We start from the raw sequence: 72,089 nt of genomic DNA, 5'->3' as shown, positions 1-72,089 counted from the left end.
TCATGGAATGACCCTTTAACTTAAACTTATCTGATGATATTCTAAGGCTGATTTTTAAATCTATAATAAATGACTGTGAAGAACAAAGAGAGAGAGAGAGAAATTGAGATTTTCCGATTAAATTGCAGTATACGAGCCTTGGAGGAATATTACAGTTGCAATCCATCTGATTACAACACTAAGAGACTTGTCTCCCACACAATGCTGCATTATGTATTCCATAGCTTCCTCTGTTTTGTTTGATAAAAATGCACAACACACAAATTGCTCATTTCAGAATTCCCAACCCGGGGAGATATTATTGGCCCTGAAAGTCCAGAAATCTCATTACATCTTGCTTCATATTTCTCTAGTTAAAGTGCACACTCACACTTCACATCTCAAAGCCAGCCATCCTTTAAATTGGTTTCCGAATGCACATTTTTCAAACTTCATTTATTTTTGTGCAAGGAACATGATATCATGTTGGCATAGCAGTCATTTCTTCCACTGTCTTTATCAGTCCTTTCATTGTTGGCTGACTTTTGTGGTCCAGGCCCACACAACCCTCTCCTCCTCTGATTACACCAAAGAGAAAATCTAGTTTAGTGCATTAGTTGGACTGTGTGAGGAGAGCTCTGGATACTAGAGATCTTGTTGCATATAAAGTGTCTGGCACTGAAAACTAACCAAACACAGTCTGTTACCATCAGTGTTAGGGAAGCTGTTCTGAAACTGTAGCTTTCCAAGTTATTCTACCTATTACTATTTGGAAAAGTATATTTAGATGCACTAAAAAGCAACCACCAACACTTTGGTGATTAATAATATAGTTTTATTACCATTGTGTGTTGCATCTGTGATGCATTGTATCGATATGAATATGATTACAGAAATTTTACATGTATAAATTCCAATAAAGTAAGAAATAAGGAAGAAATAAGGATTTACAGTTTTTAATAAATCCATCAAGATGTTCAATTATGAGTAGTTTGTAGTTAGTAACTTCCCCAAAAATTGTAGAAATTGACAAACTAGACAACAAGTCCTTGCTTTAGCATTGAATCAACATTGATTTCTGCCATTGTATCTGTGTAAGCACTGGAAGCTATGAAATATTAAAAGATTGAACAGGGTCATGGGACTCATTTCTCTTTTTGATTAATCAGGCCTTGTACAGAAGGTGTGTCTATTTCTGTCTGTTGATTTTTATCACTGTGACAAAGCTTTCATTGACATCCTGTCATCTTTTTCTCTCTGGTTATTGTTCAGCTGATAGAACAGAACAAGCTTTTCGCTTTGCAAGATGTTAATTGCTGGACTGGAGCCATGTGGATAACTTGTAAATAATTGTGATGTTTTTATCAGTTGTCTGGATACTCATTCTGACAGCACCCATTCACTGCAAATGATCCATTGGTGATGTGATGTAAAGCTAAATTTCTCCAAACATACTCTAAATCTTGGATGGCCTGAAAGCGAGTAAATCTTGAGCTAATTTTATTTTTTTGGTGAACATTCATGACCCTGGCCAGACATTCAGATGAACATGATTTCTAATGCCCCCAAAAAACATCACTGGTCACGGAGAGCTGGATAGTCAGTTGCTTCATGAAGTATAATAAACATAACGAGGGACAAGAGGTAGTTCACCTGACTAGATCTTCACATGTGAATGGAAATGTTTGTTTGTGGCCATGTGCATAGAGAACCTGACATTATATAGTGAATTTCATATTGTGCACTATACAGTATACGGAATAGGGAGTGATTTTGGACACAGCTCTACAAAACAACATCAAACCACACCCGGCTAAATTTGAGTGTCCTCTGGGGGATTAGGTAATTTCAATACTCACAATGTCCCACAAATAATTGTTTTCTATCTCACTTCTAGGCTCTGTGGCTTGACAGTGAATCTGCTAGGCGCAATAATGGCTAAGCATTTGGGCATCCGTGTTGAAAAGACAGGTCTTTTGGAAATATGCCATATCAGATTGTCATGGGGACTGAGCTTTGCTCTGGTGTCACTAAAGTGTTTAGACAGTCCCTGTAGCCAGCAAACCACTACACCTCAGACAGGAAAGAGTCCAGTGTTCAATCAAACTATAGTGAATAGCACACTATTTAAACAAATATTGTTCAAAACAAAACAACAACCAAGAAGCAAAAAAAAAAAAAAAAAATTACAGAAAAAATAAAAAAAATAATTCAGAATAAAAATAATAATATTATGATTGTTCAATTGCAGAGATTAATTCAGAATCAGAATCAGAATCAGAATCAGAAAGAGCTTTATTGCCAAGTATGCTTGCGCATACAAGGAATTTGTTTTAGTGACATAAGCTTCCAGTACACAAAAGACAACAACACACAGTCAAAAAAAAAAAAAAAAAAAAAAAAAAAAAAACCTTTGCAGATAAATAAGTGTATTAACAATTGTGCTATAAATGATAATGGAATTGGATTGAGTAAGATGCAGGGATGTACTAGGATGAAGGGGTAACACAAATAAATATAAGGATATTGCACATTTTATTGTATAAGTGGGGAACATTTAACTGTTCATGAGGGTAGATTGCCTGGGGGAAGAAACTGTTCTTGTGCCTGACTGTATTTGCGGCTCTGAAGCGCCGGCCAGATGGCAAGAGTTCAAAGATGGGGTAACTTGGGTGTGAGGGATCCAGAGTGATTTTCTGAGCCTTTTCCTCACTTCTGGATGTATACAGTTCTTGAAAGGGTGGGCAGGGGAGCACCAAATCCTTTCAGCAGTCCGAACCGTTCTCTGTAGTCTTCCTGATGTCTGATTTTGTAGCTGAACCAAACCACACAGTATTGAAGTGCACAGGACAGACTCAATGACGGCTGAGTAGAACTGTTTTCAGCAGCTCCTGTGGCAGGTTAAACTTCCTCAGCTGGCGAAGGAAGTACAGCCTTTGTTGGGCCTTTTTAACAATGGAGTCAATGTGATTGTCCCACTTCAAGAGATGGTGGGTTCCCAGGAATGCTGAATGACTCCACAACAGTGCTGTTCATGAATGTTGAGTGGAGGGAGTTGCAGGGGGGTTTCTTCAAGTCCCGATCATCTCCACTGTTTTGAGCGTGTTCAGCTCCAGGTGTTAAGACTGCACCAGACAGCCCCCCAGCTGCTCAACCTCTTGTCTGTAAGCAGACTCGTCACCGTCCTGGATGAGCCCGATGAGTGTGGTGTCGTCTGCAAACTTCAGGAGCTTGACAAAGGGGTCTTTTGAGGTGCAGTCATTGGTGTACAGCGAGAAGAGCAGGGGGGAGAGAACACATCCCTGAGGGGCACCAGTGTTGGTGCAGCAGCTTTTGACATGAATTTCCCCAGTCTCACTAGCTTTCAAATTTGCTTTCATACAGTATATGCACTAAGCTGGTTGCCTGTTTTACCTTTGAAGACCAAGGTATGCATATCCCAGTAAATGTTATTCAGTTCATTCAAGAGAAATAGAAAAGATAATGGACGGGTGAGGCACACATGGTTTCAATAAATAGGACATAAAGTCATATTTTGGCAGCTATCAAGACTGCGGTTTCATAACTGTGGTACGAAAAGCAGAGCTGTGGATCATTTTTGGAGGATGTGTTTTATATAAGCAGGTCTTATTAAAATGTTGCTAGTACATTTTAAGTGTTTTTTACACTGCATGACCCCAATAAACTCAAGATGAAAGACTAATCCCATGGGAAACAACATAACTAATACTGACTGAAACAAGTGTAGTAGATGTAGGGAAAGTAAATGTAGATGTAAGTAAAGTAAATGCAGGGAAATATTTATTTATATCTATCTTGCTTCCTTCCTAATTCAATCCTAATATAAGGGATGCTCAAAGATCAGAAAAGTAAGCACTTTCATAAAATATGTGTGCTGGAAAATCATTTTGTGATGATCCTGAAAAAAAAAAAACATTTCTGTCTTAAACCACAAAGAACATCATCTAAAACCACCTGCATGCATTTTTATGTTAACTATTCATGCAACTTACAGTAATTACCAGCATAATCCATATTTGGAAGTTGGATTCATGAGCTCTACAAAATCCACTTGGTTCAGAAATGAGGGACACGTGCAGTTTGCATGGGTATGACACTTCTGCATGCATTTGTCACTAAGCCACTATAAGAAAAGCTGAGGAAATTAGAAGACTTTCAGTGACAGATGTACTGAATGTGTTTCTCGTCCGGGAGATGGAGTAGAAGACACATCTCACATGTCTAATTGACATCGCAAAGGTCAGAGTTAAGAGCTGATCATTATTTAATGAAGTTCCAAACATAGGTTTGGGAGGAGCCTAATCATTCAGTCATGTCAATCATCTTTACAAGCCTAAATAAGCAGCAGTCATTGCGCCATCCCAGCGGCAATTCTTCCGGCATCCCTCCACCTCCCCATCTCCTCCTCTGTTACTCTCAAGCTGAGCCTCGGGTTCGAGCCTTCATTAAGGACAGCAAGCCAATTTTTTTACCATTAACCATCAGGACTGGTTGAGCAGGCAAACTCGTGAAAAAGGTTAATTGAGTGAAAAGAGAGGTTAGTAAAACTGATAAATCTAGAGGACTAAACCCCAGTGTATCTGACAGAGAGAGGGGAAAAAATAAGCTAATGACACTTTTGATTATCAAATATTGCTGGGTTGGTGTTATAGTGGAATCTGGTTAAAAGGTTGAGATTTATCTGCTTAATGTATGAGCCGTGTCAAATCTGTCTATTATTATAGTCTCCAAATGACACAGTTAAGTGAATCCCTCCAAAACTTGTCACCACAGTACATAAAATATAAAAATTATAAATTAACAAAATAAAGTGTTTTTTAAAAAAATGAATTTTGTTTCTTGTTTAAAGTTTGTTTCTTCATTGGAACAGATTTTTAGAATTGTAGCATTACATCACTTGCTCAGCAGTGGTTCCACTGCAGTGAATGGGTGCCGTCAGAATGAGAGTGATCCACACAACTCCAGTATATCAAGTAACACCTTGTGAAAAAGCTGCAAAAAGCGAGTTTGTAATAAATCCATCAGTTTTTAGCTAAAAACAATCTACTGCTTCCAGCTAAAACATGAACCACTATCCATAATATTGCTTTCTCCAGTGAAATTGTAGACAGAAATTTGACCTTATGAAGCACTGTATACAAGCAAAAACAGTTCAAAACAGTTTTAAACGGATTAATAAAAATGGATTACTTGTGGATTACTTGTTGGAATTGATGTTGATGGTGTTAAAATTATGCAGCCAAACGATGATATCTCAGATCATTATTATTTTGTGCAAACTTCATATAGCTAAAACTGTAAATTCTGCTTCTTGTTACAAGTATGGTAGAACCATCACTTCTACCACAAAAGACTGCTTTGTAAGTAATCTTCCTGATGTATCCCAATTCCTTAGCATATCCAAAACCTCAGAACAATTTGATGATGTAACATAAACTATGGACACTCTCTTTTCTAGCTTTTTAAATACAGTTGCTCCTTTACACTTAAGGAAGATTAAGGAAAACAGTCTGACACTGTGGTATAATGAGCACAATCGCACCCTAGAAAGAGCAGGCCAGAAAATGGAGGGCAGCTGGAGGAAAACAAAACTAGAGGTTTTTCGTATTGCTTGGCAGGAAAGTAACCTATCCTACAGAAAAGCATTAAAAATGGATAGATCTGATTACTTATCGTCTCTTTTAGAAGAAAACAAACATAACCCCAGGTATTTATTCAATACAGTGGCTAAATTAATGAAAAATAAAGCATCAACAAGTGTTGACATTTCCAAACAGCACAGCAGTAATGTCTTTATGAACTACTTTACTTCTAAGATCGATACTATTAGAGAATAAATTGTAACCATACAGCCGTCATCTACAGTATCGCATCAGACAGTGCACTATAGATCCCCTGAGGAACAGTGCAGTATGGAGTACCTCAAGGCTCAGTACTAGGGCCGTTACTCTTCACGCTTTACATGTTACCCTTGGGAGATATCATCAGGTAACATGGTGTTAGCTTTCACTGTTATACTGATGATACTCAGCTCTATATTTCTTTGTGGCCCGGTGAAACATACCAATTTGAAAAACTAACGGAAAGCATAGTCGATATAAAAAACTGGATGACGAGTAATTTCTTACTACTAAAATATGAAAAAAAAAAAAAACAACAACAGAGGTGTTAATTATAGGACCTAAAAACTCTGCATGTAATAACCTAGAACACTGTCTAAGACTTGATGGCTGCTCTGTCAATTCTTCGTCATCAGTTAGAAACTTAGGTGTGCTATTTGATAGCAATCTTTCCGTAGAAAGCCACATTTCTAGCATTTGTAAAACTGCATTTTCCATCTCAAAAATATATCTAAATTACGATCTGTGCTCTCAATGTCAAATGCAGAAATGTTAATCCATGCATTTATGACCTCAAGGTTAGATTATTGTAATGGTTTATTGGGTAGTTGTTCTGCACACTTAATAAACAAACTCCAGCTAGTCCAAAATGCAGCAGCTAGAGTTCTTAATAGAACCAGAAAGCCATCACTGCACTGGCTACCTAGAAAAACATTGTATAGATTTTAAAATCTTGCTTATTACTTGTGGCCACAGCCAAATCACCCTGCAGTCCAAGACTGCTGCGTACTGAAGCTAAGCAGGGCTGAGCCTGGTCAGTATCTGGATGGGAGACCTCCTGGGAAAACTAGGTTGCTGTTGGAAGAGGTGTTAGTGAGGCCAGCAGGGGGTGCTCACCCTGTGGTCTGTGTGGGTCCTAGTGCCCCAGTGTAGTGATGGGGACACTATACTGTCAACAAGCACCGTCTTTTGGATGAGACGTTAAACCGAGGTCTTGACTCTCTGTGGTCATTAAAAATCCCATGGCACTTCTCATAAAAGAGTAGGGGTGTAACCCCGGTGTCCTGGCCAAATTGCCCCCTTGGACTTTGTCAATTATGGCCTCCTAATAATCCCCAACCACTTGATTGGCTCTGTCTATCTCTCCTCTCCACCTGTAGCTGGTGTGTGGTGAGCGCACTGGCGCCGTTGTCCTGTGGCTGCTGTCGCATCATCCAAGTGGATGCTGCACACTGGTGGTGGTTGAGGAGACACCCCCCCACAAGATTGTAAAGCGCTTTGGGTGTACAACAATACACAATAAAGCGCTATATAAATGCATCATTCATTCATTCATTTATACTTATAAAGCCCTGAATGGTTTAGCACCTCAGTATTTGAATGAGCTCTTGTTACATTATAATCCTCCACATCCACTGCATTCTCAAAACTCTGGCAATTTGATAATACCTAGAATATCAAAGTCAACTGCGGGCGGCAGATCCTTTTCTTATTTAGCACCTAAACTCTGGAATAACCTACCTTACATTGTTCGGGAGGCAGACACACTCTTGCAGTTTAAATCTAGATTAAAGACCTATCTCTTTAACCTGGGACAAGAGCGCAGGAAACAGATGATTCTTCTGCACAATCTGACTTTGCTGCAGCCTGGAATTGAACTGCTGGTTTCGTCTAGCCAGAGGAGAACTGGCCCCCACGACTGAGCCTGGTTTCTCCCAAGGTTTTTTCTCTATTCTGTCACTGATGGAGTTTTGATTCCTTGCCGCTGTTGCCTCTGACTTGCTTAGTTGGGGACACTTCATTTACAGCGATATCGTTGACTTGATTGCAAATGATTGCACAGATACTATTTAAACTGAACTGAGCTGAATGATAACATCACTGAATTCAGTGATGAATGATGCCTTTAACTGCCATTTTGCATTACACACTGTTTTCCTAATTAATGTTGTTCAGTTGCTTTGACAATCTGTTTTGTATAAAGCGCTACATAAATAAAGGTGAATTGACTTGACTTGTAGTTTTATAAGGTGTAATAACCTGGACAAGGACCATTTTGGAACAATGATGTTCATTCCTACTACAGAATCTATTCCCACACTCACAGACAGTAAGAGAGCATGTGTTCAGGCTTGGAGAGACAGAGAGAGATACAAGGAACAGATAGAAATGTATACTTTTGAACTGGCTCTAGAAAGAGGTGGTGTGTATGGACACTATAAAAAGAACTTCAACTCATCAAGATGGCCTTGGATAACTTCAAAGGAGACATTTGCAAAAGAAGAATTCAACTGTGAATTTTCACAATAGCTTTACTATTATTTTGGCAGATGTAGACTGAGACTGAAACATATACTATTGAATTTCAAAGGTTATGTAAGATAGCTAGGGTTTCTCAGTTTGATGCCAAAGAAAGCATAATGTCGTCCATGAGATCTCGGATACGCCAAACAAACACTTTGAATATAAAATAAAAGTTCAAGTGTTTACCAAGGACAAGCTATAAAGAAAATGTGAAGGTCAAAAAAAAAAAAAAAAAAAAAAAAAAAAAAAAACCCTTTGAGCACCATTTTGTATTGTGATGGAAACTTGGCTGAAGTGAATCAATATTTTAAGAGTTAAGACTGTTGTTACGCTTTGTGCTGTAGGACAGAATCAAGTATTTACTGCATTCAAGTGGAATAGTCTCTATATGTTATTATTGGTCTCACATTTGTAGCGAGTCCTGTCCTGGCATATATGATTTCTGTCAACAGATGTTCCAGAATAAACATTAATATTGCTACCACTTTGTTTTATTGTCCACTTTAGACGTTATAATAACAATATAAGTAACTATCAGTCATAAGAGTATAAGTAGACTGTCTGCTTAATATCTGCTAACACTTTATTTTGATGGTCCACCAACAGACTATGTTAACCTATTACCCTATTACCTGTAGCACCCCTTTAGACATTTGTTGTGTTTTTATTTCTCATGTGTTCTGTGACCCAGTTTTCCCTCTTGTTTGATTGTGTCATTTATTTCAGGTATGTCTGGTTAATTATCTCATTTGCTCTACTATATTAGTTGTGTTGTGTTCTCTGTTTGCCGTCCAGTCTGCTACGCCCCTATGTGTGCTCCTGCCAGTTCTGTCCTGGATTTACCCTTGTGTGGATTTATTAAAGATTATTTGCATGTGTCTTCATCTTATTTGTGCATTTATCTCACCGCTGCATGACATTACCAACCCTAACCTAACAGTCTACTAATACTCTAATGAGAGTTAGCTGACATGCAGCAGCAAAGTTACTTATTGTTAGTAGAATCTCTAAAGTGGACTATCAAATAAAGTACATTGTATTAAAAGTAAAGGCACAACACTTAGAAATCATTTGAAAGACTTTAGTCTAAAATATTTAAGTCATGTCGTGTTTGATATATAGAGAGGATTCCTTCTTCAGACCCTCATAACTTTCTGTCAAGGTCAGTAAATATCTTAAAATATTAAAATAAAAAGGTTAATTTTTTAAAATGTAAAATACAATATGTGACTTTTCAAAGAATGAGTGACGTTTACATAAGAATTCATAATTCATGATATTTATACATTCTTCTGGAATTGTTTGAATCTGTTTTATTTTACTTGGTTAAACCACATAACTTTTTTAATTCATTTAATTTAAACCTCTTATAACTTATTATTTTAAACTATGAAACCAACATGCTTTTTTAAGAACTCGGCATGCTTTAAACTAGATATAATAATAATAATAATAATAATAATAATAATAATAATAATAATAATAATAATAATAATAATAATAATAATTCTCATAGTGGACACTATTTGTGCCCCAAGCCAAATACCTTTTTCAGGAAAGCATGGAAAATGACTTAAAAATGATTAACAAATTCAAATGACTAATAAGATGCACATAAACCAGATAACAGTACTATATTTTACATAAGGTTAGAACACAGTATTGAGTGTTTGAAATGGATAAGTGCAAACTCTATGAATGAAAATGAGCACAGCATGATCAAATTGTCCAGTGGCTGTTTCTGATTTGCACCAGCAAGCGTGTGGAGTTTTCACGGCAACCAGAAACATTGTGCACTGATTTCCTACAAAGGCTGCACTGAAAAGGTCACTAGAAGCACAGAATTAGTTAAGTAGAAGACTAATTAGTTCAGGTGTGTGTATTAGATATTCTCTGCATCAGTTACCACAGATGCTGTTCTTGATTTGTTTTGCTCCCGGATCATTCCTTTAATCTAGCTATAAACTGTTCTAGGCTGCCAGTCTGGAATAAAAGGCTTGGATACCATTTGCCTTCTTGGCACCCCAAACAAGAGTGTTTTATTACAGCCATGTACTGTACAGTGCTTATCAAGCGAACATCTGTTCCAGCTAGAGAGCAGACTACTCTGCTGTACAGTGAAGCCTGCAGACTTCTACTGGAGGCAGTGCCTCCTCTTCTGGTGTGTGATTCAGCGATGCTTAAATTCCACATCAGTGGTCTTCAGCTGATGGGATATAGGTCATAAATGGGTCACAGACCTATTCTGATGATAGGAAAAATGCTAAATGCAACTAATCACACAATTGTGATAATAAATAAAACAAATACTGTAGGCTCACAATCTTTTAAAAAGGAAAAGAAAACACTTCCCATGTTGACATCAAAGGCTGTGCATCTTTCAACTCTGGTATCAGTTGGTAGAAACTAATCAAATGGATGGGTTGCATTAAAATAAATTAACATAACTGAACGACGTGTTATGAATTATTGCTTTCTTGGTCCATGAAATAATTATATTAATAATTAGTTTTGTTTACTTCTGTAAAATAGCAGTTTAAGCTATGGAGGTTGTCGCAAGGGTGGATTGAGGTTATACCTGTAGATCAGATGTGGGAATGGGAACTATCAAATATGTTCAATCAATCAACAACTAGCCAAGCCCATTCTGGAAAAAAAGAAAAAAAAAAAACTCCTATTATAGTAAATGATTCTGCCTATTCTCTAAAATGACTTTCGTTTACATTGTGGTTACACTGTGTTGGTTGTAATGAAAGGATTTGCAAGTGTTCAGAGCTTAGATCTTAGATCTCAGAATTGAGCTTTCTCTGAATAGGTTTGATGTGTAAAAATTGTACCTTTAGGGGTACAACAGCTTGTCACTGGGGCAGTATCCTCAAAGGGACACCTTTGTACCTTCTTTAACTCTAAAGGTATTGAAAGAGTACATATTACTGTATCAAGGGTACATATAAGTGTATTAAAATGCACCAAGGTGTAAAGAAGATACAAAGGTGACCCTGTGAAAAGCTGTTGTCCCCCTAAGGTATAGGTTTTTATTTTATTTTTAATTTATTTCTGACACAGTACGTATAGAGTAAATTAGTACCCGCCCACATTTTCAGCAGCTTTGGTTCCGGAAGTTTTTTTTTTTTTTTTTTTTTCACTTATGGAATTTTTAAAAATGCTTTAAAGAGGTCATATGATGTTGCTAAAAATAACATTATTTTGTGTATTTGGTTTAAAGCAATGTGTGTATGTGGTTTAAGGTAAAAAAATAAATAAAATAAAAACAGTATTTTCCAAATACTGTACATTATTGTTCCCCTTCAGGAACTCGAGCTGCGTCAGAAAATGGTATGGGAATGCCTTCAGCGAGACCATGCTCTGAATCACATGTGTAATCAGTCCAATGGAAGGGCGAGACGTTATAGGCGGGTGATGTAGCGACCAGGAAGCTATAAAAGCACGTGAGGTGGAACCGGTGTAAGCTTTGTGTTATTCAGCAAGCGCTCTGTTTGTGCGTCAGTCGCTATCTGTTTGTGAGTCTTATTTAGTGTTGTTTGTCCACTTATACGCTCCATTAAGTCAAAGCTTCAGTCAAAAGAAACATTTGGGCAAGCAGGCAGCATTCAGGCTGTGTGTTCCTCCCTGCCCGTGCTATATTTTGGGTGGGTACACAGACAGTTTGTTATTGTTGTCTGTTTGGGAGCGAAGCACGCAGAGTCATCTGACTGCCCGCGTATCGAGCGTTTTGTTACTGCCTTGCTTGCTTCGTTTTGTTCTGCCGAGCTAGCTGTTCTAGGTGCACCAGAGGCCAGTCTCTTGAGACTAGTTCACTTAGGAGGTCACATGGCGTTGTGGGAGCCCCTGCCAAGTGTGCTTCAATGGTAACTGCCCCAAGCAGGCTCTGGTCTAGTCTTCCTAGTAGACGACGTGGGTCTGAGGACCATAATTTTTAATAGGAGACTTCAGCTATGAGAGTCCTGATGTTGGGGCTCAGGACCCCGGAGGGTAGGCCCCTCTGGGGAAGAGCGGTGTACACCGCATTACACGGTGCTCGTCTCTCCTCAGTGCCCTCAGGAGATCAGTCTGCCAACCCTGCCTGTGTTCCAGGGTGCAGCAGTCTCCAGTGAGTGCTTCTCTCAGTTACTGCCCGGAAACGTAGCGGTGCTAAGAGGCTTGGGACTTCCACGGAGGTCTCTAGAGCAGCTAGTACGGCCGTCACCTGCCGGTCCACCACTTCAGGGCACCGAGCTAGCCGCTCTGGTTACACCCGAGGTCAGTCTTGAAAGACTGATTTCCTTAGTAGACTTTTTGGCAGCGTGAAAACTACTGCCAAACTAGTCTCAGTGTGTCATGCACACTGTAGTGAGAGGCCACAGAATCCAGTTCAGTTCTTCTCCACCTCAATTCAACGGGGCCTTTCCCCCGAGCAGAGTAAGTGAAGGCCGGTCACTCACTGTCAAGCAGTTCCAGACTGCTGGGTCTGATGGCAGTTGCGTCCAATGTGATAACTCTTGCCCTGCTGTACATGAGACCCCTACAGTGGTGGCTCAAGACCAAGGGGTTCTCCCCGAGGGGAAACCCGCTTTGCATGACGAAGGTCATGCAGCGAAGCCTACATGCCTTGGACATGTGGAGGAAACATTGGTTCTTGTCTCAGGGCCCGGTGCTGGGTGCTCCTTGTTGCTGTGTAATGCTAGCGATGGACGTGTCTCTCACTGGTTGGGGTGCGGTCATGAGTGGCCACCGTGTCCGCGGTCTGTGGAGTGGTTGCCATCTGACATGGCATATAAACTGCCTGGAGATGCTGGCCGTGCTTCCAGCACTAAAACACTTTCTCCCAGACCTAAAAGGTCACCATGTGTCTCTTATATCAACCACCAAGGCGGTCTGCACTTATACCGTTTGAACAAACTAGCATACCAGATCCTTGTGTGGTCCCAGGGCAAACTCCTCTCGCTGAGAACAGTTCACATTCCTGGGCATCTCAGTATGGGAGCAGACATCCTGTTGAGGCAGGGGCCGAGGCCTAGGGAATGGAGGCTTCACCCCGAGGAGGTGAAGCAGATATGGAGAATCTTTGGCCAGGCTCAGGTGGACCTGTTTGCGACTTTAGACATCGCACTGTCCCCTCTGGTTCTCTCTGACTCATCCAGCTCCATTGGGGCTGGATGCCATGGTACAGATGTGGCCGAGGCTTCGTCTGTATGCTTTTCCCCCAATTGCTCTGCTCCCGGGAGTTCTGGAGAGAGTGCACCGGGACAGGGTTCTGGCCAGGCAGAGTATGATTTTCAGACCTGATTTCTCTCCTTGACGGCGCTCCATGGGAGATTCCCGTCAGGAGGGATCTCCTCTCACAGGTTGTAGGCACGATATTCCACCGCTGCCCTGGGCTGTGGAAGTTGTGGGTGTGGCCCCTGAGGGGTCACAGCTCATAGCTTCCAGTCTCTCAACTGAGGTTGTTGAGACCATCCTCAAATCCAGAGCTCCCTCTACGAGGAAACTGTACGCCCTGAAGTGGAAACTTTTTACTTCTTGGTGAGGAGACCACCAGCTCGACCCAGTTAACTGCCCAGTTGGTACAATCCTGGAGTTCCTGCAGACCCGTTTCTCTGCAGGGTTAACCCACTCCACACTGAAGGTCTACGTGGTGTCCATTGCGGGCTACCACGCCCCTCTCTGTGGCCATTCAGTGGGAAGACACCCCCTAGTAATACATTTCCTCCGCGGTGCACTGAGGCTGAGGCCTCAAGCTTATGCTGAGTGGTGGATCAGGATGCTATTCTATTGCCTTGAGTCCTCTGATCTCCCCTCTCCTTTGGGGGTCAAGGCTCACTCTTCCAGAAGTTCCACCTCACATGCTTTTATAGCTTCCTGATTGCTACGTCACCCGCCTATGAAGTCTCACACTCCATTGGACTGATTACACATGTGATTCAGAGTGTGGTCTCGATGAAGGCATTCCCATAATGTTTTCAGACACAGCGTCTAATTCCCTTTGGGGAACCATGGTTACATACATAACCTGGAGACATTTCTCCTCTATGCCCCGCCTTTCTGAAACGCATCGTTTTTTACTGTCTGAAAAGCGAGGTGTGCAGAACAGGAGGGTGCAAGGACTGGAATTGAGAACCGGTGCTCTACATTGCTCAAAACTCACGTTTGAATCATCAAATCCTTTACATACAGTGGGTATGGAAAGTATTCAGACCCCTTTAAATTTTTCACTCTTTGTTATATTGCAGCCATTTGCTTAAATCATTTAAGTTCATTTTTTTCCCTCATTAATGTACACACAGCACACCATATTGACAGAAAAAACACAGAATTGTTGACATTTTTGCAGATTTATTAAAAAAGAAAAACTGAAATATCACATGGTCCTAAGTATTCAGACCCTTTGCTGTGACACTCATATATTTAACTCAGGTGCTGTCCATTTCTTCTGATCATCCTTGATATGGTTCTACACCTTCATTTGAGTCCAGCTGTGTTTGATTATACTGATTGGACTTGATTAGGAAAGCTACACACCTGTCTTTATAAGACCTTACAGCTCACAGTGCATGTCAGAGCAAATGAGAATCATGAGGTCAAAGGAACTGCCTGAAGAGCTCAGAGACAGAATTGTGGCAAGGCACAGATCTGGCCAAGGTTACAAAAAAATTTCTTCTGCACTTAAGGTTCCTAAGAGCACAGTGGCCCCCATAATCCTTAACCGTCTGGAGTCGATTAACGTGTATACGCGTTTTGAGGCATTTTCTCCTGATAACCCCGAAAAGAACTTAAATTACACTTTCAGTTTTGATCATACAGATAAGGTCAATACATCAATCGAATCTGTAAAGGGTCTACTTTTATTTGTATCTACACATAACAACAAAACTTTGTGCATTTATAAAATAAAGAAAACAAACAGAGTGCGCTGTCTGGAGCCTTGGTCTGCGGTGATCTTCATTCGGAAACGCGTCATTAAAATGAACTGTAACTCAGTGAATACTCAACACAGATACATGAGAGATATCTATAGAAAGCTTGACATGTCTACTTTTAAACTGGGCAAGTTTTAGTTTTAGGTTTAGTATTCTGTCTATTAGAGCCCAGCCTGTAGGAAATTGTAAAGTCAAATCATGCAAAGAATAGAGCCTACCGTGCCTGTCTAGCATTTAATTTCTTAGCAGAACAGATATTCGAGATTACGGTGATCAGTCCAAACTACGAACAGATGGGTGGCCCCCCGAGCCAGTGGCATCACTCGCCTAGAGCCAACCGAATGGCCAGGAGTTCGTGGTTACCTACGTCGTAGTTGTGTTCTGCTGGCGAGAGACGGTAAAAAAAAAAAAAAAAAAAAACACACGGGTGGATCCCTGCGACAGCACCGCTCCCACCCCAACATTAGACGCGTCAACCTCCACTATGAATTGTCTTGTAGTATCAGGGAGGATTAGAATAGGAGCGGTCATAATCTCTTAAGACAATCAAAGGCTACTTGAGCAGCTTCAGACCAAGAGAAACAAGACTTGGTTGAAGTGAGGGCGGTAAGGGGGATGGCCACTTGACTGAAATTCCAAATAAAGTGATGGTAAAAGTTTGCAAACCCCAAAAAACTTTGGAGAGCAGTGCGTGAGTCAGGGATGGGCCAATTGATAATGGCGTGCGTCTTGGCCGGATCGATACTAATGGCCTCGGTGGATACGACAAAACCCAAAAATGGAAAACGCACTTCTCGGCCTTAACAAAAAAGGTGATTGCACAATAGGCGTTGCAGCACACGATGCACGTGCAGAACATGTTCCTTGGCTGAGGATGAAAAAAATTAGAATATCATCCAGGTACACAAAAACAAAGACATTGAACATGTCCCTAAGGACATCGTTAATGAGCGCTTGGAAAACAGCTGGACCGTCGACGAGCTTTGACTGTAACACCCAGTATTCAAAGTGGCCTAAGGGTGTATTAAAGGCTGTCTTCCATTCATCTCCCTCCTTGATGCACACCAAATGATATGCATTGCGAAGGTCTAATTTCATGAATATCCTTGCTCCCTGCAAGATCTGGAAAGCAGACGAAATAAGTGGCAACGGGTACCGGTTCTTAACAGTTATGTTGTTCAACCCACAATAATCTATGCAGGGATGCAAAGAACGGTCCTTCTTTCACGGAAAAAATCCCCGCAACGGCGGGAGAGGAAGACGGAAAAATGGTTCCGGTGGCCAGCGAGTCTGTAAGGTATTTCTCAAGTGCTTCGCGTTCGGGAGCGGACAAGGAATAAAGTCTACCACAAGGTGGCGTACTACCCGGGACAAGATCGATGCTGTATCAAAGTATCTTGGAGAGGATGCGACCATCCAGGGCATAAATGGTGGGAGGATCACTTATTTCAAGTAAGGGGATGTGGTGCTCGATAACCCAGCTCTCATCCATGAAATTCCCCTCAGCCCCCAAATCTACCAGGGCAGCACAGGGAATTTTGGAGCCCCCACAGCATTGGCAGGCCTTGAGGGAGGTACGAGTCTTGGTGGATGGGGAAAAGATAGTCGCGCTCGCCAGTACTCCCTGATCTATTGGCAAAATGCCGTGAGCACCACAATACATGCAGAGACCCCCCGTAATGCGGCGCTCCACAGCAGAAATATGGAGACCCCCTAGCTGCATGGGCTAGGGATCAAATGAGGTCATTACTGGAGGTGAGACGACAGACAAAACCGCTCGTTGCTCAGGAGCGAGAGTGCGAGCCCGTCGGAGCGTCTCTAAGCAAATATGGAAATATGGAAACTAGAAACATGAAAGCACTAAACATTCAATCACCAGGGAAGACTGAGTGTCTGTGCTACTTTTAAAGTCCTTCTAATGTGAGACAGCTGTGAACTGATGATGAGATCTGATGAGAGACAGCTGATGCAAATGATGAGTCCATGCAAAGGATTATGGGAAATGGAGTCCTAGGTAAATTGGCAAGAGTCTGGAGTGGAGTGCTCTCTAGCGAAGCTGACGGCTTGAGACTGTGACAGGAGAAAATGAATGGAATTTTTACTTCTGCCCTCTATTGAGTGAATTCTGACTTGCTTAAACACTTCTGATTTACTATTGCATTTATGTGGTCAACAGACATGTCTACAACACATTGTATAGAAACCTTTGATGCTCTAAACAGAGCAAGCACAATAAATAAATGAATACATATATACATATACACTCATGGGAAAATTTGAAAGCAGTCGACTATTAGTGGGTACGAATTGGCCTGATATTACCATCACTGCATGAAGTCTTGGAAGTGTTAATTTAAAAAAAAAATAAAAAAAAAAAATACATATCAGTACCACCTTGCTAATCACTGAATAAATGTTTCACTGAGCATCACATTTAACATCAGTGTCATGCTTTTGTCTTCCCATATGCTTCAGAACTAAATAAAACAGTGTGTGTCACTATGTGGAAGTGTTTCTGTGAGAGTCAATTTGTCATGTAGATCACAAATTATCGAGTAAGTTGGTGAATTAATGTTACCAAGGGTAAGTAGCTGCTGAACTTTTGCAGGAAACATCTGATCCACCAGCAAGCACCAACACGAGAGTAAACGCATCACTGCAGGGGTGAACAGCGTCATTCAAAATATCTTTCACACATCAAAACTCACTTTTCTCAGCTAAAGGAAAGCAATACAACAACAACATTTCTAAGACAGCAACAACAAGATTTTCCAGGACATTTTACATTTTCTCTTCTTTTCCATGTGTTTTTTCAGGACTGCCAAACTAGCATCAGTTTTTCAGGATATGTGGGAGCCTTGGCAGTAACAACATTTTAAGATATTTTGTAACCGTGAATGTGTCTGCTGTAGAAATTTGTCAGATGTCATATATCATAGTATGTATTGGTTGGTCCAAGATGGTTTATGCTTGTTCTATGCTATGCTAAACCTTTTCTCTTTTGTCTCCGTATGCCATTATCCCCTTCTGCCAAAAATACTGGTCAATCATGCAATGGCTTTCTGGTGAAGCTGGTCGACCAAGGATGTCTCTGCAATGAAGGAAGTCTTTTATTTCAACAGGATTTGCATAAAAGCATTTGCTACTGTAAATTACTACTTACAAAACCGTCCATAAGTAGAAATTATGAATAGGACAGTTTTCCCCAAAATGAAAATCCTGTCATCAGTTACTCATCATGTTGAACACAAAAGAAGACATTTTGAGAATGTTGGTAACCAAACCGTTACTGGTAGCCAAAGACTTCCATAGTAGGGGGAAAAATAGAAGAAAATAAATACTGTGGAAGTCAACGGCCACGGTCAGCTGTGGTTACCAACATTCCTCAAAATACCTTCTTTTGCTCAATAGTGAACTATCCCTTTAAAATTTATGCTTTCTAGGTTTATCAGGGTTTCGTTGGTCAAACAGTGTCAAGAGATGAGGCCAGTATGCCAAGTAAAAGGAAGGTCAGAGCTCATCTCTCTCTGCTGTTTAACTATAAACAGATCCAATTCAAATAGCCAAGAAGAGACAACACAGCTGACCGAAAGCTCATCAGGCAATGTCCCCTGCTGATTAATGACCTTTCCATCGCAATAGGAGCCACCATGGAAGATTTGCAATTTGCGAAGAGAACCTTTAGCACAGTGTCCTTAGGACATTCAGCGTGCAACTGTTATCTGCATGTTCAGTTATACAGGACTGCTAGATAATACGTTTTAGACCAGGCTGTTTGTAATATAGTATCTAAAGACAGTGGTGGGAAATAATTTTTACCTTGTTACTGTACTTATGTACAATTTTTAAATATCTGTAGGCCTACTTTGCTGGAGTATTTCTGTTTTGGGAAACGTTTACTTCACTATATTCCAAAAGCTTTTTACTACACTACACTACTTAAAACAATAAATAAAAATGTCGTTCCTTGTTATTTTTAACTGGAGAAATCATCACACATTACAAGAGGTGATTTGTAAATGAGCTGATTATTTTCTCGTTGGTTTGCAAATTGCACTGAACAATTCAATCATGAAATGAAATGCGTGGATCATGCTGTTCTTGAGTCAACAATTTACAGATTCAAATGATAAATTATTATTATTTTTTATTTATTGTCTGTCTGTCTGTCTGTCTGTCAACTCACTTGTTTCAGTTCTATAGGTTTTTAACAATTTAAAAGTTCTTTATTCCAAAGATACTACAAGCTAGGCAGTGTATTTAGCAGGAATAATGTATTGTAACTTGCTTCAGAGACTTTGATTATTGCAAATATTAAATACAACAATAATTAAACCGTGTTGACATTTAAAAAAAAAGCTTTAAAAGCAAATACTTTTGTAGTTTTACTTCATTTAGGGAATAGTATTTGATTAGCAGTAACTGTACTTTCACTCAAGTAAAGCCAGCAAGTCATTTCCCATCGTAACTATTTTAAGTGCAGGCATTAGCACCTGAGACTGCATTGTTATTAGAGTGTTAGGGTTATTAGGTGTGACCAGTTTAACTAGATATTTGTTATTTACTCACAAATGAATGTGAAATTGTTCTAGGATATCAACAGATTTAGACATGGCCATACCATCCACGGAGGAATCAAATCCACCAGATAATTTGTAGTTTATGGGCATTATGACATTGTCCTTTACAGTTTTTAATGTTTTGAAGGATTTGACAATTGATAAAGAAGTTATCTGAAGTTAGATAATGAAGTTATCTGAATGCATATGTGTATGGGGGTGGCATGTTTTCCTAACTTTAAAGGTAGTAATTTTATTTATTTATTTATTTTTTCTCAGAAACGTTGTTTGTTGTTAAATCTCCTCAGATCCTGATATCAATCAACAACTAAAGTAGTCAGGGTGTTAAGTTAAAATATATATATATATATATATATATATAAAAATATATATAAACAAACAAAAACAAACACATATATTAATAATAATAATACGGTTTGAACCAGGGTTTTTATAGCTGAATAAAATTAAAACTGAGAATAAAATTAAAATCATTTAAAAAACATATTCTTTGAAAAATAAAATAAACAGTAACTGAAATAAACATACAATATTTCATCTAGTTGAAAGGGCAGCTTTCATTTACATTTAATTTAGTTAGATGTACTAAAATAACTAAAACTTTTTTTTAATGAACAATTAATTTGAGCAAGTAAATAAAAAAAAAAAAAAAATCAGCATTCAAAGCTGTCGGAAAACAATGGAAAATGACATTCTTACACTGAAAACAATAATTATTTACATTTTATTTAAGTATTTTACTTATCTGGACTAAACCCAGTAACATTAAGAGAACTTTTTTTTTAATGCTTACACAGTTCTTGAAACTATGGCTCGCCCTCTCAAAACTCTACACATAAAAACACACGCAACATAAAAAACATCACACACATCTTGCAAAAGCAAACACTTCTTTGAAAACTGTTTTAACTATTCTAAAAAATTATATTTTTGCATAGTAACTCAATTAGCCTCATACACGCCAAACTACACACAGATGTGAAAATGTAAAACACTACTATCATGTGTTTTTTGCTTGTTCAGAGTGCAGTGAAGAACAGGAGCTTGTCATAGCACTCGCACATACATGCATATGCACATATACACTGTATATACAGTATGTTATTGACTGATAAATTCTACACAGTTATGCAACTGAACTGAATCAATACTCAACTGACTTGAGCTGTAGAATGATACTATTGACTTGTTAGAGCTGCTTTACAGCAGAATGTGAATTTGATACTATTATGAAGCTGCTGTATTGTATAAAGTACTTTAGAAAAAAATAGTTGACTTTCTGATATATGTGCTTAGAGTTTTGCAAAAAGTTTGTTTTACAATATCAGACTGAGTTTAAAGCATGTAATGTGCTTATAGTTTTGCAGACTTGGTCTAAAGATTTTAAAAAAAAAATATATATATATATATATATATATATATATATATATATATATATATCTATATATATATATATATATATATATATATATATATATGTATATATATATGCTATGGGGATGCTTTCAGCATGACCACGCTCTGAATCATGTGTGTAATCAGTCCAATGGATGGGCGAGAAGTCACAGGCGGGGTGACATAGCGACCAGGAAGCTTAAAGGGTTAGTTCACCCAAAAATGAAAATTCTGTCATTAATTACTCACCCTCATGTCGTAAGACCTTCCTTCATCTTTGGAACATAAATTAAGATATTTATGTTGGAATCTGAGAGCTGTCTGACCCTGCATAGACTGCAAAGCAACTGAAATGTTCCCAAGTCGTAGCAAGGAGATCTGTAAAATAATCCATGTGACATCAGTGGTTCATCCTCAATTATACAAAGCTACGAGAATACTGCCGCAAAAGAAAAAAATAACGAATTTATTCAACAATTTGCTGTTCTGTGTCAGCTGCGTCATGCCTGATCTGGTTCCTGTTGTTGTGATTTGATCTGAACGGAAACAGCGTATCGGCATGGTGCAGCAGACAAAGAACAGCATACGTCCAGCGGATATTCTCCAAAATGGCACCAGGGTGATGCGGAGGAGACAAATTGTTGAATAAATTCTATAAATTAGTCTATGTCAGCACTGGTGGCAGTGGAGCAACATTTGTTGTTGACCCTGTCCGATATGAAAGAGAAAGACAGGGTCTTCCTCATGGATGTCCACGTGCGCCTTCTGGCCAAGTTCAGTGACGATGTCAATTCCGTCGTCAACAGGTACCAGGAAGCTCTTTAAAAAAGAGGTGGCATTTCAGCAGTTCCTCCCTCGCCACTTTCTAGCTCTGGGGGCTGCCAGGCAGGAGCAGCCCCATCTAAGACGAAGCCAGATCTGCAGACCGTTCTTACCTCTGCCTCGTTTAAATGGGATCATTCCCACTCTAATGGGCCCTGAGCAGGCTTTGGTAATGGAACAAGAAGTAAACACTCTCTTGAGGAAGGAGGCCATCGAGGTGTTCCCTCCTCTCAACAGAGAGTCCAGGTTCTACAGCCGCTACTTCATTGTTCCAAAGAAGGATAGAGGGTTGAAGTTCAGGATGCTCACAATCAAGCAAGTCGTGTCTCAGATCAGGTCCGAGGACTGGTTTGACACAATTGATCTAAAAGACGCATACTTCCATATCTCTATCCTTCCCCAAGGGGTTCTCCCCGAGGGGAAAAAATTAATGCTATTCAGCTATCATAGGGAGTATGCAAACATGGAAATAAAGATGTTTTGTCTATCCTTGAGTGTTAAATGTTATAATTATAAGGACTTGTGAATGTATTTTAGCCATGTATACCTGTTATCTTGGAAAATGACTCCCAAAGGTATTTGGATTCTGTTTTTGTTGCTTGTCTCATAGATCCAAATAAAATAATAAAATGTGTGTGTATATATACAGACAGATGCAGTTGTAACTTTAACAGTTGTATGTGGTCTAAAGCAAAAGATCTGTAAAAACTGTATAACGTTTTTATAATCCATATTACACATTAATGAACAAATCTGTGTCATGTTTGTGATTTTTATTACAGTTTTTTTTTTTTTCTAAATGCTTATACACACTTTTTGAAACTATGGCTCCATTTCTCAAAACTCTACACATAAAACAACAACAACAAAACGTCAAACACATGCAAAAACAAACACTTATTTGAAAACTGTTTTAACTCTTCTAAAAATGGTATTTTTGCATAGTACCTCTACACAAAATCATAAATTAATTAGTCACATAAGCACCAAATTACACACAGATGTAAAAAATCAGTGGAGGCTTGCCTCCCTTCAGTCCATTGACTTACAACAGAGACCACTTAGTATGCCATGACTTTTCTGCGTTTTAATAGACTCTATGGACAATCGCTTCCACATAGTGTGTGAAGTGTGTGGACTACGAAGTGCATATTTGAAGTGTGATTGCATCACAGCATCATAATGTAAACTGTCCCAATTCAGGATGCACCCTCTGAAGGCCGCATTCCAAGGCCGATTGCATCATCGCGGCAGGTTAAAGGCTGCCGCAATTCAAAGGCGACTTCAAATGCACTCTCTGTTTCCCAGGAAAATTAAGTGTACATCTGATGGACACTTCGCACCCTACCCTATCCCAGAATCAATTGCGCAAAGATGACGATGGAATTTATATTCAAAGAACATAGAGGATGACAGTTCTATGGGGGAATTCACATTGAAATGTAAGTATTGTGTTTTCATTTACTCAAGTACCGAGCGAAATATATGTTAAAAGCCAGGGTTTAAAAAAAAAAAAAAAAACAAAGCCCACAACCAATAAGACTTAAAAAAATACAAAGTAAGCAAGTTAATAGACACATTTTTGTTGAATTCCATTGTGCTGTTGTTAACAGGCATGGTTTATTTGTTCTTTTTATTTTGCTTTTTTATTTGCTCTTACATTTCGCATTTTACTTGTGAATATGTTCAAGGTTATTGAATTTAAAGTTGCCACCTAATTATATATTGGGTAGTTTAATCTACAACAATGCATCATGTTGTAAAAGACCATACTTTTATAGTGTTCCTGTCCTGTGAGAAAAAAAGAGAGAGAGAGAAAACTTAGTATTTCATATTTGTACGAGAATACTCAATGAATGTACATCCTTGCAGTCCACCTCAGATTTTTCTGAAAATGAAAGTATCAACATTTTGTCATAATATTAACAAATTTTTGATAACTATATCAAAGACTGTTTAGCTGTGACAGCTGCTGCTGAATATTGAGCTGTACAATGCTCTATTTTATTTAATTTTTTTACAGTTTTATTTTTTATGCTTAACTGCCTAAAAACTCTATCAAACCTGTCTACATATGATCACCGTGGTCAAGACAACAAACTATATAAAATCGCACTTCGTAAGATATCAGTCAGCATTTGAAAATGTGTTTGTGTGTATTTTGTAGTTTTTCATATGTATCATTACATTATTCAAGTAAGTTCCAAGCCAATATCTGCAATTGAAGTTGTAATCCGATGATTAAGGACGCAGCAAACCAGTTTACCTGGCCTCGGTCTTTGCTAAGCTTGAGGTACATCACTGGCGCCGCCGTAGATGAAACATTCCTGCTCATCATTGTGATATAAAACATAAAAACAAAAAGTAGCAATTCTGGCTCCACCTGTCCTGTCAGGAGGGCAGATCTTCTCTCGCACCGTTGCTATGTGACAGAGGGGTAATCAGGAACCCCTGGTAGCGGACTTACGAAATCCTATGAAGGCAGAGCGCTTCATGCACTTCAGAGATGTGGCCTTTGAAGTCCGTACACTTCACTTTGGGACACAACTAATGTTAAGCCTTGTTATGTGTTATCGGACATTTCTGAACATTTCTCCTTGTTTTCATTTGCTTGTTCTTGCCTTGTCTTGTCATGTTTTTGACCTTGAACTGTTTCCTTGTTTTTGTTATTGTTTGCCTTTGTTTTGCCTTGCATACTTTTGTTTGCTGGGGTTGGACCCTGCCTGTTTTGACAGTGATCACTTGTAATAAAAGCTTGCATTTGGATCTCCATTGTCACACCCTGTCCATTACAAGTAACCAGTATTTTTTTTTTACATAACCTACATTAACATTACTTACAGTAATTGTGTATTTTATCAGCTTATTTAGGCTAATAATACTCCCCCCCCCCCCACAACCAAACAAAACTAAAAAAAAAGTTAAGGAATCAGGATCACGATATAAACAATTTCACCTTTCAGAACACGGATTCATCCCTCAATAACTGGGACATGCTTATCAATCTAAGATGGCAGCGCGGTCGGACTCACACTATTCCAGGTCCCAAAAACTGTGTTTTTATGTCTCTTAGTCTTGTTTCCTCGTCTTCAAACAGTCTCACCTTACCACAAAATCATCAGATAAACACTCGGAAACACATTTATGATCAACAGAGCCTTTTGGAAATTGGCAGTGTGTACAAACAACAGCTTTTGCAGGTGACTACTGAAAAGCTAAGAGACCTCTGTCTGCTGCTGAAGCCGAATCCCGAGACCGTGGCCTCGCCTACTGACGCTACCCGCACAAAAAGGCGACACCGGCGGTGTGAGAGAGGACAGAAGCGCGGCAAGCGTGGAGGCACACGAGCTAGGCTAAGGGCTAACCCCACTAGACCAGCGATTCCCTCACTCATGCTCTCAAATGTTCGCTCTCTGGAAAATAAACTAGACTTACTGTAATTCAACCCAGTCAGTCTACACAGCAACAAGGGGAAAAAATACACTGGACTTTACACAACAGAAAAGAACGCGTACAAGGCTCTCAGATCGTACAAAGGGTACTCAGATCACATCTCTGTTGTGCTAATTTCAGCATACAGACCACTTCTGAAACTCACCAAACCGGTTCAAAAAATCATCACAGTTTGGCCAGATAATGCTATCTCAACGCTACAGGAATGCTTTCAGTGCACAGACTGGAACATGTTTAAAGAGGCAGCCACCTACAACAACCTCACAGCACTGAAAGCATTCCTGTAGTGTTGAGATAGCATTATCTGGCCAAACTGTGATGAATTTTTGAACCGGTTTGGTGAGTTTCAGAAGTGGTCTGTATGCTGAAATTAGCACAACAGAGATGTGATCTGAGTACCCTTTGTACGACCTCACAGACCTGCAGGACTACACTGAAACTGTGAGTGCTTATATCAAAAAGTGCATTCCCTTACCAAAAAGTAGTATACTTCAAGTTTATTTTATTAAGTATACTTAAGTATAGTTCAAGTATATTTAGACTTTTTGTAAGTATAAGTCAAGTATACTTAAATGTCATTTTAAGTATATTTCTGAGAAGTACATAAAGCCCATTTCTGAGAAGTACATAAAAAGTAAACTAAAAGCATACTTTCCTATTTTTTTCCTAAAGAAGTATACTAATAGCACACTTGAATAAACTTCTTTTTCGTAAGGGTTGATGATGTGACAGTCACCAAGACCATCACCACACGTGCAAACCAAAAGCCGTGGATGACAGCAGAGGTTCGTGGGCTGCTAAAGACCAGAGATGAAGCATTCAGATCAGGAGATAAAGCAGCCCTCAAAACAGCAAGAGCCAATCTGTCCTGTAGCATCAAAAATGCAAAACGGTCATATGCTCAAAAAATCAACAATCACTTCACAGACAGCAGAGACACATGGAGCCTGTGGCAAGCCATTGAGGCCATCACTGACTACAAGCCCCTCCCACAGGCCTGTGATAATGACATATCCCTCCCGGATGCGCTCAACCACTTTTATTCACGGTTTGAAATGCAGAATGACACACCTGCACAAAAACTGCTCATACCTCCCAACAACCATGTGCTCTGTCTGTCTCCAGCCGACGTAAGGAAGACCCTATCTAGGATTAACCCATGGCTGCGGGTCCTGACGACATACCTGGCCGTGTTTTGAGAGACTGTGCTGATAGCTGACAGATGTCCTAACAGATATCTTCAACACCTCGCTGAGCCAGGCAGTCGTCCCACATGTCTCAAATCCACAACAATCATACTGGTACCAAAGAAATCACCTGTGTCCTGTCTAAATGACTACCGTCCCATAGCACTGACTCCAATCATGATGAAGTGCTTTGAGAGTTTAGTCATGCACAACATCAAAACCAGGCTCTCCAACACACTCGATCTGCTCCAGTTTGCATACCGTCCAAACCTCTCTACAGACGATGCAATTTCCTCCACCCTCCACCTGGCTCTTACCCACCTAGAAAATAAAGACTCCTATGTTAGAATGCTGTTCATCAACTACAGCTCAGCATTCAGCACTATAATACCACAACAGCTCATTAATAAACTAAAACTGCTGGGCCTTAACAATTCCCTCTGTAACTGGATCCTGGACATTCTAACTGGAAGACCTCAGTCAGTCCGTGTTGGCCACAACACCTCGAGCACAACCACACTGAGCACCGGTGCTCCACAAGGCTGTGTGCTCAGCCCGCTGCTCTTCACGCTGCTGACCCACAACTGCACTGCCAAGTTCAGCTCCAACCACAACATCAAGTTTGTGGATGACACAACAGTGGTAGGTCTCATCAGCAACAGCGATGAAACACACTACAGAGAGGAAGTGGCACAATTGGCTGAATGGTGTGGCACTAACAACCTGTCCCTCAGTGTGGAGAAGATAAAGGAGGTTGTGATGGACTTCAGGAGAAACTCTTGACCACCCCCCACTGACCACCAACAGCTCGACTGTGGTGAGAGTCAGCAGAACTAAATTCCTGGGGGTGCACATCACAGAGGATCTCAACTGGACCACCAACACCATGTCACTCTCCAAGAAGGCACAACAGCGGCTCTCTCACTTTCTCCACCAGCTAAAAAGGGCAAGTCTTCTTCCAACCATCCTCACCACATTCAACAGGGGAACCATTGAGAGTGTGCTGACCAATATGTGTGTTTACATGCTCATGCACTACAAATTATCTTGCACTGTTCCCCAGCCAGCTCCTTGACTTACGATGTTTCTCTTTGCACATGTACACTAATATGTGAAGCATTCGTATAGTCTATATATTTTTTTTTTCAGTCTATGTATAGGTAAACATTTATATATAGTATATTCATATTCAAGATCTGTCTGTAGGTTAATTATGTATAGGTACAGTGTTTATGTTAAGCATTTGTATAGCCTGTATTTTTTAGCTTATGTATAGGTAAACATTTATACAGTATATTTAAAATCAAAATCTATCAGTAGGTTAGTTGTTTATAGGTTTTTACTGTTTTACTGCATTGTTGTATGTCAGTATTTATGTAGCACCATGGTCCTGTGAGGCTCGACATTTCGTTCCACTGTATGTCCACACATGTAGTGGAATGACAATAAAGCTCAACTTGATCTTGAACTTAGGGAAGATTATTTATTTATTTTTTTGCATGTGTTTTTACATCAGCACGTTGAGCTCTCTCTGCCGCTGTAGGCATATAGCAATATGGTATGATTTTGGTATGATCTTGATCACCTTTCAGGCTTTATGGCAATTGAATTGTTGTTTCCAAGTGAGAAGATTTCATTCCACTGGCCCTAAACCATTTTTTCGAAACGACAATAATAATTAGGGCTGGGCAAATTAATGCATTATTATCACGTTAACGAATTAATTGATAAACACCACCAATTATTTTATTGCGCATTAAAACGTTTTATTTTTATGAATTTTTTATTATTATTGTAACAAATTTTAGCTCAAAGAGAGATAAACATAATTAATCATAATGGCTTATTATTAACTATATTAATCTTCAGGAATTACTTGTAGCATTATAGCATTAATAGTACAATAAAATGATTTGATCGTCCACAGGACGGACAGTTTTAATCGTTTATTGACTAGGTAAAATTATTTCTCTGGCCACAAAAAATAATTTTACTACTAATACATTGCTCCCAGAGCATGTAACAAAACCGGAACGTTAAAGTGACCTCGTCCTGTGAGCAGCAAACACAGACAACCAAGTGTGAATACATATGGATGCTTATCAAGCTACACTACAGGAGAAGGGGAGTCGCAGGGTTTCCCAGGTGATGGGTGTCTCCAGGAAACCGCAAGTGAAGAGAAGCCCACTTTTTGGGCATGGGAGAGGTTTTATCTAGTTTCCCTGTAACACCCCTTTTGGTTAGATTGACCAGTAACAAGATGTATAGTTTCAGCGGGAAAGTGTTTCTTTGTCCCAGTGACACCTCATTTGCATGTGTTATGACCGTCCTGACGATTTGGTGTAGTTTTACCCAATATATGGTACAAATAGTATGATGCATTTCATGATCACATAGAGAACATCATGGTTTGAGGAATAAAGAGCAGATCATTTTGATACCAAGGACGAAACATCTAGAAGATATTAAATCAGAAATACATTCATACACCTGAATATTAAAGTCGACTGGGAAGTCGAAGTCGGAAGTCGTGGCCTAATGGTTTGAGAGTTTGACTCCTAACCCTAAGGTTGTGGGTTCGAGTCTCAGGCCAGCAATGCAACAACTGAGGTGCCCTTGAGCAAGGCACCGAGCCCTCAACTGCTCCCTGGGCACCGCAGCATAAATGGCTGCCCACTGCTCGGGGTGTGTGTTCATGGTGTGTGTGTGTTCACTGCTGTGTGTGTGCACTTGGATGGGTTAAATGCAGAGCACAAATTCTGAGTATGGGTCACCATACTTGGCTGTATGTCACGTCACTCACTCACTCACTTAATAATGAGCTTAGACAAGCTTAGTCATCTACCCAGCCAGATCACATTATGTATTATATGCACATTTTTATTTCAGTATAGACAATATAGGCTCTGGCTTTAAAAAAAATAAACTCGCGATCAAAAAGTCTAAAGATGACAACGTTTCAGATCTGTGTGTTGCTTGTTTGGGAGCTGGTCACTCCTTTGCATGTTAAACCACAAACTTCACGCTGGGGCCTTCCATTTTTTTACGATATCCACACCGAGGTGTCAAGATTATGGAATAAACCATATTCAGTCTGGCTCTTCAGCCCCAATGTCTTTGACTATTCCAAAATTAAGGGTTTGAATGAGCAGGCCTATGGGTCGATTCCCAAGGTAGAACGGATGCTGTCGAGCTATCTTTCCCCTGATGCAGCATCGTCTCTGAAGGTGTGGATGAGGCTGCATCTGTACAATTTTCCCTTGATTGCTTTGCTCACAGGAGTTCTGGAGAGAGTGCGCCGTGACTGCTAGAGCCCTGCACGGGCCTCAAATATAGGCCGTAGCCCAGCCCTGGCCCGAGACGGTCAGGCCTCAGCCCGGCCCTTGTCTTCTCCTGATAACCCCAAACCTCATCTTCTCCTGATAACCCCAAAAAGAACTTAAATTATACTTTCAGTTTTGATCGTACAGATAAGAGCAATACATCAATCAAATCTGTAAATGGTGTACTTTTATTTCTATACACAGATAATAACAACATATCTTTGTATATTTACAAAATAAAGAAAACAAACAGGTCTGTCTGCCGCCTTGGTCTGTGGTGATCTTCATTTAGAAACGTGTCATTAAAATGAAGTGTAACTCAGCAAATACTCAACAAAGAGCCATGAGAGATATATCTATTGAAAGCTTGACATATCTACTTTTGAACTAAGCAATTCTTATCGAAAACAAATATTCTGTGATAAAGTAATCCCTATGAAAACAACGTGATGTCCAGTCTTTCACGTCTCCCTTCATTATTTCTAATGCGACCACGCCCATGTGGTGAGCGCGCTATTGATATTATAATCATCCACATGAAGCTTGAGGCGGGTAACCGCCCACATCAGAGTAAACAAAGCAGCGAGACTATTCTTCGAGTTTTTTTAAATTTTACTGTTCGTTTTGCGCTAAGAGGAATAAAACATAATACACCCCAAGAAGACCGCTGAGAGGAATAAGCTTTGGATTACCTCAGAAAAAAGAGCCTGATCCAGCAGAGATCATAAACATGAGTAAGTCTTTATTATTATTATTATTATTATTATTATTATTATTATTATTATTATTATTATTAATCTACTTGTATCAGTTTTCACATAACTTGTACACATTTTACTAGTCAGGCTTTTTCCAAACTATAATTCCTGACTACATGTATAATCAAGTGAAACATTATGAAGTTTCATTCACATTATCTAAATCAGCGGTTCTCAATTCCAGTCCTCGCTCCCCCAACTCTGCATATTTTGCACGTCTCTCTTTGTTAACACACCTGATTCAGATAATCAGCTCGTTAGAAGTGAGCTCCCTGCATGACCTTTGTACCCATTGACTTAGTCCCTACACATTGTTCATTGCTCCCTACTCCCTGAGCAGGGGAAATCTGTTGAAGTTTACCTCACTTCGGAGCATTCATTCACGGATTTATGCTGCGCAACGTCTTCACACACGGACAATAAGTGTGAAATCATATACCTCTGTAAATAAATACAATTTAAATTTACGTCTCGCACACTTCAATGTACTTTGAATGGAACATATACGTTCGCTTCGAACTGGAATCATGGTGGAATATCCTGTGATGTCCACTCGCAGGGCACTCACATTCAAATAGAACTAACGTCTGAAGCGATAAGAGAAACGTACAACATGTGAAGAGCAGGGGGGGCGTGAGGACTGGAATTGAGAACCGCTGATCTAAATGTTTCACGATGCCAGGATGTTTTTATTATTATTATTATTATTATTATTTTTTTTTTTTTATATAAATGTTCTATAACATAGACAGCAATGCGATATAAAAGTAATATGAGTTATAATGTTGCTAGCTTAATGTCAGTAAGAATGATTAGACAAAACTTTACTGTGATAGGATATTCTCTGTTCATGAATATATGAATATATGCCATATATGTTTATAATTTTATATATATTGTATAGGCCTACATACAAAGTTGCATTTGCTAAAGCGGTAATATTGTGATTTTTTTTTACTATTTAAAATAACTGTTTTCAATTTGAATATATTTTAAAATGTAATTTATTCCTGTGATCAAAGCTAACTGCTGCTAGTAGTCCTGTTCTGGTGGACCTGAGTATGGTTCTCGGCACTCCACAATGGTTCTCTGTGGGAGATTACTGTCAGGAGGGTCCTTCTCTCTCAGGCAGTGGACTCCATCCCTCACCCTCAAGCTATATGTGTGGGAAATGCCATGACAGCTGTCTAAAAACTGTCTAAAAAAATTCTCCAATCTATCTTACAAGTCTACAGTAACTTCTTGAGTTCTTGCTATTTGCTCTTCAGCATCATAACCTGAAATTGAAAAGGTTCTTTAGACATCACTCTCAACTATAGGAACTTGCTATATACAACATGCTTGATTATTGAATACCTTTAAATAATGATTTTTAAATGATGCAATGACTTTGCAGTTGCTTCTGCATTATAGACATAGTTTTGAAAGAAAAATGGCCCTTACATTTATTTTATTTCAGAGAAGAAGAGTACACTCTTTTAAATAAAGGTGCTTCAAAATGCCATAGAAGAACCTTTTACATACATGGTTCCATTAAGAACCTAAACATCTGAGAAACCTTTCTGTTTTCCAAAAGGTTCTTTGTGGTGAAAGAAGGTTCTTCAGATTATAAAAAGGTAAGAAAGAGATGGTTCTTTAAAGAACCTTTGACTAAATGGTGCTTTGTGGAACCAAAAATGGTTCTTCTTTGGCATTGCTGTGAAGAACCTTTTAAGCACCTTTATTTTTAAGAGTGTAGAGTAATTTCTGTGGCAACTGGCTTTATGCCACAACTGCTGTGAATAATTCTTTGAACCGGAAACATTATTACATTTTCTCTTAGTTTATGGAAGATTTTTATTAATCAAAATATGAATCTAAATTCTGGCAAAAAAACCCCAAGACTTTGAGAATACAGATTAACACCATACCAATAAGCCACCACAAGTTCCCTCAGCTGAATCCTATAAAAAATATTTGTTTATATTAGGGTGACCAAACGTGCCATTTTCCCAGGACACGTCCTGGCCAGGATTTCTATATTGCCTAAAATATCCACGTTTTGGCTTTGTTTGCGCTGCACAGACCAATTATTGTATGACAAAGTACCGTGAGAGCTCTAGAGAGCAGATGGCTTCTTGTGTTTTTGAATCGCTGACACGGTACTTTGATGTCATACCTTCTACAGAGGCACCATCGAGAGCATCCTGAAAAGCTGCATCACTGTGTGGTATGGCGCTTGCAACTCGTCCTGCCGGGAGACTCTTCACCGCATAGTGAGAGCAGCTGAGAAGATCATTGGTGTCTCTCTCCCCTCCCTCCAGGACATTTACGGAACCTGTCTCACTCGCAAAGCCCTCTACAGGTGATCCCAGGTGATCCCACACACCCGTCACACAGCTTCTTCAGTCTGCTGCCATCAGGGAGGAGACTGCGGAGTCTCCAGGCCAGAACCAGCAGACTGAAGGACAGCTTCATTCATCAGGCTGCCAGGAAGCTGAACTCGCTCCTGAACTTGCCCTCCCTTCCCTTTTCTGCCCCAGGCACCACAGAACTATGAAACCCCCCCCCCCCCCCCAGGTCCCACATTCCCAGGTCCTTCCACCCCCCCCCCACTAACATACGATGACATGCACCAGACACTTTGTGCAGCATTGGTCTCCTCACTACCTCATTCAGCATAGAACTAATGTCATTCTACTACATCTTCAGTCAGTTTAAATAAAAGAACTGCTCTCTGAGCCCTTTGTCACTTTAATCAGAAAATAAGCTTTTTTTTTGCACTACAATCTTTTTATCTGCATTGTTTGTTCACCTCACTGGTTTGCACTCTATCTGCCATGTGCCTTGCGCTGCTTTATTTAACTTTATTATTATTTTTTACATGCCCTTATTTGTATAATTGTGTTTTATATTTTAGATTTGATCCGTATCTATCTGTATTTTTAGGCTCTACTGTTAGTGTTATCTGTATGCACCATGGGTCTGAGAGTAACGCATTTTCAATTCTCTGTATGTATGTACAGAACAAATTGAAAAAATTGACAATAAAGCAGACTTGACTTGACTTGACACCGATCGGTATGCTAGTGCTACTTCAAGTCGAAAACTAATATGTACATGTATTTGCTTCGCTTTGACCGTTCTCTGTAGATTCTCACGCACCATGATTGGTAGATTATGTACAATGTCTGCATGTTATTGGTCAAACGATCATTACCTTCATTAAGAATGAAAACAGGAAACCAAAGCCAAAATGTGGATATTTTAGGCAATATAGAAATCCTGGCCAGGACATGTCCTGGGAAAATGGCATGTTTGGTCACCATAGTTTATATGTAATTTACAGTATATGACTGCTGGAACCTTTAGTGTATAGTGAATAACTGCTTTTTTGAGAGTGTGTGAGAGCTAAAGTGCTTATTTAAGAGTTTGGAACCTCCAAATGGTCACCACCTTCAATCCGCCCTCATAAATTGCATGAAAAGACCAGTCCTGCCAAGAGCACTGAACCCTGCCAATCAGAGCAGACCCCATGCTGCTGGAGGAGAGGACAGAGTAACTACATTAAACCTTGAATTGCAAGCTGACCAGGGTCCTATTTATCAAGCTTCTCAAAGTGCCATTTTAGTCTTAAGTACTGAGAATTCATTAAATTTAGTCCTACTTTCAAACTTAAGTAAAAAAAGCAAATTATCAAATTTCTTAAAGCTAAGTATCACTCTTACTCTCCCAGTTATTTAAGACAGCTCGAGAGGTCTCTCAAGTGGTTAGGAGATGCCAGTAGGGGCTTGAGCTGGCACAGAGGAGACAGAGAAGTGTGTGAATCTTTCAGGAGAGGAAGAATGTTTTTGAAATGTTTGACGATGAGCAGTTAATCAAACAGTAACATTTACTCAGTTATTCAAAGAGACAACGAGCAAAGAATATTTACATACCAAAGAACATCATAACTGACTTCATATTATCACAAGTATTATATGAACTTATAAAACACTGCCATTATAATCTACCTACACTGTATCATGAATAAATCTGACACTGCACATCTCTGTGGCGCGTTACGGTTCCAACCCAGCCACTGGAGCTGATCCTGTCTACTCACCAGCCACACCGCGGCAAGTTTCTGAAGCGGCTCTCCGCACTGCATCACTACAGATAGGCACCTATATATTTTTGACGGATAATAATAATAATAATAATAATAATAATAATAATAATAATAATCGTCTTGCTTCCATCAAATAAATCAGCAACAGGCGATATCTCTGACTATCGTCGAGACATGATACTTTCGTCTGCTGGAACAAACCTAAATTGAAGGTTGTGATGACGATTCTTTTCCTTACCATAATGTATTCTCTTGAAAATTATTTAGTGTCAAATGTGTGTTGAATGTAAACTCCTATTAGGAATTTAACCATTCAGTGTGAATTTATCTAAGAATATTCTTAAATAAGGAAATCTGTTCAGTGATTAGTCCATGAGTATTTCAGCATCCAAAATCCTGTATGTGGCATAGCAAAGTGTCGTGAATCAACTCTAAGACTGACACTTAAGATTTAGTCCTATACTTTGCTTAAATTACCAATTAGATGCTTGATAACTAACTTTTAAGCACAGCTTTGAGCCAATAATTTCTTTACACTTAAGTCAATTCCTAGCAGTGTTCTTGAGAGTAATTCTCAGAGGCTTTATAAATACAGGCCTTGATCTCTGAACTGGAAAGTCTGCTTCAGAATGTCATTAAACTGAACACGGTATTACAGCAATAATACAATTTGCAATCTACTTTATACAAAATATCAAATTTGTACTGCAATACTCAAAAACTGTGTTTGGGGTATGCAGCAAAAATATTTTGGTAACTTAAAAGGCATTCACTGTACAGATTATTGCAACATACAAAACTCTTTATTTACAAAATAGTATGTTCACACAACAATTAATGTTATATAATTTCTAATGCAGTTAATTAAAAAAGAAAAAGAAAAAGTTCTGGGCTCCTGCTATTTTGTTTGAGAAGTTTTATTATTATTATTATTATTTTATATATATATATGTTGAAGATGAAAAAGCAAATATTGTTTGGATTTATTAGGCAGGACAGACATATGAGAGAAACATGCTGATTTCATTAGCAATGACAACAGGTCCTGGGTGAATATTTTCAGTAAGATAGTGACAGGAAGTCATCTGCCAGACATCAAAGTAGATTACGCCATCGATATCTCTGAACATCTCTTTCATCACTGTGTTCTCTTGCATTACATACCAATCACTTTGAAAAATGTCCTGTAACGATACAGATCAATAACAAGATACTGTCAGACATAGAATAAGATCATTGTCTGTCCTCACAGTTTTATTATTATTATTATTATTATTATTATTATTATTATTATTATTATTATTATTTTCTCAAATGCAAATTCATGTCTTAGTCACATTTATTTATTTTTGTTTAGTAAAATACAGAGAGAGAGAGAGAGAGAGAGAGAGAGAGAGAGAGAGAGAGAGAGAGAGAGAGATCATCTATATTTAGATTTTTACATTTACAATTTAATCAATATTCTATTTATTAAAGCCAAGTATGACTCTCATGAAGTTAGTAATTTTAGTTATTTTACATTTATTCCAAAATAATAACTCAAGGCAGTAGCAATTTAAACAATATATTTTATTTGAGAACTCATGTTTAGCTATTCTTTTAAATAGTTAACTTTTAACTATTTTTGAATTTTTTGGATCATCCGTCTTCGAATTGAGGTAAAAATTGGTCACAGAAACTGAGTTTTACTTTAAATTTCACGAAGCTGATTACTCACCAAAAACTCCCACAGATCCTGTTTTCAGATAATTTCAAGTCTTATTAATGTAAAAAAGTTTGTGAGTTGTTTACTTACTTTTTAAATTAGTCTTTTCATTAACGTCATTATACTGTTCCTTCAGACTGATTCGCGAAAGGGGAATATGCATGTACACAAGACGGGGAATTTATCGAAAGAATCAATCACAGCAAAATATAACTGTATCCATATCGAATCATATCACGATGGAGGCATTGCTTCCTCTCATTTGACTTTCCACCATTAATTCTCGATTACACCCCACAAAACCCACCGCACGCTTTAGGGGGTCTGTTAAAATTCAATAGGCTAAAGGGAGGCACGACAGACTTTGGTTCATGCTGTAACTTTAGCCGCTGGTGTTGCTTCTGATGTCAATGACAGTTAACCTATTCCTTTTATCTAAGTTAAAAGTTATTCATCCATCCACTTTTCCTTGTGTTTTTTTTTTTTTTTTTTAGACTGACTGTTTTCATAATTTTTTTAATAGATGTAAATAATGACATTTATTTATTTATTTATTTATTTATTTATTTATTTATTTATTTATTTATTTATTTATTTATTTATGTTGTTATTTGTTGATAAATTATCCTTTTAAACTAAGAAATTTTATACTAAATGTAAATTATTATTGTAAATTAGAATAAATTAGCATATTAGTAAAAAAAAAGTAGTATGCGTGTTGTCTAAATATACGGAGACACACCTATGAGCCCACACTGTAAAATCTAATAAATTGGGCTTACTTAAAAAAAAGCATGCAAACCGATTGCCTTGAAAAAACTAAGTAAAGTGAAATAGGAATAGTATGTTGTACTGACAAATGCTTAGTTAGTATAGTTAACTTACACAAGAGTTCTAGTAACTAAAAAAGAACTGTAGTGGGTACTTGATCCTTTCATTTAGGTTTACTCATGACTTAGTATAGCTACTCAATGACTCCCAGAATGCATTGCGCAGAATAAATTATGCAGTTGCTTTGTTTTACAGTTGTTGTTTTTATTTGCCAATTTTATTTGCTGTCTTGTGTCAGTAGTAGCACAACAAAAAGATCAAATAAAATGGCTATTGTTACAATTAAAGAAAATAAATTAAATTTAATTGTTACCATTGTTGTGATTCATGTGATAAATTTAAGTCTGTGTGACTTCAACATATTACCACACACTATTTAAGGATTATATAAAAAGCATATCAAGGTATTTATGAAAAATAAAATCTCAAAAAGGTCATTATTAAACGTACACAAAAAAATGCTTTAATTAAAAATAGGTCATTTTATAAAAGCAACCTATTTATTACTTTTCTTTGAAATCAAATAACTCTGATTTCATGATGCATTACTCCATTAATAGAATGAAAATTATAGTAACATAAATGAAGTTTAAAGTGCCCAACCAAAGGGAATGCTAATCACTATAATGGTGAGCTAAAACTGCTGCAAAAAAAAAACGGCAATTAGCAACATATTAGTGCACTGCTGCCTCTCACTGGTTTATTAATGTCATTGGTTCCTTTTTGGCTACTTGAATATTTTAAGTAAGTGTCACTCAAAACAAAAAAAAAATTTTTATATTTGCCTTGAAAGTAGCTGAAACTTAATAAAACCTAGTAAGTATAACAACTAAGTAAAGATAACTAATTACATCTAAGTAAGGTAAACGATTGGATTTTACAGTGCAGTATTTCAAGACTTTTAATATTAAAGCAAAAGAACAAATGCATCATATTTTCCTGTTGACCATAAAACAAGATGGAAAAGTATTTAAAAGAGTAGGATTTGAAGTGACTAAGTGTACCTTTAGTCCTGCAGTGTTTCCAGACTTGATGACAACGGTGGTCTGTGGTGCACGTCTCAGCAGAGCAACAACAGACTGACGGATTTTGGCCACTTCATGAATGTAAAATGTTATTGGGTGAAACACCAGGTGGGCAAAGAGTGTAAAGACAACGACTACATGAGGACCACCAGCTATTTTATCAATATCATTGGCGATATAATGCAGGTTGGTCATAGGCATTATAGTAAATCGCAAAGGAACACTATGAGGCCTCCAGTGAATAATGATATTATTTATCAACTCCACAGCCATTAGGGGTCCAGCCAAATGAGGAGTGTGGAGGTTCATTCTTTTTAGGCCTAATAAAGATAAGCAAAAATTTACATTAGACTCATTGTTATTCATTTCTTAAATAGCTTTACAAAGTTGCCTTTGGTTATTGTATACAGCAGTCCCAAGAAGTATATGGACACTTAAAGGGTTAGCTCACCCTCACCCTGTTCTGAAGATGTACGAAGGTCTTAGGGGTTTGAAACGGCATGAAGGTGAGTAATTAATGACAGAATTAAAATTTTTGGGTTAACTAACCCTTTAATGAAAATGAGCCTGTCACATCACTCACTTATGCTCACCCAAACACATGTATTACGTATTAATATGTTATAATAGCATTATATCATGTATAGCATTTGTAATTTATTTATTTTCTGGAACAAGATATTTTGAAGAATGCTTCAGTTTCAACATTCTAATACCAAGACATTCATACATCTTTGGATTAAGTGTCAAAATACTCTGTGGGGCATCTCTATGTGATTTTTTTTATTTTTTATTTATGTTATGCATTCATGCTATCAAGTCTTCAATAACACATTTTTTACAAAAAAAAGTGACGTGACATTCAGCCAAGTATGGTGACCCATACTCAGAATTCGTGCTCTGCATTTAACCCATCCGAAGTGCACACACACAGAGCAGTGAACACACACACACACTGTGAACACACACCCGGAGCAGTGGGCAGCCATTTTATGCTGCGGCGCCCGGGGAGCAGTTGGGGGTTCGGTGCCTTGCTCAAGGGCACCTAAGTCGTGGTATTGAAGGTGGAGAGAGAACTGTACATGCACTCCCCCCACCCACAATTCCTGCCGGCCCGAGACTCGAACTCACAACCCTTCGATTGGGAGTCCGACTCTCTAACCATTAGGCCACGACTTCCCCAAGTCATAACCCCCAAATCGCTGATCAACTTGCCAGGCACTTTTTTTTCCAAAAACTCAAACCACTGCCTTGTGGTGGAGTCTCCCATCATGTAGACAATCTTATTTTTGAGACATTTCCACATTTGGGTAGGATTGAATTGTTGAGTGTTGCATACAAAAGACTTCCAAACATCTTCCAAATAGAATCCTGCAGGAACAGGTGTCGTCAAGCCAGATCTGCACCTCTCTGTTGTGCCTAAAGCAAAGAAACATTTATCTGAAAGGACTGTGCAGTAATTATTCTAATTCCAATTCTCTTGTAACTAAATTTGATTTAAGATGATATCTGTTTGTGTGTGTTTTGACCATTTCCTGTTTGGAAAAAAATGCCAACAGAATTAAAGCAAATTAAAGAAATCAAGCCATTCCGTTTGCTAAAAGAAGAAGAAAAAAATCCATTATTTATTTTCTACTTCTGTTTATTTCTTTCGAAATAGTACATTAACCTGTTAACTGTCACCTGTCTTGTATATGGGACGTCTACGTTTACTTCACCATATTACAATTAAATCTAATCTAATCTTGACAAACTATATATCGTTAGAAAGGTCTATCGTTAGAATGTTTTCTGTTACAAATTATGTAGGAAAAGTAATTGATTAATTTATGACAAGAGTGCACCCTCAAAAATCTACATCGTAACAGGAGTTCTGACCTTTGTTAAAAAAAGTCTTCTTTGTTGCCTTTTTCTCTATCACACTTTAGAAATCATCAGAAATTATATATCAACTGAAAACTTAAAATCTCAAAATTCATCTTTTAAAACCCATTTTAAAATCAGACATTGCATTACCATGAAAATGGTACATCAATGTCATGTTACAAAATGTTTTCGTTCATGAATTATAAAAAAATAAGTTTGGATCGTGCACTATAAAGTCTATGTTCAAAAATGTGAGTGACAGTTAAGGGGTTAAATGGTCAAAATGTACACAGATCATATGTGAACATACCGATGTCTGTAGTGTTGGGAAGGATATTGATGATTTGTGTGTCTCCAGTAATAGGAACATTTGTTAAAGTCCTGTGAAGGGGGGGGGGGGGGGGGGGTAGAGAGAGAGAGAGAGAGACATTTAAAACTCTTTCAGACCAGGAGAAACTGCCATATCTGTTCGGAGAACACAAGAACTGCTGTGAGTTTGCTGCTCAATATGTGTCTGCCTGTCACCAGAGAAGAGAAAACACTCAATCTGCCCTGATCTGATGTTTCCAGCACATGTAGAATATGTTATGCCATATGACTCTATTATATTACTTAGATGTATATTTTGCCTTTGTAAATCTAATAATTTATCTAATTTTATTTTATTTCTAACTTATACACTTGCATACACTAATTCATTTTGCACTACATGCTTAATTTTTTTTAATAAATTTTAAATTTTAATTATTACTATTACTATTATTCCTTTTCTTTTTGTTAATACATATGTGCTCTATTTGTAAGCAGCCCAGCTGCAACTGCTTTGGCAATACAAATGTACAGTTTTTGTCATGCCAATAAAGCTCACCTAAATTGAAATTGAAAAATTGAAAAAAATGAAATTGAAATTGAGAGAGAGAGAGAGAGAGAGAGAGAGAGAGAGATTTTCTACACTTTTTCTACAGTTATACAATTCTTCTGGAATTAGTTTTCACTCATGTCCTACTTACTTTGCAAAAAACTGCTTCTCAAAGGGATTTAATGGGTTTTCCATACTTCCTCTTGAGTGATAAACCAGTTTGTCACAGGAAAGTTTCTTTGGTCTCTCACACTGCCACACCGTCCCTGTTTTTATATCCTTATACTCACAGCAGCAACTGCCTTTTCTCCAGCTTCCTTCTGCACCCCACTTAAGATTACATTCTACTACTTCACTGATCCTGGTTTTATTGGGTCCTGATCCTTCAAAGTGACCATTATAGTGGCTGCGTGGGAATGAGGAATCCCTGTATTTTTTAAGAATCTGCACAACCTCACTGGAGTGCTCAAGACGTACAAAAACGTGTGCCTGACCTTCCCAGGGAAGAAGAAGAGTAACAGAGTAAGTCCCATTACGATGATCCACAACCTCCCCGTACACACTTGCTTCAAGAAGAATGGAAAAGGACAACTGTAATGGCAAAACATTTTACAATAAAATTATTATAAATGACCCAAATGTACTTAAACACACCTTTAGCTCTGAACTGAAAAGCTTTGCTTTGAAAAAATCTCCTCCATATGTTTTCAGGTTCTTGTTGTGGTCTCTGGCTGTGATAATAACAGAGATGTTGTCTCCCACTTTGTAATTATTTTTCAGTCCTGCAATAGAGAATGTTGAGTGGACTGGACTTGTGCTCAGATCCAGCTGAGTGATTTGTTGATCTGGACCAGGCCAGTCAAGAGCCTTCTGTAGTCTTTCCCACTCCTCATCACTGATTCCCATGTCAAACACTGATATTGTTAATGAATTATTATTTTTAGGAACTGGTTTAGGGACAGGGGGATGATATTTTCTCATTTGGAAACAATTCAGTCGCCATACAATCTGGAAAAGGATCATGATATAAGTCATATATATATATATATATATATATATATATATATATATATATATATATATATATATATATATATACACACACACACACACACACACACACACACACACACACACACACACACATGCAAAATTAATCATTATATACAATACATTAGTTAAGGTTCTTAAATTAGGCCTATTATAAATAGAAATATATACATAGATGCCACATTCGGCCGCTCCAAACACATTGACACATCTGCCATTTTTTTGCTCTAAATAAATAAATACATTAAGAAAGAAAGAAAGAAAGATCTGGCATTTTTTGAGTGAAAAAAACATTATTTATGAATAATTTTCACAATATTAAATAAAAACTGATTAAAATTTGCACTGTTCAATAAATATTGGATAACATCTTTTTGTCAACTTCTTTTCTTTCATTTAGGACTGGTTTTGTATTTAGATTTGCATCTGATTAATCATACATTTATCTGAGAGTAGGCACCTAATTTTTTGAGTGAAAAAGCATTATTTATGAATCATTTTCACAATATTAAATAAAAACTGATGAAAATTAGCACTGTTTATCACACTAGTGTGCTTTAATGTTTAATCAGGCAGTTTGTTTTGTAAGCCTTTTATTTTGTACAAAATGGTACAAAGTCACACTTGTTGTGTTCACGGTCAAAAATTACCCGGTCTCAAAAAATTGCTTATAAATCACTCATTATGCTATATTATCACCAAATATTGGATTCAATCTTTTTATCAACTTATTTACTTTCATTTAGGACTGGTTTTGTATTTATATTTGCATCTGATAAATCGTAGGCCTTTATCGTAGGCGTTTATCTGAGAGTAGGCACCTCATTTTTTGAGTGAAAAAAATATTATTTATGAATAATTTTCACAATATTAAATAAAATGTGGAGAAAATTTGCACTGTTTATCACACTAGTGTACTTTAATGTTTAATCAGGCACTTTGTTTTGAAAGGCTTTTATTTTGTACAAAATGGCACAAAGTTACACTTGTGGTGTTCCCGGGCCAAAAATGACTGGCCATTTAGAATGAATGGGAAAGATCACAAAAACAGGACCTTAATTTTGAAATGCTTTTATTTTCTGAAAAGGGGCACAAAGTTTTATTGTTCCCTGTCAAATCTGAACATTGTGACATACGAGAAAGAACACATTAAAGGGTTAGTTCACCCAAAAATGAAAATTAGGTTGTGTTTTACTCACCCTCGAAGCATCCTAGGTGTATATGACTTTCTTCTTTCATACGAATCCAGTCGGAGTTATATAAAAAATTGTCCTAGCTATTCCAAGCTCTATCACTGCAGTCAGTGGGTGTTACAACTGAACAGTCCACAAGTCGTCAAATAAAGCACATGCATCCATAATAAAACATGCCTCACATGGCTCCTGGTGGTGAATAAAGGCCTCCTGTTTTTGTAAGATAAATATCCATATTTCAAATGTAATAAACACTTTTCTCTCACTTCCATTATCTGTCATACACTGAAGCCATTCTGGTGGATGACGCAGCATGTATGAGATATGCTAATCTCGCAAGTTTGTCTATTGGTGCAAAGGAAGCAAAGTTTCATGACTTTAGCAAAGGAAAACCAGTCTCCTCTTGGTTTATATTGAAATCCTCCGACATTTTTCTTTACAGTTTTCAGTATAACTCAGACTGGATTCGTCTGAAAGAAGAAAGTCATATACACCTAGGATGCCTGAGTAAAACACAAGCTAATTTAAATTTTTGGGTGAACTAACCCTTTAAGATTCTTATATAGAGAATATTTCATGGAACACCAAACCAATATTTATACTGTCACAAAATGTTTTTAAATACAAGAAAAAAAAAAAAAAAAGAAAAGAAAAAAAAGAAAGAACACACTGACAGAGACAATACAGAGACAATGTCATGCAACAACAAATCTGACCACTGTGACATGAAAAACAGCACTGGTTTTATGGAACAACAATATTTGTATGCTCTGTCTTTGTGCTAAAGCATTTATTAGTAAACTTTTGTCTGCTTTGTGAGAAAATATCTTATTTAAAAATCTTATTTAAAACATTTTTTTCGAAAAGGTGTGATGAAAGAAAGATGAAGGAAAGATTCTTTTTAAACAGGGTGAAGCCAGTTTGTGTAGGTGTGTGTGTGTGTGGGGGGGGTACATTTTTTAAAAATGCCTATTTTATATTATGCACTTTATGTAACATTTATTTATGATAAACTTCATTTGAAAGCTGACTATCGCACGTAATACAGTCCGGTAGCCAAGGCCTATGGTTAATATAATAATTTAATAATGAAATATTTTCAATAATAAATAATATAATAATTTCGTAATTCAAAATAAAATATGTATGAATAAATCTCTGTTAATCCCGGGTTGCTCTGGTCACGCAGGTTTATGCATTAAACTCGTGGCCACGAGAAAACATGTCGTTCCCTAAACATAACATCTCGAGGCCACGACGTAATATCACGTTCCCATGAGTTAATACGTTCCCTCAAATTAATAAAAGTCGCGGGGCAGCGTTGAGAAGTTTATTTGCTCCTGGATGTGTGAGCTGCGCGATCTCCGATGAGTGTGTGTGCGTGCCAGAAGACTTAGAGCACAGTCATGTGACTTCTCCTACGACGAATGTCAAACTGTTTAAGTTTTTCAAGACAAGCCATGATTAGAATTAATGGAAGAATTTTCTTCTAACCGCCATAAACTCCAGCACTCCCATCCTCTGCGCACCTTTGCTATGATAAACACCGATTGCACAGCTATTTTCATTTGGGTGTGTAGTGCTGCTTAAACTACTCTTATTAAATATGTCGCTATTGCTGCCATTCATATACTTTTCATGATAGCCAACATTTCAGCCCCATGTGCTGTGTAACTCACTTTGTAACCCAGTCAATTAACGCGTATGGTTTCATAATGTAAAACTTTGGAAAAGTTCTCCTGCACGCATCTGTCGTAGGCTAAACTTTGACATTAATGACAACTGAGATCCCACGGTATGACATGATCATCATGTTCGCACAGTCTGACAAACAACAATCGTAAAGGACTATTAAAAATTGCACAGTGTGTGCCCAGCTTTAAAATACTTTGTCAGTCACGCGCCGAGTCAGACACCAAATTGAATATAAGCCCATCTGTCTCCACTAAAATAGCTAAAATATGTTCACCTTATCAGCAAAACTGCAAGGATTTAATTTTATTTTAATTGTTTAAAACACTTTAAACACCATTTGGCCGGTGGATATTTTCTTGCTTCCATTGACCTCATTTGTAAGTCGCTTTGGATAAAAGCATCTGCTAAATGACTAAATGGAAATGGAAATGAATGAGATCAACTCTGTTCTAAAATATTTATCATTTATCATTTAAAACAGTTTTTAAGGATAGTTTGATATATTTATTCTAAAACGTAGCAAGGATACTGGATTATTTTTAGCAATAAAAATTAATGTGTATGTTACAAATGGCATTTATAGTGCATATCTCATATTTCCTTAATGTCTTGTTTTATAAATAAGACCTCTAAAGCTATTCTATAAATTTTTGACTTTATTAAATTCAAATTCTGCATGTTGTATGACTCAGTTCAATTCTAAATGGTATACAAACCTATCTTGTTGTCAGGGATAAATAAAAGGTTTATATATATATAAAGTTAGGTTTTTGTATATAAAGTGTATAAAAATACAAACTTACCAGGTAGAATGTAATCCAAACAAAACATGCAAATAGTAATACATATTTTCTTAACCTGTAAACTGATTCACAGAAAATATCAATTGCCAAATCCTTTAAAATTTTAAAACATAACATCACTTTAATAATGCCCATAAACTACTGTCTACCTTGTGTGCTTGAATCCATCGTGGATGGTATGACCACGGCTAAGTCTGTCAAATCAGTTTGTAAATTTAGAATATGCAAAACAAAAAAAAATGCAAAACAAAAAAAAAATCCTGTTTAACTGGTTAGTCACACATGTATGGTAAAGGTTAAATAATGACTGGCTGACGACACAGCTTGATGGTCATTGGTTTAAACCCTTCTGATCGTTTGCTCTCCTATAAATTATTGTGATTATGCAACATCCATCTTTGAAGCCCTGATGGCTGATCAACTTCAAGAAGGGAGAACTGTTTGCCTTTACTGCATTTATTTTAATCCTCCCTTGACTTCAGCCGCACTCCTCTATCTACTTTCCAGGCAAGAAAAAATAAATAAATAAAAAAATATACCCTATTTTTGACATAATAGCAGGTGTGGCCATTTGTAACTTGAAATCTGCTTTCATACAAAAGAGCTTGTTATTATGCGTGAAACTGCAAACTGGTCTAGCATATTCACAGATTAAAAATTCTTAAAATAGCAAAATAATAATTAAAAAATGATAACAATATATATATATATTTTTTTTTAATAAATGTCAGTGGAGGAGAGGCTTCACTACACTAAATATACTGTTTCTGTGGTTATCATTTAATTAATCTACAGAATTTCGGCTAATCTTTGTTTACCATAAACAAACAAACAAACAAACAAAATTGTCAGGGGTAATTTTTCTACAGGTATGATTTAGTAACAGCATTTCTCATTCATTTCTATGGTACCTGTAAACAGTGATTAACTGTCACACAACTCCGACAGAAGTTCAATTATGTCAGGGCTGTAATGTGATTGGTTATCAAGGCAGAAGGCACACACTATCCAAGTTTGCCTTAACGCTTTCTCCAAAGGTAGAGACGCAGACCCTGGTATCTTCCAATATTAAGACTATCTCTGGCTTACTTACGAATTACAAAATAAATTGGATAACCTCTCTCGTGGCCTCATTGGATAGTAAAACATCCACTGGATGTGCACTTCAAAATCTTACCAGAAGGAGTTTGTCATCTAGGTCATCAGTCAGCTAAACTCACATCTGTCATTTCATGTGGTGGAAATATGCTTAGCGTAAAATTTATTAAATTTGATTCTTAAAAATACAAATTGTGGAACACTTGTGTTAATCTGGATTATTATTCTTATTATTATTTACCCAGGTGCTGGGTAAACTATAAAAAAAAAAAAGATGGGTTATTTTATTTTTATTTTTTTATTTAACCTAAATTCTATGTTCAGCCAAACCAAGTTGTTTTTCTAGCAAATAAATATCTTATTTAGGAAAATGTCTGTATAGTCTCACATCATATTTTAATATATGTTGTGGCTGACATCTGCTTGTAATGCTCATCTTCTTTAAATGCAGCACGAAGCACTTTAGTATCTGCCCACTTTTGCACCAGCGTTGCATCCAGAAGATCTCTCTCTCTCTCTCTCTCTCTCTCTCTCTCTCTCTCTCTCTCTCTCTCTCTCTCTCCATAAATTTTTCCCATAGGGATTTTTAAAAAAGTATTTAAGAGCTACAAGTCATGAACCAAACCAACCAGCTATGAAGTGAATCACAATATTACAAACTTTGATCTGAACCAAATAATTAATTGAAAAATCAAAGGTATAAAAAAAGACAAAAGGTATAAGTATGCTTAATGACTTTAATGAGGGAAAGAACTACATTCATATTAAGCACTGCAAATGCAAATGACACATACATATACACACACACACACACACACACACATAGGAGACCGGGTTTGGTTGTAACACTTTTTGCGTAGGCATCTGTAGCTCACAGAGTTTTTTAAGCTAGAGTACTCCAAATTTTATACAAAGTGCCCACATTTTTGAACTACAAAAGGCACCCACTGAAACCTCTGCAAGAATATGACACACCTTATAAGTTGATGTTAAATACATGAAGTGCCTTTGTTACAATCTACCCCACTACCGGGGCAGAATGTAACACATACAGGGGTAAGTTGTAACAATTAGTCAAAAGAAGAATAAACAAGCTACACGATGCAATATGCTACAAATCAGGTTTACTGAAGCAATCCAAAAGAAGAACCCAATACAACGTCTCTGTGACTGAACATTACTCAGCTCCACTTTCTATCTAACTCACAAATGTGAACATGTGTAAATTGCTCTACTAGAACAAACTTGCTTAACAGCTTTTATTTTTAATTAACACTCAACCCCAGTTTATCTGGGTAAAGAACATGTAAGTCAAAAAAAAAAAAATGAAGAAAAAAAAAACTATCAATGTGTGCATGTTTGTGTATCTACGTCTGAATGGTGACAAATTTGAATGCTGTTAATCCTGGAGTGCAGGTTTGGTGGGCACAGCGTCTGCACAGAGCACATTTTATCCACATTCCTTTGACTATGAGTTGGAAAATGGCTCCATACAGACACAAAAAAACCACAAAAGTTTTCGTCATTGGAGGTCTCAGATTCCCCAACCTTGACTTTCTTTTTTTTTCTGATCAAATTTTTATTTATTTTTATACATACATCAAACATCACAAAACACGAAAACAACAGACATCATCCACACACTCAAGAGTTACTAAACATGCTCCATAAATAACGTTGAAATATATAAGATGATGAGCCGAGTTTTTAGAGGTTAAACTGAGGTTTGACCACATTTTCTCCCAAGTCGACATATAAATTAAGGTCAAATAATTCCCGATTTGACAGAAAAAGGCATTGTAATGCGATCAACAATTCCACCACTCACTAAGGAAACCGATGGTCGACCTGAAGATGCGCAATCCAATCCCGCACAAAATGAGATCTCCTTAAATTAACTCTATATGCCAAACCACCCGAGTGCGCAATCCTTTTAAAATTCAAATGAAATAAATAAAGATATTAATGTCTGTTGTATAAAATAAAAGTAGCACAGAAAAAGAAACGACAAATAACTTTGAACCCGAACCAAAGCAGACCGCACATTACCGAGAATATAGGTCTGCCTAGGAAAAAAAAGAAAAAAGAAAAATATTTGGATACGTGACCAATCCACACCAGCGCAAAACCTGCCCCAAAAACCTCAGTGTCAAGAACCAGTATAATCAAACCTTCTCTCCATTAGCTCAAAAAAAAAAAGGGGGGGGGGGGGGTTAAAGCTTATACAGTCACTAGACAAGATTGCAGGACAGAAGATCCTAGCAGAAACTTAAGTGTCCATGTCCACCTTGTTATTCTCCTCCCCTGGGCATTTAAGATGCTTCTTCTGTGGCAGTGAGCTGATAAAATCCTCCACTTTCTGAGAAGAGTCGAACATCATCTGCTCACCGTTGTGTCACAGTTTAATCATCGGTCATCATTTTTTTGAGAAACAGTCGCAGACCCAGTGCTGTCATCCTCCTTAGGACTGGTTTGAGGTTCCTTCTCCTGGCAGACGTGGCTGGACTGAAGTCAGGAAAAAACAGCAGTGTGACATTATCCTGTGTATATTTCACTGGGTATGCCTGCCGTGTACCCTTCAGGATCGCTGATCTGTCTTGCCATCTCAGCACACGAAAGATAAGAGTACGCGGCTGCTCAGAGTTACTTTTTTCTTCCGTCTCAGACTCCCAGATGAGCCTGCTCAATCTCAATATTCACTTGGAAAGATTATCAAGCCGGCTGCCCTCTGGTAACACCACCAGTCGCACGTTATTTCTCCTGCTCCTATCCTCTATGTTCGTCATTGGTAAGTTGTTCTAGCTGTTTTCTCAGGTTCGTGACTGTTCTCCTATCCTCACGTGCCGCTACTTGAATGGAATCGACCCAGTCACGTGTCTGTTTCGCCGCTATGGCTAGCTTTTCAACGTCTGCTTTTAGCTCTTTTACAGAATTGTTGGTGGCTAGTATGTCCATATGTAGGTCACACAATACCGGGGTCAGTACAGAGTCTATCGCAAAGTGAGAGAAGGGTCTGGCTGCAGACTTGCACTTGCACTCTCAGACTTGCACTCTCATACACTTGCGCTTGCGCTAGTGACATCACTTGCAGTCTTTATTTTATATTTTGTTCTATTTAATTATTATTTTTTGTTTGAATCTCTCAACATTTTACAACAGCGGCCAGGTGGTGAAGACAAGAAAAAATAAACGAAATTACAAAGTCGCTTGCAATCGCCACTTGCACTCTCAGCTACCTGCGATGTCACTTGCAGTCGACACAAATCGTGCGGGTTACCAATGGAGACAAGACACTGTGGTGATTAAGCGATTAAAACTAATTTAGTACCGTAACGCAAAGTCTCCCTGCAAGAAAAAGACAAGACCCGCAAATCCATGGCCACAAAACAGCAGAATATGAATGCAGTGCGCAAAGTCTCTCATTAAGCGTTTCCTCCCGTAGAAAACATAAACACTTAAGATGGCTTAATGTATTAAGATGCTATTAAAATATCAAATTCAATATAGTTTATTAATATAATGAATAATTTATAAAACATGGTAAAACATGCGCAAAACATGGCATAATGTGCGATAATAATGGACTAAGATGATAAAGACCAAACTCAATATGCTCCTCTTCATTATTCTAAAAGTGAAAAAAAAAAATATATATGCATAACTAATATGTACATGCAAGCAGGTGAGCCCAGAATAAATGCAACACGCAAAGTTTCGCGTTAAGCGTTTTTCCATATAGAATAACTGTCTACAGCTCTTTTATATCATTGTCTTTGTCCATTAAGATACATAACGTGTTTTATTTATAATGATTTTCTATGGGAGGAAAATGTTTAACGTTAACGCATAATGCATTGATGCTTTTAATATCACTTAATGCATTTCATAATGCATATATACAGACCAACATATTTGTTGGTCTGTATATACTTTAAGTCAACAGAAAGACATATAGGCTCCTGAACTGTCTTTATAGTCCATTATTATGCCACATTAAGCGTTTGCTGTATTGCAGGACAAGTGAAAGTTTGCGCATTGTGTTTATGGCCATCTGCTTGCCTTGTAGTAAATTAAATAATAACTATATATTGAATTTGATCTTTTAATTTCACTTTATGTAGGCCTATCGTAATAGATTATGCCATATAATGTGTTTGTTTTTTCTATGGGAGGAAATTAAACACTTAACGAGAGACTTTGTGCGTCGCGTTCATATTCTGCTGTTTTGTGGCCGTGGATTTGCGGGTCTTGTCTTTTTCTTGCAGGACCCCTGTACGTTACGGTACTAAATTAGTTTTAATCGTTTAATCACCACAGTGTCTTGTCTCCATTGGCAACACGCACGATTTGTGTCGACTGCAAGTGACGTCGCAGGTAGCTGAGAGTGCAAGTGGCAATTGCTAGTGACTTCGTAATTTAGTTTATTTTTTCTTGTCTTCAACACCTGGCTACTGTTGTAAAATGTTGAGAGATTCAAACAAAAAGTTATCAATAAAATAAAATAAAAATAAAAAAAAAGACTGTTAGTGATGTCACTAGCGGAAGCGCAAGTGTCTTAGAGTGCAAGCCTGAGAGTGCAAGTTTGAGAGTGCAAGTGCAAGTCTGCAGCCAGACCCTCTTGCGCCGCGCGCGTACAGCCTGGAGGAGACAGATCTCCGCTTGTTCGCAATGCAAGGGTAAATAATTAACTGAAGTTTGAATAGTACAGTGTTTTCTTTATTCAAACACTATGTCTGTAAAGGCTAATGTTTTTGCGTGTTTGAAGAGCGGAGAAGTAAGTTATTTGCCGTCTAGCCAATATACTTTTGTACGTTTTAAATATCCAGTGCATAAGGGCTTAATCGTTTATAGGCCTATCATGAGATTTTGGCCAAGTGTATTAAACAACAAGAAAAACTAAGCGCCCATATATAAATGTTATATAACCTGTAAAGGTTAATGAAAGTGTATAATGTGATGCACTTCCCTTAGATGCGGCCGTTCTGTTGACAGACAAAACACAGATCTCCTCATTTGCTGGCCAAAAACCTTGTTAAATCCATTTGAGCTTGTTCTTCATACAGCCTAATGTTAAGTGCAAGTGTCTGATACAATACTAACACTGATGACGCAGTGTTGTTTAATTGTTGAATTTTTTCCATTTCTTTATTTTTCCCTCTGTATTTCAGTAGAGTGTGCATTGGAATTGTTTTATTTATCAACATAAAATAATTTTTTACCCTATGGTTTTGTGAAATGTGGCCACTGTGTGCAAGCCAGAGGAACGTACTGGAAATATGCTTATTATGAACAGAGGTGTGACCAAGTCGTTTTTTGCAAATCAAAAGTAAGTGTCGAGTCTTTGCATTCAAATCTCAAGTCAGGTCCCAAGTCAAGTCCCGAGTCAAGACAGGCAAGTCCAAGTCGAGTTGCAAGTCCTCAACTTTAAACTTCAAGTCTTAAACAAGTCATTAGTGCTCTTTGCCCAAATTATTGTCTCAGAATTAATTACCATATCAAATGTATAGTAATTTATATCAGGAAGGCAGGTAGAATATGTTTGACATAATTCAATTTCATGTGAGTTGGGTGCCCTTAGTAAAACTACTCAAGTTCAATTTAGGGATTGTGCCAACATAAGACAAGCAGTGAAGAAAAAAACAAACAAAAAAAACTATTTTATTAGTAACAGAATAGCTAAGATAACAATTTCATAGAAATAAAGCTGCAACATATTTTGCATGTGTGCTTGAGAATATAATTTCCTATGTGTTATATCCAATGAGCCATTATTTGGAACCTCAATGAAAGAAGAAATAACTGCTACCATACTTTACAAGTGAGAGGAAACATGCAATATGCAGTCCCTCAAGGATTTCGCAGAATTTTTTTCTGATTTTTGCGGTCTAAAACGACTGATTTTGCTGCAGCTTTTCTCAAAATTTGCATTTATTATTGTTTTGCATTGAAAATATACCACAGACAACATTCTTCTAACACTATTAAGACTTTTCTGATTTCGAGAACCACTGTAGGTCTCCAGACTAACATTTGACGACATCAGCACTAGTGCCATTAAGTTCTACAGAAGGTGGCACCAGAACCTGACAGTAAAGCACTCACCCTAATCACACATTTACATCTCGGAGACATCTATTTAATATCTGCATTTACATATGCAAGATGTATTTTATTTCAAGAGTGCTTGTTCATCTGCAGTACGTCTCTAAGATGTCAAATAGGCATTTATTGGAATGCATGTAAAACTGCTTCTGAGACATTTATCAGAGTACACAGCAGATGATTCCCAGATCTTTATTAGATGTCTTACAGATGTAATAAATATACACATTATAAATGCCAGTAATAATGTACTTTTAATACTGTCATTTATAATGTCTAAATATAATTTAATGAATACAAAAATATATATAGGCTTATTAGGGAGTGGAAATGGCCTATAAGTACTTCTCTGCAGCCATCTACTAGTTGTAATATAATATTTTTTTTTTTTTTTTTTTTTTTATTTTTGCTTTCCTACATTATGAAACTTGGGGGAAACCTATGAAGGATGAACAAATATCGTCACATTAAAAATAACTTTCAAATTCAGTAATACTTAAAGCTTTGAAGTGCTGGGTAAAGTTGTGTTTTAAAAACACTCAAAAACATTAGACCATTTCATCCACAAGTTGCTCCTGTAGTCTTACTGTTAAATCCATGTTGAATGGTGGTGATTTGTGTTTACTGAACAATGTTTTCCCTGGTTTCCACATCAGTGGCGTGTAGTGTATCAGACCTGAACCAGACAAATTATAGATTCGATCAGGACCATGGTTGAAACATGAGGAGCCGAATTCCTCAGAAAGGCAACAGGATGTTGTAAATCAATTCCTAGTGCAACAAGTCAGAAGCAAGTCCACTAACCAACCAACTCTTTCACAGAACAGCTTTCAACATTAACACCATTAGAACAATTATTGACAATTTCAATTCAGAAAAGAGATTGTCAAATTTGGGGCAAGTAATCAAGATTGATGGTCAAAGAGATGCACAGCATGACCATCACATGTAAACCAATGAGAGTAAACAAGATCGTTGGATTGACTTCCCCCCACCTAGCAGAACCAGACTGAAATTCCTAAGGGGACCTTTTAACCTCTGGTCTTCACACAGAACATCCTCATGTCAGAGAATGGCACAGGAACTGTCGTTTATAGATGTAGTTGCACCAAGATGAACACAAAAAGACCTATAAAGGAACATCAGTCCATTGCTTAACTCCATATCATTTATGAAACCCACACATTTGACTATCATGTTTCTAATCACTTATTGTGTATGTCTTTTTAATAACTATTGAATAGCTTAAGTATTCATATTCATGTTTAGTATGTGTGTGTTCGAATATTCTTGCTTGAAACGTTTCTGACCATCAGTTATTTGTCAAATGTATCATATTCTTATCAAACGAATCATGTCCAAAATTATACCCTGCAAGAGTGGGAAAATTCGGACCATGTGATTGATAAGATAACATATGATTTATGAATGGGTAGGACAAACATCGCAACACCCCGAGCAAAGACAACAGCAATTGGTCAAGACAACATTTGAGGTGTGGCCAAAAGGCCAGTTTAAATACTCAGGACACCATCAAATTTTGCTTTTAGCTTTTGCTTATAGTTTTAGCTTTTAGCCTGCTTGTAGCTTTGGCTTTTCAGCTGCTGCTTTTAGTCATCACTTTTAGCGTTCTTCGAGCACCGTTCCAGCGTGCTTCGGCCTGCACGCCTGCTGCTACTTAGCCACGATGAGAAGAAACACCACCTAGTCTCGTCAAACTTAACTTCTATTCTTTTACTTTAGTTTCTTTTCTTTTCCGTTGAGAGTTTCGTGTTCTGAGTTAAGTTTTGTAACGCCGTATCTCCGAGTCTGACGTCGAGTGCCCGTTCAACTTCAACCAGCCCACAACTCCTCATCGTCAGCCAACACCCAACCACGGCCTTCCCAAGACGTCACTTCAACGACTACTGAACTTCCAGCCAATCAGCAACCTCGGGAAACCCCCTTTTCAACGACAACAAAGGGAACCTCCGTTACCACAGGCAACGCAAGTAACGTACCTCCAGACTCTGATCTGTACTGGTGTATCTAATAATTTTAACCTCATTGAGGAACTCAATGCAAGGGTTAATTAAGTGACTGATAGTTGTTCATGTCTATGCAATTTCACGTATTGCTGTAAACTTGGGATTTCACATTTTCATTCTTTTAAACTCATTCCCTAACTCTCTATCCTCCTGCAACTTGTGTAATTGTGTGAGTGCATGTGCTTATGTTTTAGATTAGTTTATATGTCTTAGATTTATCTAATAAAGCCTTATTCATATTGAAATGAGAAGTATCTTGTGTTTTGTGCTTACAAGTTAATGTCTTAAATTGCCGATCTTATTACTGTGCTAATTAACAGTGTTTTCACTATACTTTGGATATTAATATCCAGTGCAGATTTGATGTTAAACGGCTCGTTCAGTGAACAGCCATGAAACAGTGATTCTGTTCAAATTCCCTTTAAAATCTTAAATGATTCCCTTTGAGCTAAATTGACCTGTTTCCCTTACAGCGTTTGTTCTGATATCTGTAGTTTTAACAGAATTATGTGCCGAATCTGAATGCTTCTCACAAGATTTAACAGAGATGTTGATTCTGTGGCAAATTCGACACCTTACCTAACACCGCATCTCACAACACTGTCTATATAACTATATCATCACCCAGATCACCCCCCAGCACTGGCTTGAGCAGATAAACGGTCTATGCTGCGTAGCCCAAACTAGTAGCATGGATTCGTTCCGCTTTTGGTTCGTTTATCCAATGTAGTTCTTGTAAATTGGTCATAATGAGAACGCAAGGCTGTTCATTACATTTTTGGAACTGAGAAACAACCTTTCTTTGACTGAATGCACATTGCGATGATGTCACGGTATGTGACTAAGCCCAAATTCTGCGGAAAATTTGCAACAATTACAGAAATTTGCGAGCTTTTGCGAAAATTGCGGAGTTTGTTTGATTTTGCGATAAATTCAGCAATCCCAAAATCGCTAAATCCTGGAGGGACTGAATATGGATGCAGAAAAACGTCTCAGGTTACGAATGTAACCATGGTTCCCTGAGTAGGGAACGAGACACTGCGTCCTCTATGGGTCACTATGGGGAACACCTCGTCGTGACCCGTGTCTGAAGCATACAAATGAAAAAAACACCAACGAGTTGGCCGGCGACAGCCTCTGACGTCACTACCAGTGCGACTATAAAACAGACACCGGGAAAACACGTCATTCACTACTTCGTCTGAAGCTTGCGTCTGAAGCATGGCAGGGAGCTAGAGGACGCAGTGTCTCGTTCCCTACTCAGGGAACCATGGTTACATTCGTAACCTGAGACGTTCCCTTTCAAGGGAACTTCGAACTGCGTCCTCTAGGGGTCGCTATGGGGAACAGTATACCCACGCCGCCATGCTGAGGGGAGTGCAGGCCAGAATCATGGCGAACACTAAGTACCAACTCTACCATTTCAATGGGAGTTGCCCCCGGGACGTTTAGACGGCTGTCTGTGACAATACCCCTTACGGCCAAAGGCCTAAACTACATACCCAACTTAATTGTTAGGGCCTCGGCCCGGTGGTAGAGCTAAAGGCTTGGAATCAGGAAAGATTCCTTTAAAGGGATACGGCTAGGAACCTAGCATTTTATACTAAGTCTTGCCTGTCACACAGGGGCTACAGCTTGCTTCCGCAAAAGCTTGCTGAAGGAGCTGTCTCAACAGATCTCCAGTAGCAACACCCTGTTTTAGATAGGTATCCGAGGATACATGGGTGGAGTGGCGCCCAAGATGAAAGGGGCTTTTACCAACTCAAGAAAGGGCACGAAGCAACCGCGCAAAGCCCTCACCATATAGGATTTTAGAAAGAACGCAGAGTACTAGCGTGCGAACCTACCACCGTGTGGATTTCAGAAAGTGTGCAAAGACTTCACGTGCACACTTACCATATCATGGATTTTCAAATACTGTTCTAAGGAAGGGCTCTCGTGGCACTCTGATAGAGCAGCTCATAGATGGAATAATGCATCTCAAAAAAGTATGTTTGAGAGTCATCAACTCGATCTGTGGAAATAATGCTGGAGCGCTCTGGAAAAAACAGTGAACTCAGTCTCATATGAGAGGAGAACTCCTGAATCCAGAGTAGCACGCTCATAGGCGACCCTTCTTGGAAAAGGGGAGCGCTGCTAAACTACCACGAGAATCGCCCGAATAGCCCCTCATGTTGAGGGAAGCGATGCTTGAAGTGTATAAACAAATACACACTGGCTGAATGGAGCCCAAGGAACCAAGGTCTAATCATCTCAAGAAAGGGAACGAGGCGGAGCGCGTAACACTTACCATACAGGATTTCAGAAAGTGCGCAGAGTCTTGCGTGCACACTTACCAATATGTGGATTTTTAGAAAGTGCGCAAAGTGTTCACGTGCACACTGACCACCATGTGGTTTTCAGAAAGTACACAGAGCTTAGCGTGTGTACCTAAAGGTTCCTAAGCATCGCAGAGGCGCTGAACCCCACGGGAGAGGCAAGCTCAAATTTTATAAACCTCTAGCGAGGGGAGCATCACCTGAGGCAGCATATACAAGAAGACTTCTGTAACTGCCACCTTCACTTCCCGCTGGATGCGACAGCACCTAAGCGGCCAGGAGACCCCTCAGGGTGACCTGGCCGGACATCCATGAAATTCCCTGCAGTGCTGTGCCAGGCCTGATGATCAAGGAGGCTCCCGCAGAAACCTGTGATCTCAGCCGCCTAATACCGGAACATGAAGCCGGATGGCTGGTGCTGACGAGGGTTTAGTAAACACTGTAACTGAGCACTGCAAAGGAAACTCACAGAGTTTATTAGTAGACATAACCACCAACAACGGACAAATAAGTATACACAGAAAGGGTTATTTTTATACTCCCACCCTCCTGCGCTGGAGCCCCGCTCAAGGGGCGCCTCCTTTTAGTCCGGACCATCAGTAAGGTGGTTGCTATGAACATAGAACCAGCCAAAAACATTATAGGTCCAGCATAGGAGACTGTTATGCGTTAGAGGTTTCCACCTAACCTCGATCAGGTGGAGAGCTGGTGGTTACAGGGGAATTAGGAAGGGGAGGATAAAAAGCAGAAGTTAAAAATCCCTAAAGGGAACGAGTAGATACCTCAGTATCACTCTGACTCAGACGAGAACGCTGCCTCGTCTGGATCACATCCCTTAGGTTCTTCTTACCCCCTTGTGACCCACAATTCCTCTTAACCCTGCCCGCAGGTGGGGGAGGAGCGTGAGTCGCGACACTAGCCTTCTGTGCCCGTCTTTGATCCTCAGATCGAGACAGGCCAGGACCCCTATGTTGTTCGGGCTCAGACCTGGACCTTCGTGGAATGAAGGATCTGAAAGCAGCGGAGTGCGCCTTCGTCTCCCCGAACTTCTCGATCACCGTCTCAACGGAAATACCGAAAAGTTCAGAAGGCGAAACCTGAGCATCGAGAAGCCTTCTTTCTTCCCGATGTCTGCCAGGTTCATCCACAGATGTCTCTCCGCCACCACCATGGTCCGCCATAGTCCTGCGCTTGGCAGAGGCGGCCTGCTTGGTAGCCCGGAGAGAGGCCTGTGGTGCGGCGCAGCTCGGCTACCTGATCAGGAAAAAGGCTTTCGCCTTTATCCAGGTCTCTTAGCAGATCAGTCTGATATGCTTGAAGCATTTATTTTGTAATAAAGCCACAGCCTGACCTGCTGCTGCGTATGCCCTGCCATTTAAGCAAGATGCATTGCTTGAAGGGGCTTAGATGGCAAGGAGGGAGATTAAGAGAGGATATCTCCCCCGCAGAATGAAAGCTCTTTCTACAGGGGGCATCCTCTCATAGCCGTTTTCGCGCATCGCCTCAATGTCGGCAAAACTCTTATGCTGAAACCGATGGATGCGAGAAGAAAACGGCCTCTTTCATTTCCTTTCGATCTCTGTATGGAGATCAGGCAGAAATGGAAGGCTCACCTGAGCTGGAGGGCTATGGTCAGAAAGATAACGCTCATCGAGGCGCGATCCATAAACTCCAACAGCTCTACATACGCAGGGCAGGAGAATTGAGAAAACTCAGCCTCAGCTTCTTCACCATCCTCAAATATCTCCTGCTTTTCCTGGGTAAAAACCCAGCAGAGCACTAACCTCAGTATCAGAAAGTGTTAAAGATATAACATCATCCTCCCGAGGCTCTCTCTCGTCCGACGCCATTATGAGCACGAAAGGGAAAGTCCCTCTTTAAACCATTCAGACAGATCCACCTGAAATTCTCACGAGCTCATTCTACTCCGTGCCTCAGCAGCGGCGAGTCCTGAACCGCGGGAAGCAGATGGCTGCCTTTTTTTTTTTTTTTTTTTTCCCGGAAAGAGAGACGAACGAGAGCGGAGCTTTTTCCCTTGAAAAAACGCTCGCAATGCACGCAGATTGCCTCCTCAAAGACATCGCGTGCGTGCTCTTTACCCAAACAAATCACGTAAAGATCGTGTGTGTCATCGGGTGTCAAATAATGCCGACACAGATGCATACATTGTCTAAACGCTTGCTAGTAGTCGCCATGATAGACAGAGAAAGAGCGCTCTTACCGGTTCTTTCAGATGCACGCTTCAAACAAAACAGTCAGTGAAGACGAAGAAGAGAATGACGTGACGTGTTTTCCCGGTGCCTGTTTTATAGTCGCACCGGTAGTGACGTCAGAGGCTGTCGCCGGCCAACTCGTTGGTGTTTTTTCATTTGTATGCTTCAGACACGGGTCACGACGAGGTGTTCCCCATAGCGACCCCTAGAGGACGCAGCACAAATCACCCCTTAAACTCAACTCACGAAGACAGTCATTCAATTTTTTTTTTTTTTTTACAAAGAATATTTTTTTAAACTAAGAATAACAAAGACAAAATCATTTTATAGAAAAAAAGTTGTACGCTAAATGACATGAGTGCATGGTGAAGAGGGAGAACAATTGAGTATATTTTATAGTTATATATTCAATGCTCATTTTGTGAAAGAAACACTTCTTCAAATTATATTTTAAATTATCACAAGGCCTATTGCAGCTTGCCCACTTCAGACATTAGGCCTAATGTGATTTTTTTTTTCTTCAAATTGTAGCTAAATGCTTTGCAATGATTAATTTTAAATCTAGATTAAATCGAGGTTTATCTAATAATTATGTTGCAACAAACTTTAAACATTTAAAAATAAGCAGGTTTTCATTTCTAACCCATCATTTTGATCCTGGATTTAATTTATAGCTTTAACTTTAATCCTATTGCATCATAACTTTAAACTCAGATTTAAACCTTGATTATAAAATAAAATGCACATGCAATTAAAATATGTAACTGTTAGACTTTTGTCCTGTCTTGTGTTGGGTTTTGTTCCCCATGTGATTTCCATGCCCATATTTGGTGTTTCCTTTACCTGTCCTTGTTTAGTTCTGATCATTATTACTGCCCAGCTGTGTTTCTTTAATTATCTAGTTTACTCCTCATTTAGTTCTAATACTTAAGCCCTGTGTTTCCCTATTTTTGGTGTCTGGTCTTGAATGTCATTCAGTGGTTCCAGCAGTCCCGATGTGTTTGGAGCAATAAAATCTGTATCATTTGAAGAACTCCAAGAATTGTCTTCTTGTTCCCTGCTCTAGAGAAGCGTGACAGAAAACTGGACCATCAAAAGCAAAGAAAACAGCGGCCGAGGACAGGGTGTGTTGGTTGCGGCAGAGTGGTCAGACATTGGAGGGGTATGTGGAGGAATTCCTCAAACTTTCCAACATTGTGAGCTGGCACGACTCTGCTCTTGGTGCCTGCTTTCTGTTGGGGCTGGATGATGAGACCATATGCTGCCATCTCCCAGCGTGTTATTTTCCCCGATTGAGCTGACTGATCTCGTCCTCTATTTAAATGGTTCAGAATTTGAAGTGGAATTAAAGGTGAATCTCAAGTGTTCTCATCCAGCCCCCTCAGGAGCATGCTGTGTCTCCCCAGCTCAACCCATGCCAAGGAACCGCCACATACCTCACCAATGGCTCCGCCCACTTGCCAAAGCCAGGGTGTCTCTGAACTATCCAAAGCTCCATCATAGTCCTAAGCCTAGAAACCGCGGCTCGTCCACGCCTGCCACTGTTTGCGGCTCACCCAAGTTCACTGGCCATTAATATGGCAAGCCCAATGAACATCAATGTGGCAAGCCTGCCCATCCCAAAGCTCACTCAAGTGCCCTCGTAAGCACCTTCCAGAGTGCCCTCCAGTGCCCGCTCCTTGAAAGCGCCTTCCAGAGTTTGTTCCGGTGTCGGCTAAGGCAACAGTGTTGGCCCAGACCACATATGGGGCATATACCCATGGCCGAGCCAGCCATAGAGGTGGGCGCTGGGGCTGCGGCCTCTGAGGCTGCTCCATCATGGCCTCCTGGGTCCCCTATCTGCCATGGTGCACCCGAATGGGTACCGCTCTGGAGACCCTCTGTCCTGAGGGACCTTCAGAGTTAACCAGTCCCCCACCCCCTTCGTTGTGTGGCAAGAGGTTGCGCCTTCTGGAAGGGGGGAGCAATGTTAGACTTTTGTCCTGTGTTTTGTTCCGTATGTGATTTCCATGCCCATATTTGGTGTTTCCGTTTCCTGTCCTTGTTTAGTTCTTATCATTAGGTTTCTAGTACCCAGCTGTGTGTCTTTATCTAGTTTAAGCCCTGTGTTTCCCTGTCTTTGGCATCCAGTCTTGAATGTCATTCAGTGTTTCCAGCATTCCCGATGTGTTTGGAGCAATAAAGTCTGTATCCTTGTCTCCTCGTTCCCTGCTCTAGAGAAGCGTGACAGAAACTGATTGAACAAAAACAGTGGAGGTCTGATAAAAATGAAAATTTAAAGCACATCGAGTTGGCAGAGTGCGAGGGTCGTGGCGGAATGCGGATCCAGCACTCATGGTGCACCTCGGTCTCGGACAAACAGTAGAAGTGAGGAGTATATCTAGCATTTAACAGTAGCGGTCACGGTGATAAGGCGAGCACTATAGGCGAGCACCAGTGATTGCGGCTGCGCTTCTCGTTTCTCATGCCTACTCTGTGTGTCTGCTGGGCAGTGATCAAATGGGCAGAGCAGCGTTTTTCACAAGCGGTGATAGCTATAGATGTTCAGAAGAAATAAGGATTACTTAGCTAGCTGGTAATATGTTGCATTTGCTACAGGATATCAGTCACGACTCAGGGTATCAGGTTGATGCAGGTCAGCAGTCAGCACGGTATGGCATACACAGATTTCTTTCTGTGGTTCCAAACTACACAATATGCAATTAGGTATACATGGATGTGGTTATTTCGTCATTGATGCACACCAACTAAAACCACTCAGGAATCATTAGAATAGGTGATATTTAGCAGAAACCACACAAAAAAAGTCCACACCTGACCGGAGATTCTGGCAATTTCCTCATAACGCAATCTACGCTATGGCTGATGCAATACTTGCAATTAACTTAAGTGAGGGTATGCTGCCCGAACTGGACAGTATAAGTAATGCTTCCAAATTAGCGTCTTGGTTACGTATGGCAACTCTCGTTCCCTGAAGGAGGGAACGGAGGCGCCACGTCGTTGACCGACGAAAATGGAATATCGCTTCGATAGACCAATCTACTTCGAGTGTAAACTAAACCAATGCACATTGGCATGCAATTATTGCATCCAGCTGCCTCTGATCACAGCGTGAGTATAAAAAGGCAGCAGGTGCAATGCATACCAGATTTTCGCTGAGGAGCCGAGCCGGAGACCCGGCGGCTCAGCAGTGGTACAGCAACCATGGCGACGGGATGTGGCGTCTCCGTTCCCTCCTTCAGGGAATGAGGGTTACCATAAGTAACCGAGACGTTCCCTTTCAGTTGGTCACTCTCGACGCCACGTCGGTGACCGACGAAAATGGGATCCCTACCAAAGCGCTATGGGTGCTGCCCCTTCCAGAGCCGCCTGCACCCCTATTAGGTGTAGGCCGGGGCTTGGAACAAGTAGTTCCACTCACAATTGCCAAAGCACTACCTCACTGGGTGAGATTGGATAACACTGGGAAAACGTACCCGTTCCACTTGGAACAGGGACGCTGCGGAGGCCCCATCCTTCCCAAATGAGGTCTCGGGAGCAAATATACATATAACATCTGTTTAGGTGTATATGGAGAAATTTGAGGTGATTCAAACCCTCTTGGAAAGGCAGAAGTCTGCCGGGGAAACACGGGCTCTAAGGCTATACCGTGGACTATACACATACGAGTACTGCTTAGGTCTCAATATGGAACCCAGCCTTCCACAGTTCTCACGGATTCATCATGAAGGCCTGGCACCGGACGTTCCACTGCGTCCAACTCCAGAGGGTGATGGAGAATCTCAACAGGGTCTACAGTACAGACACTCTGGAGCAGTTTTAGCAAGCCGACACTAACCAGGGCCTCTCAGTGCCACTACCCGTTTGAGGTGAGAACACAGGAGGATACCGGCTCTACACAAAGGCTATAGAACCCAGCAAACGTGTTAGGGGTCGCCCAGCCCACAGCTCTACAAATATATGTCAGCGAGGCACCACGAGCCAGCTCCCAGGAGGATGCAACACTTCTAGTAGAGTGAGCTCGCAACCTGAACTGGCAGAGCACACCCTGTGCCTGATAAGCCAGGGTGATGGCATCCACAATCCAATTGGCCATCCTCTGCTTAGAGACGGCATTCCCCTTCTGCCGGCCTCCGTAACAGACAAAGAGCTGATCTGAAGCCCTGAAGCTTTGTGTCCGGTCTACGTAGCATCTCAATGCTCAGACAGGACAGAGCAAAGCTAGGGCTGGGTCTGCCTCCTCCAGGGGCAGCGCTTGCAGGTTCACCACTTGGTCTTTGAAGGGTGTAGTGGGAACCTTGGGCACGTAGCCTGGCCGGGGCCTCAGGATTACCTGGGAGTCAGCCGGCCCAAACTCTAGGCATGAATCGTCTACCAAAAATGCGTGCAGGTCCCCTACCCTCTGGATGGAAGCCAGTGCAAGCAGGAGCAGAGTTTTCAATGAAAGAAACTTTGGCTCGACTGAATGCAATGGCTCGAATGGGCCCTGCTGTAGTGATTTCAGCACCAGAATCAGGTCCCAAGAAGGTATGGAGGGGGGCCAGGAAGGATTTAACCTCCTGGCCCCTCTAAGGAACCTGATGACGAGGTCATGCTTACCTAAAGACTTCCCATTCACGGGGTCATGGTATGCAGCAATAGCGGCAACCTGGACTTTGAGGGTGGAGGGAGACAGCCTTCGCTCCAGCCCTTGCTGCAGAAAGGAAAGCACGACCACAATCGGGCATCTTCGGGGGTCTTCTCTGCGTTAAAGTACACCACTCAACGAACAGGTTCCACTTCAAGGCATAAGCATGTCTCGTAGATGGTGCTCTTGCCGAAGTGATGGTGTTCACTACCTCCTGGGGCAGGTCACCTAGAACCTCCGCGTCCCATCCAGGGACCAGACATTGAGTTTCCAAAGGTCTGGACGCGGGTGCCAAATGGTGCCCCATCTCTGAGTCAGACAGCCAAGGAGTCGGCCAAGGAGGGGCTGTCGCGAGGAGCACTAGTTCGGGGAACCAGGTCCAAGTGGGCCAATACGGCGCCACTAGCAAGACTTGCTCCTCGTCCTCCCAGACTTTGCACAGTGTCTGTGCAAGAAGGCTCACTGGGGGAAATGCATACTTGCGTAGGCCCCGCAGCCAGCTGTGTGCCAATGCATCCGTGTCGAGAGTTCCCTCGGTCAGGGAGTAGAACAACTGACAGTGAGCGGTCTCTGGAGAAGCAAACAGGTCTAACTGAGCAGCTACGAAGCATCTCCAAATCAGCTGGACCATCCGGGGATGGAGTCGCCATTCTCCCGGGAGCATTGCTCGAGACAGCTCGTCGGCTATACGGTTGAGCAGGCCCAGAATGTGAATGGCACGAAGTGACCTCAGAACCTTCCGACTCCAAAGGAGGAGGTGGCTGGCGAGTTGTGACATACGACGGGACCGCAGACCACCTTGTCTGTTGATGTACGCAACGGTCGCCGTGTTGTCCGTTCGGACCAGCACATGCTTGCGTCGTGAGTGACCTTTGAGACTGTTCAAGGCAAGGTGCACTGCTAAAAACTCTAGGCAATTGATGTGCCACTGCAGCTGCGGGCCCGTCCAAACCCCTGAGACTGCATGCCCATTGTACGTGGTCCCCCAGCCGGTGGTGGAGGCATCCGTGTAAACCACAGCATGCCTGGAGATCTGCTCTAGGGGCACTGCTGCCCTGAGAAACGCAAGATCTGACCACAGGGTGAGGGTTTGGCCACAGGCCGGTGTAACTTGGACCCAGTGAGTGCCGCGCTTCCACGCCCACCTCGGGACTCGGCCATAAAGCCAGTGCTGGAGCGGTCATTATATAACACCATATGCCCCAGGAGCCTCTGAAAAAGTTTCAGTAGGACCGCTGTCCTGCCCTTGAATGTATTCAAGCAGGCTAGCACAGACCGCGCACGTTCCTCTGTGATGCGTGCTGTCTGTTCGACCGAATCCAACTCCATACCGAGAAAAGAGATCCTCTGCATTGCCAAGAGTTTGCTCTTTCCCCAGTTGACCCGAAGGCCCAACAGGCTGAGGTGCCAGAGCACCAGATCCCTGTGCTCACACAACTGATCCCGAGATTGTGCTAGTATCAGCCAATCGTCTAGATAGTTGAGAATACGAACACCCTGCTCTCTGAGGGGAACAAGAGCCGCCTCCGTGACTTTCGTGAAGACACGGGGAGACAGGGACAGCCCGAAGGGCAGGACCTTGTAATGATATGCCCGTCCTTCAAACGCAAACCGCAGAAAAGGTCTGTGGCGCGGAAGGATTGACACATGAAAGTACGTGTCCTTCAGGTCGATCGCTGCAAACCAATCTCGGGGACGGACGCACCCGAAGATGCGTTTCTGTGTCAACATCTTGAACGGTAGCCGATGAAGTGCCCGGTTCAAAACTCGCAGATCCAAGATTGGCCATAACCCACCGCCTTTCTTGGGTACAATGAAGTAAGGGCTGTAAAACCCCGGAAACATATCAGCTGGAGGAACCAGCTCTATCGCGTCCTTCGCCAGTAGGACTGCGATCTCTTCCCGCAGAACAGGGGCATCGGACAAACCGTACAAGCGGGACCAGCGGAACCACAGCCGTACCCGCAGTGGGGCAGCGAGGTGGAACACAGGGACCCATCTCGGGCGGCTTGTGAGCAGGCCTGAGTGTGGTGGGAGTGTGGGGTGCAGGGCTCACCTGGTTCCACGGGTTGGCAGAGGGTGCGTAAGTAGGGCCTTTGTTGATGCTCTCGAACCGCCTGCTACTGCCATCTGGCAGGGAGGAGGATGAGTGAGGTCCGGTGTTTGGCCGTCCGCAACTCTCCATGCCCTCCAGGGACCCAGAGACAGAGAAAACCGCTCTCTCGTCATGATTTCCAGATTCTCCCCTGGCCCTCCTCCAGTGGAGGGAGAGGTGCTTTCACCATCCCCCAGAAAGCGGCTACCTCTCTCTGGGCCACCCATCCCGGGGCCTCTTGCTCTTCCGCTCACCGCCAGGTTTGACGGGGGCCAGGACGGGTGGGGCGGCCTGCCTACGCCCAGCTCTATGGCGCCACTTGCTGGAGGCTGCTGCGGATGCGGCGCGGGAGTGGGGTGGATGCAGGGGGCCGCCCTCGGGGACGAGCAGGCTGGGTGGCTGCAACCGGCGGACGGGTGGAGACAGCAGCTGCACGCCATGCAGAAGGTTGGACCACCTTAGTCTGCTCCTGTGCAGCCGTGAACTGCTGGGCCAGGTTCTCGACCACATCTCCGAAGAGGCCGGTCTGGGACACAGGCATTAAGGAACTGATCTTTGTCGGCGTCCCTCATTTCAACCAGACTCAGCCAGAGATGGTTCTCCTGGACCACAAGCGTGGACATCGCACGACCCAGAGTGGCGGTTCTGAGTTCTTTCAGAACTTCTGGATCATGACCACCCTCGTGCAGGTCCTTCAGTGCCTTGGCCTGGTGCACCTACAGTAACGTCACAGCGTGTAAGGCAGAAGCACCTTCCCCGCAAGCCATATAGGCACCACCTGTTAAACCAGACGAATGCCTATAGGCCCGGGAAGGAAGCACCGGCAGCAGGAGGCAGACTTAGGACAAAATTGCATCGCTACCGCCCGCTCCACTGGGGGAATCACCGAATACCCCTTCGCTGCACCTCCATCGAGGGTGGAGAGGGAGGAGGAGCCCACCGGCCGGTTTCTGGCAGTAAAAGGTGCCATCCACAACCTGGTGAGCTCGTCATGCACTTCCGGGAAGAAAGGCACCAGGGTGGGGTGCTGAGAACCAGCGCGTGCCACCTTGAGAAACCAATCATCCTGCCTCGAGGGCTTGGGACGCGGTGGAAATTTCCCTACCCTCTCCGCAGCCCAGGAAAGCATAGCTGTCATCTCCGGATCCAATTCAGGCTTTGCCACCATCCCAGAGGGCGGCAGCGCAGCTGAACCTTCATCTGACAGCTCTCCCTCCGATGATGAGATCGACATCTGGTTGGGGGGAGGCCCACTGGATACCATTGGTACGGTCTTTGAAGAGGGCCCAGCGCGTTCCGTGGGTTACTCCTCTGGATTGGAGATGCAAGAGGAGTGATGGTCCCCAGAGGGTTGGTTCCCTGCGGGGTTTGCCACCACTGTAATCCTCAAACCGCCCGTGCTGCTGCTGGAAGTGGTTCTCGTCTGTTGGCCGCCAGAACGAGCCCCAGATCGCGGCAACAGGACTCAGCCCCCTTTTTTGAAGGAAGTGGAGCCTGGTTCGCAGCTCCGAGATGGTCATCTTCCCGCAGAGGGAACATGACTCATCCACGAAAGCTACCTCAGCGTGTTTGTCCAGACACGTGAGGCAGCGATCGTGACCATCACCCGTTGCCAGGTAACGACCGCACCCAGAAACGCACGGGTGAAACGGCATCCTTATAAGGACGATCAGGGGAATTGGCCACTTGCAACACAACAGGGGGTAGTGCAGCCTGAAGTGTGCAATCCACTTGACACTGGAACAACCACCGCTGAAGCGCCGTCTCGCCAACACACGAAGCTTCCGAAAGCGTGCTGAACTCATAGTTCACAGCAGACTCCGAAGCGAAAAGCTGGTATGCATTGCACCTGCTGCCTTATTATACTCACGCTATGATCAGTGGCAGCTGGATGGGCTCTGTTTTAATCTGTACCCACAAATTAATAATCCGTGCACACGCTTTCGCAATCTGTTCATTCATGTTTGTAAACTGTACTTATGAATTCATGAAGCAAGCTCATAGGTAGCCTACTGTCAACGAATCATATTGTATATTGTTTTATTGCATATTATTATGTGGAATAGGCCTACAGCAAGTTGTGTTAAGTGATTGTCTAGCAATTGTAACGGGTACGAGGTGACATACAACGATTTAATAAGAAAAATGTGTGTCAAAATCTTGTTTAATTTGTGATAATCTTAGCACTTGATTATTATTGTAAAATAAACCTGGCATTGTGACTGACTTTGGAGTCATTTGTTACTCTTTTGTAAATCGTTTTGGATAAAAGCTTCTTATAAATGGATTTGTAACCTAAATGCAGTGGCGCCTGCGGGTGTACGGCTACGCATTGTGCATACCATGAGCGCTCAGACTGACCTGAAAATTTCAGCAGTAAATTTTAGGCCCATGTGTCCCGTATTTCTGTCGACTGAACCAGTCATGCCATTATGAATTTATCAGTCTTTTGCATGCCAAAGTCAATTTCTGCAAATAAATATTACGCCAAATAGAAGCAGAAAATCGTGCTATGCACTTTTATGATATCGGGTTAAACTACAACAAGTAATATGTAGCCCATTTAACAAACAGGAATACAACGAATTCATGTTTTACATTCAAGCCACCCATACAATTTATAGTGAAAAGTTCTTCTGGAATGCAAAAAAGGTCATTTTTTAAAGCTGTTTCTAAAGCATTTGCTGCATGAATTAAAAATGACAAAACATAATTCACATATCAGACAAAATTGTCAGTTGCAGCAAATCCTTTAAATTTTAAGATATTCAGAACAGAGCAACATAAAAATCAGAAAATATAAGCAGCTATACAATTATAGGAAAAAGTTTTACATGTTATATGGCATTACAATTTGTGTTTTATTTTCTAATTGTATACAATTATAAAATAAAGCACAAATTGTAATCAGGCCTGTTTTAGTCTTTTTCTTATTTTTAGATTTTAGATGTTGATGGAAAAAAATACCCTTTGCAGTTCCGAATGATGTATTACTCTTAGCTTTATGAACAAAAATTACGTCGTATTTTAAGTTGTTTCTACTGTAAGAAAAAATGCAAGTGACTGTGATGCAGAAATGCAGACCAAACTCCAGGCCTCCATGCTCTTCAGCTTCCACTCTTCACACAAACTGTTGGATATGCGTCTAACAGTGCACATTTATCATAACGACACTTGAAAGTGTTATGTATAATAACCTTGGCATGGGATTGAGAAACATAAATGATGGCATTTCAATTTGTCACATCAAAATCACCGGGATCATTTTAAATTTCAAGAGTCAAGTCAAGAGGCATTTATTTATCATTTGCATAGTTAACACTGGGAAAAACTGGGCACTGAAACTGGGCATCCACAAGCAGCTTTGGGGCTCTCTGATCACTGTCTGGTTCATCTTATACCAACCTACAAGCAGAAACTTAAATCTGCTAAACCTGTAGTAAAGACTGTGAAGAGATGGACCAAAGAAACAGAGCAGGATTTACAAGCTTGTTTTGACCTTACTGATTGGAGTGTTTTTGAAGCTGCTTCCACCAATCTGGATGAACTCACATAGACTATGACATCCTATATTAGTTTTTGTGAGGATATATGCATTCCTACCAGGACTTATTTAACATTCAACAATGATAAGCCATGGTTTACAGCAAAACTTAGACATCTTCGTCAGGCCAAAAAGGATGCCTACAGAAATGGGGACAGAGTCTTGTACAATCAGGCCAGGAACACACTGAACAAAGAGATTAGAGTGGCTAAAAGGATCTACGCTAAAAAGTTGGAATACCAGTTTACTTCCAACAACTCAACTTCAATGTGGAAAGGACTGAGAGCCATCACTAACTACAAGACATCATCCCGCTGCACTGAGGCAAATCAACGACTTGCTAATGACTTGAATGAGTTTTATTGTAGTTTTGAAACCCCCCACGCCCATTCTGACCATCTCTCTACACAACTGTTAATACCTCCTGCAATCCCCCTCTCCCCCACTCCTGCACTTCAAATCAGTGAGGATGATGTGCGCCAGGTCTTCAGGAAGAAAAAAGAAGAAAAGCACCAGGCCCAGATGGCGTTACATCTGGCCCCCATCTTTTCACAGATCTTCAACAGATCTCTGGAGTTGTGTGAAGTGCCTTCCTGCTTCAAACGCTCTACCATCATCCCCGTTCCAAAGAAACCCAAGTTCCGTGGATGATGCAATCAATATAGGATTGCACTTCATCCTGCAACATATGGACAAAACAGGGACTTATGTGAGGATCCTGTTTGTGGACTTTTGTTCGGCTTTCAACACCATCATCCCAACAGCCATCCAGACCAAACTGACCCAGCTCTCTGTTTCTAGCTCTATCTGTCAGTGGATCACCACCTTTCTGACAGATAGGCGACAGCTAGTGAGACTGGGGAAATTCATGTCCAACAGCTGCTCCACCAACACTGGTGCCCCTCAGGGATGTGTTCTCTCCCCACTGCTCTTCTCCCTGTACACCAACGACTGCACCTCTAAAGACCCCCCTGTCAAGCTCCTGAAGTTTGCAGATGACACTACAGTCATCAGCCTCATCCAGGATGGTGACAAGTCTGCTTACAGACAAGAGGTTAAGCAGCTGGCTGTCTGGTGCAGTCTTAACAACCTTGAACTGAACACTCTCAAAACAGTGGAGATGATAGTGGACTTTAGGAGAAACCCCCCTGCACTCCCCCCACTCACCATCATAGACAGCACTGTGGCTGCAGTTGAGTCATTCAGATTCCTGGGAACCAGCATCTCTCAGGACCTGAAGTGGGACAATCACATTGACTCCATTGTTAAAAAGGCCCAACAAAGGTTGTACTTCCTTTGCCAGCTGAGGAAGTTTAACCTGCCACAAGAGCTACTGAAACAGTTCTACTCAGCCATCATTGAATCTGTCCTGTGCACTTCAATAACTGTCTGGTTTGGTTCAGCTACAAAATCAGACATCAGAAGACTACAGAGAATGGTTCAGACTGCTGAAAGGATTATTGGTGCTCCCATCCCCACCCTTCAAGAACTGTATACATCAGAGTGAGGAAAAGGGCTCAGAAAATCACTCTGGATCCCTCACATCCAAGTTACCCCATCTTTGAACTTTTACCATCTGGCCGGCGCTTCAGAGCTGCAAATACCAGGACAGTCAGGCACAAGAACAGTTTCTTCCCCCAGGCAATCTACCTCATGAACAGTTAAATCTTCCCCACTTATGCAATAAAAATGTGCAATATCCTTATATTTATTTGTTACCCCTCCATCCTAGTACATCCCTGCATCCCTGCAATAAAGATCTTTCTGATTCTGATTCTGATTCTAAAATGCTTGTGAAGAGGCTCAGACATACAGTGACAATAACAGGACATAAACAGACATAGACGTACGTGGAGGGCACTGAGATTTTGAGTGACTTCAGTGACCATAGGCAGAACAGACACAGACAGAGCATTATATACAAATAAAGGCAGTAACGGATACAATAAGGGTAGACCGTGTTAAGAGTTATAAGTAGTCCTGAGGTACTAAGATAGATTATTGGGGTAGAGCAGTGTCTAAAATGTCATTGTAGAGTGTTGCAGAGCTACATGAAAGAAAATGAAAGTGGCAGTGCAGATGCAATAAATAAACTTAAGAGCAGCACACATTCCGATTTTGTATTTCCGAGTATAGCAATGTCCAAAATGTCATTGTAGGGTGTCACAGAGCTACATGAAGGAATATTAAAAAGTGGCAGTGCAAGTACAATAAAAGTAAACTTAATAGCAGCATGTATTCTGGTTTTAGATTCTGGATTGTTAAAATCCCTAACATTACTTCATGAGCTTAAAATTCCTAACGCATTAATATCTGTCTTTCTGCATTGCAAATATCATTTTATTTCATGTGTTAGAAACATCTTTGAT

The 72,089-nt window shown here is 40.3% G+C and overlaps 1 protein-coding gene across 1 annotated transcript; it reads right to left on the bottom strand.

Annotated features, from left to right (window-relative positions):
• Positions 1-35,548: 35,548 nt before the first annotated feature.
• On the bottom strand, positions 35,549-46,164 carry LOC109046327 (NXPE family member 3-like). Its single transcript, XM_042752391.1, has 8 exons — positions 45,846-46,164; positions 45,697-45,758; positions 41,610-41,963; positions 41,107-41,522; positions 40,407-40,477; positions 39,446-39,649; positions 38,210-38,550; positions 35,549-35,853 (listed from the first exon to the last, which is right to left on the bottom strand). Exons 1-8 carry the CDS (start codon positions 45,862-45,864, stop codon positions 35,656-35,658), a joined length of 1,665 nt encoding a protein of 554 aa, XP_042608325.1. The 5' UTR covers positions 45,865-46,164; the 3' UTR covers positions 35,549-35,655.
• Between the last annotated feature and the right edge of the window lie 25,925 nt (positions 46,165-72,089).

Source organism: Cyprinus carpio, chromosome B24, assembly GCF_018340385.1.
Source record: "Cyprinus carpio isolate SPL01 chromosome B24, ASM1834038v1, whole genome shotgun sequence".
Classification (NCBI taxonomy): Eukaryota; Metazoa; Chordata; class Actinopteri; order Cypriniformes; family Cyprinidae; genus Cyprinus; species Cyprinus carpio.
Note: the sequence above shows the minus strand (reverse complement) of the source record. Positions and strands in the feature narration are given on the sequence as shown.

Bases quoted from the DNA above. Each gene is read 5' to 3' on its own strand.
- LOC109046327 (XM_042752391.1), bottom strand. The intron at 41,964-45,696 runs GTAAGTTTGTAT...ATCCTTTTCCAG, and splicing joins TTTGGATTACATTCTACCTG to ATTGTATGGCGACTGAATTG. The intron at 35,854-38,209 runs GTACACTTAGTC...GTATCGTTACAG, and splicing joins GAAACACTGCAGGACTAAAG to GACATTTTTCAAAGTGATTG.